This window comes from Bidens hawaiensis, unplaced genomic scaffold, assembly GCF_021521415.1.
Source record: "Bidens hawaiensis isolate Kalapana, Puna unplaced genomic scaffold, B.hawaiensis_p1.1 tig00012724_1, whole genome shotgun sequence".
Lineage (NCBI taxonomy): Eukaryota > Viridiplantae > Streptophyta > Magnoliopsida > Asterales > Asteraceae > Bidens > Bidens hawaiensis.
This window is the reverse complement of record NW_027492052.1, coordinates 311,141-383,229: the sequence shown is the minus strand read 5'-3', so window position 1 is coordinate 383,229 and position 72,089 is coordinate 311,141. Positions and strand designations below refer to the sequence as shown.

Genomic DNA, 72,089 nt, shown 5'->3' with positions numbered 1-72,089 from the left:
GCCTAGCCAAATGGGCAATTGAGTTGGGGGAGTACGCGATAAAGTATAAGCCAAGACCAGCCATAAAAGGCCAGGTTTTGGCCGACTTTATTGCGGAAGTGCCTGCATCACGGGAATAAGAGTGCCAGGAAGAGGCTCAACCCTCTCCAGCATAAGACATCAATGATGTCTGGCGACTCTACACTGATGAAGCAGCCAGTAACGAGGGTTCAGGCGCAGGGCTAAAACTAACCAACCCAGCAGGCCAAGAATACACTTACGCTATTCGACTGGATTTTCCAAGTACGAATAACGAAGCCGAGTATGAAGCATTCTTGGCTGGGCTGAGAATTGCGCGTAAGATGGGAGTGAAATACTTGGAAGCCCACGTGGATTCCATGTTAGTAGCCAATCAAATCAACGGGACGTACACGGCCGTGAACGACACAATGGCCCTGTACCTCGCACAAGCGAAAACCCTTATGCGCGATTTCAACGACTGCAAATTCATACACGTCAAGCGTAGTGAAAACAAATCTGCGGATGCGTTAAGCAAGCTTGCATCATTAGCCTTCACCCACTTAGGAAAGGACATCCGCATTGAACTCCTTGAGGCACCTTCGGTCCCGCACAAGGAAATTTGTGTCATCCAAACCGGCACAGAAACGTGGATGACACCAATAATAAAATACCTTGCGGTAGGTACACTACCAGAGTCAAAAACACAGGCAAGAAAACTACGCTGTAAAGCACTGAATTATCAACTCATCGATGACATCCTTTACAGACGTAACTTTCTTGGCCCACTCTTAAGATGCGTGGACAACCAAGATGCTGACTACCTCATAAGGGAAGTACACGAAGGCATCTGTGGAGTACATGCAGGTCCACGCGCTGTTGTAACTAAGCTAAACAACGCGGGATACTTTTGGCCGGGGAGGCATACGGATGCGCTGGCATACATCAGAAAATGCAGGTCTTGCCAGCTCTACGCACCCAACACGCACCGCCCGAAGAATGAACTTGTCCCAGTCACCTCTTCATGGCCATTTCAGAAGTGGGCCATCGATGTGACAGGCCCATTTCCTACAGCAGCAGGAAATGTTCAGTTCCTAGTGGTAGCCATCGACTACTTCACCAAGTGGATAACAGCAAAACCCTTAGCCCAAACAACCGCGAAACATATCAAAAAATTTATTTGGGAATTTATTATTTGTCGTTTTGGACTTCCACAGAATTTGGTGAGCGATAACGGCACCAACTTTGCTGACAAAAAGCTACAACAGTGGCTGAAAGAACTTCAAATCACCCACACCTTTACCTCAGTGGCACACCCGCAAGGTAATGGTGAGGTGGAAAGAGCAAATAAAAGCATCGTCGAAGGCATAAAGAAAAGACTCTTGGAACACAGATCCGGCTGGGTGGACGAGCTTCCGCACGTCCTTTGGGCAAACAGAACACTGAAGAAGGCCAGTACGGGAGAAACCCCGTTCAGTCTCACTTATGGCACTGAAGCCATGGTCCCGGTCGAAATTGGTTTACCCTCACCAAGGGTCTTGATTCAGCCAGAAGACAATGATGCGGAAAGACGGTTAGACCTTATGCTAACCGAGGAACGCAGAGACTTAGCCGCAGTGCGTGAAGAGAACTACAAGCGACAAATGCAAAAGTACTACAACACACGGGTAAAACTCTGCAACTTCAATGTAGGAGACTACATACTGCGTAACAACGAGGCTTCGAACCAAGAACGCCCAGGAAAGCTGGCCCCGGTCTGGGAAGGGCCATACATTATCAAAGAAGTTCTGGGAAAGGGCGCATACCGGCTCGAAAGGCTCGATGGCACTCCCATCCCAAGAACATGGAATGGAGCTCAATTACGCAAATGTTATATGTAGATCAATTCCAAACTTGTAAAGAAAAGGCCTAGAGCCACTTCTAATGGAAATGATTCTCCTTTCACAATGTGTTGATAGCCTTACCTTTATACTTATGAACTTCCCACACTGATGTGCCGGTATTCACCGCATAAATAGGGGAAGAAGTAAGTCGTTACGTGTGGAAGGCGGCAAAACCCGCATAAACACAACGGTAAAAATTTCAAGTTTTAAGGAAAACCTCCACGCAGGTCAGATGTAAGTAAAGTTTAACTATCCTTGTAAGTGCAAGTGACGGTCTTACCCGCACAATCACGAACAAGGAGGCAAAACTTCAACCTATTATCTACCACGTCCAAAGGTTAACTTATTCTGAACACTTAGAAAATTTCAAAGGAAAAGATGAGGAAAACTTCCACGCAGGACAGATATAAGTAAAGTTAAGCCATCCTACTAAGTGTAAGTGACGTTCATACCCGCACAATCATGAAAGAGGAAGCGAAACAAACTTATAATTGGCCACGTTAAAAAGTTAACTTATCTAAGTACTAAAGAAATTGCTAAGTTAAATCAAAACATGCGTAAAATAAACAAGGCAAGGGATTAACATAATCTTTATTCCATCAAATTCAAATATTACAAAGATTGCTGGGTACATACCCGCATACAAAAGAAGCTATACAAAAACAAAAATCTACGCTAATGGTGGAGAGGGATCTTCAGGATCATGCTTCAGGACCACTTCCACTTGGACCCGCACCATCAGTAGAGCGTGGCGGTTCAAGGAAAGCTTTAAGAATAGCTAGCCCATCATCAGCAGCAGCGACTTCGTTTACCTTCTCCACCACCGGATGCGGGAAGGCGGCATACTGATTCACTGCTTGGTCATAAACAGTTTCAGTATCCACATTATACAAAGGGAAGTTGGAAGACGGGATGCCTTTCTCAACAAACCCTAGACCAAGCAGGAAGCCGGCCTTTTCCCCATCCTCGTAAGAAGCGTTGAGGGCTGTGCTCATAGCATCGTCATAAGACGTCTCCGTGAAGACCCGATGCACAACCTACAAAAAGAAAAATACAAGTATCAAAACCTTTTCTATTTACAAAGAAAAGCGTAAAGACATGAAAAGCTTACCTGAGACAACGCTTCTCGAAGAAGCCATTCCTTGGCAACCAGAGCTTCTTGGAGGGCGGCTTGAGCTTGATTACAGGCGCGTTCGGCTTCACTTTTATTGAGGTTGGCAAGCAACACTTCCTTTGCAGCAGCCTCTTCGACGCCCTTTAGCTTCCGCTCAGTGTGGTCAAGCACGCCCCTCTGGTCCAGGATCTCTTGGAGCTTCTTCGCGTCCTCCATCGCCAAGGCATCATGAGCCTGTTGAAGCGCCTCTAATTTAGCTTTAAGTTCCTCATTCTCGAGGCGTAGAGGCTCAGCAACAGCTTCAGCTTTGGTGGCCCTTTCAGTCGCGTTCCTAGCAGTTTCCTTAGCTAGCCGAAGCTGTTCGTTAACAGCTTGGGCAGCCTTGGAACGGGCCTGAACCTCAACTTCAAGGGCCTTGAACGCCTTCTCCGCAGCCGCGGCGGAGAGCCTCCTATTCTCCTCCCGGACAGCCCGCGCCTGAGCTACTTCTTGTATGCGAGCTGCTTTTAACTTGTTGTTTTCACGACAAAGCAGCTCGACGCGCGGCTGCATCCGGGCCAGGAGAACCCGAAGCTCATTGGTTAGCCTACCCTCCTGGTAGCTAGCCATGGCTTCCCCCAACGCACCACTGGGAGCTGCGTGACGAGCCCACTCCACGCACTCCACAGGTGTGCGAAGGGTTGTTCCTCGGCGGAAGTTCCATCGTGGAACATACACTTCATTGGAATCCGACACTGCAAAAAACAAAAAGCAGTTAGGAAAAGATGATAAAAAAAAAAAACAAATAGGCCAAAAGAACCCTACGCACCTGTAGGGTCAATAACAGGCCGATAGCCGCCAAACCTATCACCTGAACCCAAGGGAAATCCGTCCAAGAGGTCAGGTAGATGGGAAGGAGGCAGAGGTTGGCGAGAAGCCCCATGCATACCTGAAGGATCGGCCGTCGTTGCCGATGACGGAGGAGGCATGGTAAAGGCCGCCGCGGCCGCCGCGGTCGCCGCTGCGGAATCCGCAGCAAAAGTAACCACCGGCTCAGTGAAAAATGTGGTAAAAATGGCACTGACAGCCGGCGGTGATGTCATCACAGCTGGAACAGTTGGCTCAATGGATTGAGCAACTGAACCAGCGGAAGCAGGCGCAGCCGCCTGGGTCGTCGCCTCAGGAAGGCTGTCCAAGCCTACCGTCATGGGCGGAGGGGTACTCTTCCCTGCTCCACCCTGGAATGCGTCAACATCCACGCCTGCACAAAGAAAAGTATTAAAGATGGAAAACTATGAAGTTAAAAATAAAGTTTGTACTTACGGGTTTTCTTGAGCCTGAAAGTGCGGACAGGCGGGGATGAACCCGATGGAGCCGGCCTCTTTGCGCCGCTCACCGTTGTCATCCGGGGCTCTCCGGAGGTGACAGTCGTCACAGCCTCCGGAGCAGTGGTCTTCTCACCACCGGGGTTCCCCGCCACCTCCTCGCTCTCGGCCTCTGAGTCAGACCGAGGTACCGGATCGGCAGTGGAGGCCACCTTCTCCTTCCCCTTCCCGCCGGCGGCCTTCTTCTTCCGCACCAACGGAGGACCATCTGCGGATTCCTCATCAGAACATAAGATTAGAGGAATTCCAGCAGAGGTTTCAACATTGAGGGGTCGAGGGTTGAATAGCGCCTTACCTGGCCGCCTGGCGCTCAGGATCTCGTGGCCTAGCGGGTAGACCTCCACGAACCGATCCGCCGTTTGTTCTAGGATGGGCAACTCGTTCTCATCTAGAGCACGAGTACCCATCCGAGCGGGACCGTCAGCCTCCCGCGGATACAGGAGCGACTGCAAGTCGTTCCCCTCTGAAATAAACAGGAAAGAAGTTAGAAGAGATTCTAAATCAACAAAAAGAAACAGAGCATACCGTAAGGAACAGAGTTCAAACCGTATTCGAGGACGATCGGGATCTTTCGCGCATCCGCATCCTTCCACACCCGGCTTATCCCGAGCATCACCATCCCGGACTCCGCAAACCGGTAAACCGGAGATTGGACCCGGGATATCTTCGAGAACCATTCCGCCTCCTGGTAGTTGGAGGCGTGAAGGCTTGGGAGAGCTTGCCCATTCTTAAATTTCATGGCAAGGGGGATGGCGCGAGCAGAGAGGTAGAAGAACTCCCTCTTCCACGAACGAAGGCTGCGCTCGGTTGCGCAAATCTTCAAACCCTTGATTCGGGTTATCAGCGTATACCACCCCTGGATGCACCTCCAAGAGTAGAAGGTCATCAGGCGGTCGACGAAGGGCTCAATGCCCAGAATCCGGCACACCCACTCGAAGTGGCGAATCTTCGCGATCGCCATCGGGTGCACCTCGGTAAGGTGCACACCGTGCCTCTCCAGGACACGGTACACAAACTTTGTCAATGGGAACCTAAGATTCCCATAAACAAAGAATGCAGCATATACCCCGATCTTGCCTCTGGGGGCATCATACACCGTCTGATGGGGTTCAAGAAACTCAGGCTCGAGAGACTCGAGCATGAACTTCCTGACGATGTACTGGTACAGATCGACAGGCAGAGCACACTGGCACTCGCCAGCAGTACTCTTGTCATCGGTGAACACCCCAGCCTCCTGGGCTGTAGCTTCGAGATCGTGAGAAGACATCTTGCAGATGAAAGAAGAAAACGATTTCGAGAGAATGCTCGACTGAAAAGTTGAGTATTCGCCGGAAATCGCTTTGAAGATGAAGAGAAAAGTGAAAGTGTGGATTACAAAGAACTCTCTCCCCCTTTATATACTAATCGCAATTAATGCGATGAAATTAATGCGGAAGAGAGAGAAATCGAAGGTGCAATGAAACTATGACACGTGGCAAAAAGCAAGCTGGCAACAGCTGTTGAAAGGATGCGTACCATTAATTTCGCGGCCACGCGCCCGAAAAATCGCGCCCACGCGCCTGAAAAAGCGTCTGGAATGACCATGTACTGTCACGTCACCATAACTTCCTGCACGTCCTGACACAGTCAGAAGAAACCGTCGCACGACGTTTCAGAGGTTTGGACTGTTCTTATTCTTTCACCAACTCTTCGAATTTCAAAAAATTCAAAAAAGATTCAAAAGTAGGCGGGAAAATACCCCTTACCTTGGCAACCAAGTAACTGTAAGACAGGTGCGGGTACAGTGTTAAGGCAAAACCCTTCACATACTTAGCACCTGCAGGGAATTGAAGCCATGAATACCTCGGCAACCAAGCAACTATAAGACTGGTGCGAGTACAGTGTGAGGCAAAACCCTTCACATACTTAGCACCCGCAGGGAATTGACGCCCGGAATACCTTGGAAGTAAAGTAACTGTAAGACGAGTGCGGGTACAGTGTCAAGGCAAAACCCTTCACATACTTAGCACTCTGCAGGGAATTCAAACCAAGAAGGATCTTCTGGGCCATGCTTGCAGAAACGGGAATAACATCCCCGCATGACGGGAACGTCGAGAACTATATTGTTTGAAACTCCAAGATGGAATTGGTGGTTTTAGCATAATTGATCACTATGTTGAAAACTACCAAAACCCCATGGAGAATCCACAAGTGGGACTCAACGCTCCTGACTTGCGAGGAGGTTACAAACCTACCCGCTTCATACCCAAAGATCAAGCAGAAAAGTCGGGAATTTCTGCGTGACATCAGGAAAATCGCGGGAAGAATCCCCACGGAAAACCTAAAAACTAAAAACCCTTTTCAAAACCCCTTACTAGTCCAAAAGTTCACCTCACTTATTATTAATTCATGAGAAGAACATTGGACTGGGGGGACTTGAAGAGGTAGGTCCCAGCAGAGCCCAGTTGGACCCGCAAGACTCACCTTGAACAGGGACGTCTGCGCAACGACCAACTGCTCCCGCAGGACCCACCATGCTCAGAGAAAACCTTACGCGCAGTACGCCAGCTGTACACGCAGGGAAAGCCTCCCAATGGTGAAGTACCCCGCTTGTTCCCGCAGTTGCGGATACAAGCCATCAGGGAAGGCTACCCGCACTGGCAGCAAGGCTACACGCACAAGGCACTAGCTACTTCAGTAGTCACATGAAGGAATGAGCAAGGCGGGAATAATCCCGCCTAAATGAGCCAGTCCATATGCTTCTGGAAGATCTTTTGTACTATACCTACTAAGGTATGGGCAGAACAGACGATCTGACCAGAACAGCCCATGAACCAATCACAGGGTGACAGCTCACCGACAACAGTACGAGGAGGAGCACCCTCTAGTACTGTTTCACTATTAGCCACTGCCTACTCACCAACCCTTACTATGGGACGTGCGCAGCTTACAGTTGGTGGAACAGTGCATAGCCGACAGTAAAGGAACAGTATACAGCCGACCTTGTTACTGTCGGCCGTAGTCTATCCACCAACCAGCATGGCCTGTGCGTAGTCCACTGTTGGTAGAACAGGAATACTATTCAGCCGGCTGTACCTTCTAGGAAACCTACCTTCGGCTATAAATACTCCAACACCTTGGAATGGTAAGGACATCATCTGATATCTCGTTATCTTATCTTATCTAGCAATCTCTCAATATACACTTATATTCAGAGCAATCTAGTCTGATTCTCACGCCGGTGGGTGGTCACAAGGAGGAACCCCCCCCTTCTCAGTGACGAGCTTACGGTGTTTGTTTTGCAGGTCACCTGAAGAACAACCTTCTCTGCTGGACCTCATCCTCGTGGGAAACATTACTTAACCCCCAGATTATCCGTAATCTGCCCCGGGTCACTTAGTGTTTCTTCACCTAACGCATAGCAGCCTCAACCTTTATTCTACATTTTCATGCGCCGAATCAATCAAACCCTTAACCAACGCCTCATCCGCCTTAATCTTCATCCCACGCAACAATACGTCTCGTCGGACGTCCGCCTTCGTCGCTTTACACCTAATCATTAGGTGTTCAGTATATGAATTAGATTCAAAGAACTCGAAATTCATTCAAATTTGATATTTATTGTTCACATATCATTCGAATTCAATTCGAGTAGTAACCAAATACTAATAGGAATATGAATTTATGATTTATATTTAGCTCGTTTTGAATTCAAATTCAAATATATATGTGTATATATAACGCAAAACTATTTTTATTATATATAATACATTTTATTTTCAAATACATTTTATTTTCAAATTCAAATTTATGATCGCCCAGCTTGCGGTGCGCACATATAATGTATATATAAAATGAGTTTGCACTACTTTTGACGTTATTTTACTAATCTCGTGAAAATAACGTTAAAAGTGACGGAAGGTTAATCAGTCATCATGCGGTGGAGTTGATAGCCGAAAGACAAGGGTACATGCACCAATCAGCGGTGTCCTGATGGTTGCGTGTTGTTGTTCCAAAACGTGTTGTTCTGGACACGCAAACCGGCTCACGACAGACCGTCCCAGACCCATCACGTGAGAGGTAAATCAGCCTCACTCAGCGGCAAGGCGATTGGCGCTTAGGATCGGTTTCGAACCCACGACCTCTAGGTTATTGTTCCAAGTCTTACGCCCCCTTGACCAACTGAGCTACACGGCGGGGACGATGGTTGAGTGTTATGTGCCTTATGTCCAAGGCTTGATGCAAAACTATTAACGAGCCTGAGGTCTCACCGAAAGCAGCCTCTCTATTCCTATAGGGCAGAGGTAAGACTGCCTACATCTTACCCTACTCAGACTCTACCATAACTTTGCTATTGATGAGATATACTGTGTACGATGATGATGATATATTTATAAAAACAATAAATTTTTGAAGTCCTTTAATTTTTATATACTAGAAATTGAAAGTTCAACATATTGATTATTCATAAAAATAATATAATAGTAATTTTGTTAGCTACGATGAACATATAATTGAACGTTACCACTTAAAATAACTAATATATTTTAAATGTTTTAACTTTGAATGTTTATTTATTTTTATAAACTTGTGATTTTGTTTTTTTGTTAAAAACTAGGTTTGCAAAGGTTTTAAAATTAGAATTAGAATATCATTTTTCGATTCGATTTCTAAGTTTAAACTCGAATTGAATAAGCTATTTTGAATTCGAATTTAGTTTCACTGAAATTCGATTTTTTGAACTACCTAATCACCGTTGTGAAATAATCCGGCAACGACATCGCCATATCCACCTCACTCATATACAAAACACCTCGATCCCGTCTCATCACGACAAAATCATGACTAACCGCTAGCAAAAATCCCGCCGCCGCAGCGTGACCAGTAACTGCAGCGATCGTCGGCATTGGAAGCTCAAATAAGTCAGCAATTACCTCTTTAAGCAATGTTACCATATGACCTAAGAAATCAATCGCTTCGGAACGAGAATTGGACACTGATTTCACCTGCGCGAGATCTAATCCGTTGGAGAAGAACTTGTTACCTTCGGCTAGGGTTATGAGCACCGAACAAGGCGTTGACTGAGATTTGACTTTGGAAAGAGATGAGCGAATGGAGGCAAGGAGAGTCGGATTGAGACGGTGTTCATCGGCACCATCGCCGGTTAGCGTTAGGTAAAAGATTTTGCCACATTTTTCTAAAGTGCACATATTGTTGTTTGATCAAAATATGAATATGGTGGTTTGATAGGGTTTACAAAGTGTCATAGAGAAAACCAAACCGTCCAAGCAAGATGCTTGCCACAACAAATAAAAACCATTGAAAACAACGAAACATGAAACTCTTCTTTACATATTAAAACCACATATCTTGATATTTCCTTAAACTTCAAATCGTGACCATATAGACTGTAAGGAACGCTTTTGCCTTTCGTTTTGGATACATTAAAAACTTATATACATTTCCTACATATCTCTCGTATAAAAGAATAGAAAGGAGTCTTACACCATTGGGAAATTTCTTGCGACTTTGCTTGGCAAAACCGCACGCCACGAAGAGGTGTTTTACGCTAATTCATATTGTTCACCACATCTAGGAGAAGAATATGAGATATAATGAAAACATATTTTTATCATTTACAACTTTCATATATATATATATACAATTTAGAGAATACTCTAAATAACAAAGGAGCCAGACTATTGGGATAAAATTAATTATAAAATATGTCTAAGGCTAAGCTTGTGAAGAGAAATCGAATAATGAACTAATTATTTGATTTGGCTTCTGAAGAAACGTGGATCGACTCACTGGTAGACGATCAACTTTCCTCGGGTGTGATTATGCTATTTCACCGATGGTTCTCTGGGATCTGGATTCTTCCACCTACAAAATGAACAGCACCGTAAACTTACCCCTCAGAAAGGGACAGAGGGGTCCTCTTTGGGGTAACCCTCCGGTGTGAGAATAAGAGTTTGTAAGAGAAGATAATAATATGAGAGTAAGGAAATTGGAGTGTATTGCTTAATATAGCTGAATACTGTGTAATAGGGTGTGTCTCTCCTTGTGGAGTTGATGTGGTATTTATAGTGCTAGGGTTTCCAATGATTGGGCTCAGACCCAATTATGGCCTTTTTGGCCTCCTCCTATAGCTTCGCGCCACGTGTCCTTGGGACACCTGGTGCTTTTTCATTGGTTAGTTGCACATGGGTTTTGCTGAGTTGTCCACCTTTCATTGGCAGCTGTCAACATCAGCATATTCTTATTCCTTAAAAAGATACCTTCTGGAAGGTTGTCTGACGTGCACAATCAAGGTTGTCCTTACCCTAATTTGGATAAGGACGAGATTGATTATGTGCATGTGTGATATGCGCCTATCCTGAGGATGCGCGAGGTCTTCTCTTTATTCTCACGCGCAGATGTTTCATGCGCAGATGTGATATGCACAAGCATGTGATATGCGCCACGCGCGGATGCGCCACGCGCAGATGTGATATGCGTGAGCATGTGATACGCATGAGCATATGTGATGCGTGAGCATATGTGATGCCTGAGCATATGTGATGCCTGAGCATATGTGATGCATGAGCATATGTGATATGCACCATGCGCATAGGTTTTGGCTTTGTGCCTTCATAATGTCTTGATTTCAAGCCTCTTGTCTATATCTTGTGGGTTGACCCGCCTCGCTCGGTGTTGAGGAGGGTACATACCTCTTCAAGCCCCCCCAGTCTAATGTGTGTCTTGTCTCGCGCGAGCGAGGTAAGATAGATATTAGACTTAATAGTTTGCTCTTTTAGTAGGGTTTTGTCTTTTTCTTCTTATTACTCATCGTTGCGCGAAATTCTATCCTTTTGGTTGAAACGAATCATCCCTGTACGTGGTTGGTTGTTGCTGACATGCGTCAGTGATGGAGACGTGTCAGACCTTTCGTGTGCTCGAGGTGCTACAGTTGCCTTTCATGTCCCCTCACATAGTGTCAGGAACACGTGTCGCGCTCGCGTTGGTCCGTACCTGCGAGTGGTGGCGCGTGAACTCTGGCAGCACCTGTATAGTTTCTTTTCGTGTCCCCTCACACAGTGTCAGGGACACGTGTCGCGCTCGCGTTGGCTTACACCTGCGAGTGGGGGCGCGTGAAGTCCGATCAGTACCAATTTTTCTCTCTCCTGGGCCTATAAAAGCAAGCCCTTTTGAGTTTTTTATCCTTCATCTTCTTTGTTGTTTATTCCGAGCTTTTTCCTTTCATTCTATTCCGATTGCCTGTCTTCTGCTTCCAGATCTCTGTTCTTCAGAAGCATCCCTTGTCCGATTTTATAGTTGTATGTCTGATAGCTCAGACAACACAATCTCCCCCAGCCATCGCCGTGTGAAATCGTTAGTAATGTCTACGTTGAAGAAGACCGGCAAGGGGAAGAGGGCTGCTGAGGCCTCATCGGAGGAGGTAGGGAAAACCAAGGCAGTGAAGAAGTGGGATGAGATCCCCTGTTATCTGAGGCAGTCCGATTTTGACAGCCTTATCGCCTCTCAGGGTTTTCTCCCTGAGTATGGCTGCATGCTGCCGGCGGCCGGGCAAACGGCGGCGGACCCGCCCACCGGCTATATATCCCTGTATTGCCATTTTTTCACCCACTGCAACCTTCGTCTCCCGATGACAAGGTTTGTGGATGCGCTGCTTAAGTTTTATGGGATTCATATATCCCAAGTCCATCCGTTTGGACTCGTGCGCATGACTCACTTTGAGTTCATGTGCAAATCTCAGCGCGAGGACCCCACCCCTCGTCGCTTTCAATTTTTTTACAAGCCAAAGATCCAAGATTCTTGGTTCTCCTTCATTCCTCGCAGTCAGAAGGTCAAGTGTTGCACTGTTTCCTTCAAGAGCCTTCATGACTGGTCTGAGAGATTTTTTTACATTAAGGCTGGTGTGATCCCCATCCGCATGACCATGCGCGCGATCTCTTCTGCGCCTGCGGATGTGGGTGTCTTCAAGAACCCAACTGGCGCCTGGGTTAAAAAGTTGACTGCCGAACCATCCCCCGCCAAGAACATTTGTGAGGAGGCGCTGGTGGGGGTTGGTATGAGCAGGAGGTGGGCCGACAGCGCGACTGAGCCCGTTATCCAAGTTGACGGCTTGTGTAAGTTAACTCATTGCATTACTTCTGCGCGAATATAATTCGTTTTGCTGATATCATTTGACTTGTTTTGTGCAGTCAGCAAGGAGTATGTCCACGCCGCCTATGATGAGCATATGGAGGGTGGCTCCGTAGCGCTGGGCGCTGGGGAGGTTGGCTTCCCCGATCGCTTCGATGACATGTTCATCCCTGTTGATCTGGGATTTCTCTTTGACAGCGATGCGCCTGGTAAGCCTTTGTACTTATGCTTATGCCTTTATAATACCAAATTTGGCTAACATTTCTGTTGCACGTATTGTAGACGCGCTTGAGAACTACGAGCTGGAGCTCGCGGAAGAGGAGGAGGAGGAGGCTGAGTTGCCCCAACTAAAGCGTAAAGCTAAGGGGAAAACTGGCGCAGGGGCCAGTAAGAAACAGAAGAAAGATGTTGCCCCTGTTGCTCAGGATCCTCCTACTCAGGCGAGGGGACTTGAGAAAACCCAGGAGTTTACCTCCACGTTTTCCTTGTCTTCCCTGCCTCAAAAAGTGGGCAGACCTCCTGTCCACACGAGGTATGGTGCCGCTACCTCCTCCGTTGGCGCGGCGGAAAAGGGGAGCGGCGTTGCGCCTGCCGTTTCCTCTTCGACAGGTATACTTTGCTTATCCTTTATGGTTCTATGAGCGCGATTCTGAAAGAATTACTAATGAATCTTTGCTCACTCAAATGTTTGTAGAGCCAGCGACGTTGGTGGATCAACCTCAGGCGCCACAAGGTGCCGAGGCCGCGCCGGAGGTCGCTTCGAAGTCCCCTGTTTTACCCTCAAAAAAGGTGAGAATGGACTTCATGGCGATGTTTGACTCGCGAACGGCGTTGCGCCAAGGTATGTATTGCGCTTTTATTTTCTGACTTTTTTCTTTTAGATCAAGTCATGAACCATTTGTTTTTGTTGATTTTTCATAGGAGTCATAGCTGGCGTTCAAGCTGCTGGCGGCACTGCTGGCGCCGGTGCCAGCGCCGTTGGTTCTGCTCCTGCTCCTGCAAGCGCTGAATCTCCCCTCATCGGGATTACTAAGGAGCAGGAGGCCGTTTTACGCGCCGATCTTGCGGCGTCGAGACCTCCCTCACCTCCTCCTGCGCGCAGCCCTCCTCGCGAGACTGATTTTGTTTCTTCTAGGTCGCAGGAGAAAGGCCTGTTTCAGAGGATGAGGAGGTCCAAGTTGAAGGCTCCGACAGCGGCCGCGCCAGCCCTGCAGCGCCACGAGATTTCGCGGCGCAGTCTTCTCGTGGGGCTGGCGCTGACTTTTCTGCTTCATCCCCGCAGGTATAGGCTTGTTTTTGCTCCGCTGCGCGGACTTCCATATTAGTGTTTTGATGACTTAGATCATTACTTTGTGTTTGCAGGAAGCCGATCACATTTACCGCCCGAGATGGAATATTACTGAAGACAGCTCATTTCAGTCCATGGGTGTGTGTGAGGACTTCAAGGACCTCAACAAAGCATGCCCAAAAGATTGTTACCCCCTCCCAAACATCGACGCAAAGGTGGACTCCGTGGCGCCATTCAAGCTCAAATGTTTCCTGGATGCCTACAAGGGCTATCACCAGATTCAAATGGCACCACAAGACGAGGACAAGACCGCCTTCAGAACCGACAAGGGTGTTTTTTGTTACACAAAAATGCCTTTTGGTTTGAAAAATGCTGGAGCCACCTACCAAAGACTTATGGATGCCGTTTTCAGCGAGCAAATTGGAAGAAACCTAGAAGTCTACGTGGATGATTTGGTGATCAAAAGCAGGAAGGAAAAACAAATGCTCAAAGACATCGAAGAAACCCTTGGGCGCCTAAAGGAAGTTAACATGAAGCTCAATCCGAGCAAATGCACTTTCGGCGTACAAGAGGGAAAATTTCTAGGTGTAATGGTCACCAAGGATGGTTTCAAGGTGAACCCAGAAAAGGTGGAGGCCATCCTTGACATGCCCTCGCCATCCACCATGAAAGAAGTCCAGAAGCTAAATGGTAGATTGGTTTCAATCAACACCTAGAAACCATCCTTGAAACCATCCTTGGTGACCATTACACCTAGAAATTTTCCCTCTTGTACGCCGAAAGTGCATTTGCTCGGATTGAGCTTCATGTTAACTTCCTTTAGGCGCCCAAGGGTTTCTTCGATGTCTTTGAGCATTTGTTTTTCCTCCCTGCTTTTGATCACCAAATCATCCACGTAGACTTCTAGGTTTCTTCCAATTTGCTCGCTGAAAACGGCATCCATAAGTCTTTGGTAGGTGGCTCCCGCATTTTTCAAACAAAAGGGCATTTTTGTGTAACAAAAAACACCCTTGTCGGTTCTGAAGGCGGTCTTGTCCTCGTCTTGTGGTGCCATTTGAATCTGGTGATAGCCCTTGTAGGCATCCAGGAAACATTTGAGCTTGAATGGCGCCACGGAGTCCACCTTTGCGTCGATGTTTGGGAGGGGGGTAACAATCTTTTGGGCATGCTTTGTTGAGGTCCTTGAAGTCCTCACACACACCCATGGACGGTATGGCGTTGAATTGGGCAATCGTTCCTCTACCCAAGATCATATTGTGGCAAGAAGTGGTGGGCAAGACCAAGAAGTTGACAACTTCGGCTCGCTTGTGTTTCTCATCCCCCATAGTTAGCTCAAATTGTATTTGACCTAGGGGATGAATGATTTCATTTGAAACACCAGAGATTGGTGCATTCACAATTTCAAGCCTTGCTTGGTCTGCCGGATCCAGTTTCCTGAAACATTGCTCATACATGATGTCTGATTCGCTGCCAGTGTCCACCAGGACTTTTGACACTTCATAATGAGCAATGTGTGTAGTGATGACAAGAGGACTGCTGATAGAAGGGCCTCCCCTGATTCTTGGGAATATTACTTGTTGCTCGCGCCAATCTCCTTGGATTTGCGCGCTTCTCTTTCTTGATATTTGCCCTTGCCTTCCTCCCTCAGCTACACAGATTCTTTTGTACTTTTTGCTGGCTGAGGCTCCTTCTGATTGTTCATTTTCTGGTCTTGAGTTTTTCACCAGGTGAGCCAGCTTGCCTGATTTCACATCTTTTTCAATTGCATCCTTCAAGTGGTGGCATGCATCAGTGTTGTGTCCTGTGGACTTGTGAAACTCACAGTACTTGCCACTGTTTGATGGTCCCTTGTAGTGTAGTGGCTTGGGGCTTTTGAACTGGACATTCTCAGTGCTTAACACTTGTGAAGGCGTTTTAGTGAGGGGAGTCCATATTCTTGGCAGAGGTCTGTTAGGATCTCTGCCGCCTTCCCTCTTGTCACCCTCCTCGCGATTACGAACGTCTTTTTGGGGCTGGGGTGAGCTTGGTTGCGCCTGCTTTTCTGCGGAAGAAAAACTGGTTGGTTGCAACCTGGACCATACAGAGTTCTGTTTGCCCCTTCTTTCGTTGCTGCGCGGTGTCTCAGCTTGATGCCCTCTTTCTCTCGCTCTATCTTGGGCAATTTGTTTTTCATTTCTCGCGAAAACTCGCGATGCTTCCATTAGCTTGGCCCAAGTGGTTGGCATGCCGTCTCTGCTTACGAGAGCTCGGCGGAGTTGATCACTGCGCGCGCCTTGTATAAAGGCCACGCGCAAGAGTTGCTCAGTGATACCTCCGATTGCCAGAGACTCCTGATTGAAACGAGTTATGTAGTCTTCAATCGTTTCATCATTCCTGCGCACGCAGTGCATGATGTCATCAGGGTCGCGCGTGTGTCTGCGCTGCTGTACGAAGTGGGCTTGGAACTTTTCCAATAGTTCCTCGAACCCATCGATCTGCCCAGTCGGCAAGCTCTCGAACCAGACACGCGCCGCGCCCGTGAGGCAACGAGCAAACATGTGACACCATGTTGGCATCGTCCAGCTTTCTAGGTTTCCAGTGTTGTAAAAACCTTGTAAGAAATCGTCTGGATCTGTTGTGCCGTCGTATTTGCCCAAACCACTTGGCATCTTGGTTTTGTGCTGAATAGGAGCCTTCGCGATGCGCTCAGTGAATTTTGAATGTTTCACTAAGATGGCTGGCCTGTACGGTGTGGTTACGTCCACTTGCCCTCTCACTGGTGGGCTATACGGTGTGTACAGATCCATGTCGGCTTTGGCTCCAGGCGTCACGTTCATGTGCGCGCGGAGCTGTGAGCCTCCTGCATGAGTATCTCGCGTCTTCCTCATGCTGTGCACTTCTTCATCACTAAACTCAGCGTGTTCAGTGTGAACAGAGTGACCCTCTTCCGGCGCGCGCGCCCTTTTTGTTCCATGAGCGGTTTGCTTGTCAAACGCTAGCCTTTGTGTTAAGTCGGCTAACTTTTTGTGTTTGACCATCTCATTGTACTTGTCCATTAGACGTCGTTGCTTGTTTATGAGCCATTCTTTAGGGTCATTGGCTTCATCTTCTGGACCCATTGGTCCTTTTTGTTTCGCGCCGGCAAGATTTTGGAACGTGAGATCGTCTGGAGGAGTTTCAGTCTGGCTATGAGGAGTTGTGATGAAGGGATGGTTACTGGTGGTGCGCGTAGAATCACGCGGCACCCTCAGAAACTGCTGTCCCCCATTAACATCCTCACGCTCAATATCCTCCAGAACTTGATCGACGTTACGAACACCAGAAACCATGGTGAAAATTTTTTTTTAGAGAACTGATAAGATTTCGTTGCCGTCGTCCCACGGATGGCGCCAATGAAGAAACGTGGATCGACTCACTGGTAGACGATCAACTTTCCTCGGGTGTGATTATGCTATTTCACCGATGGTTCTCTGGGATCTGGATTCTTCCACCTACAAAATGAACAGCACCGTAAACTTACCCCTCAGAAAGGGACAGAGGGGTCCTCTTTGGGGTAACCCTCCGGTGTGAGAATAAGAGTTTGTAAGAGAAGATAATAATATGAGAGTAAGGAAATTGGAGTGTATTGCTTAATATAGCTGAATACTGTGTAATAAGGTGTGTCTCTCCTTGTGGAGTTGATGTGGTATTTATAGTGCTAGGGTTTCCAATGATTGGGCTCAGATCCAATTATGGCCTTTTTGGCCTCCTCCTATAGCTTCGCGCCACGTGTCCTTGGGACACCTGGTGCTTTTTCATTGGTTAGTTGCACATGGGTTTTGCTGAGTTGTCCACCTTTCATTAGCAGCTGTCAACATCAGCATATTCTTATTCCTTAAAAAGATACCTTCTGGAAGGTTGTCTGACGTGCACAATCAAGGTTGTCCTTACCCTAATTTGGATAAGGACGAGATTGATTATGTGCATGTGTGATATGCGCCTATCCTGAGGATGCGCGAGGTCTTCTCTTTATTCTCACCCGCAGATGTTTCATGCGCAGATGTGATATGCACAAGCATGTGATATGCGCCACGCGCGGATGCGCCACGCGCAGATGTGATATGCGTGAGCATGTGATACGCGTGAGCATATGTGATGCGTGAGCATATGTGATGCCTGAGCATATGTGATGCATGAGCATATGTGATATGCGCCGTGCGCATAGGTTTTGGCTTTGTGCCTTCATAATGTCTTGATTTCAAGCCTCTTGTCTATATCTTGTGGGTTGACCCGCCTCGCTCGGTGTTGAGGCGGGTACATACCTCTTCAGCTTCATTTGCTCTATCTTGATTAATTGAGTTAGTTGTTTTGGCTTGATTTGCTCCATCCTAACTAATTGAGTTATTGTTATATTCCTTGATAAACGTGGAAACCGCCACATCCTCTTCGCCAACGATAGTAGCGACAGAATCCTCTACATTTCTACCCGCCACGCGAGAATGTCAACCTTCTTTTGCACCTAATTGTTCCAACCAAAACCACACTCTCGAGTATGGAACATACCCAAGCTCCTTTATCAAACCGGACTAAATTGATATTTGAATTATGTTTTTATAAATTTTCACATCGTATTATTTATTCTTTTATATTAAAAATACCGGATAACTAGTTAAATAATAAGTACAAAACGATTACATTAAAGTGGCGGGAAAACGGGCAACAAGTTGTGCCGCAACCCCCTTTTGAATAACAATGACAATCCTACTAAAAACAAAACTTTGGGACCTAGGAGCCGAAGAGATTCCGCATATGACACGCTGAACCCTACTCAAAAAGTTCACAGCCTCCGGGGCCAGAAAGCCAAATGTATCAAAAGCAAATGGAGAAAGACATGTTGATTCTCTAAACAACTTTTCTCGTGTTTAACAAGAGAAAGCTCCTGTTAATTTTCTCATGGATCCTCTTGAAGGGATGTCTACTTTACGACCGACTGATATTCTTGTATTCGGGTGGGCAGGGGGGAATCACGTATGTGTGGATATTACAGGAGTGTCTCCTCTTGTTGGATATATAGACCGTGGCTTTGTTGTGGGTCAGGCTGCGTTGAAGGCTATTAAAAATGATTTATATCTTAGAATATTCTTTTATCATCGTGGTTAAAGAGGTAATCAACAAATTGTATTAGCTGTAATGTTTAATGCCATTATTTTCTGTCTTTGGAAATGCATCCATTGAGACCATAAGATATCAAAACTAAACTAATGTTAATTTTTTTTCTATTATTCATCGGTTTATTTGTCTTTGGTAGACAGTTAGACAAATAATCCCATAAAGACGTTTGGACAAATGATCGAATGGATTAAACACTTAACAGAATAAGCCTAAGTTAATTATTATAACAATCACATGCTATTGTTGGGTCTATATCCATACCAAATTTGAAAGCCTGTGTAATAGTCATATACATCAAAATATGATAAGAGTGAACGGTAGACCAAATTGTTGGGTCTAGTTCTTGATATCAATATAATTTAACAGGTTAAATGATATAGAAGGAGAGAGGTTTCACATGTACACTTTAGAGACTACTTATCTTATATTAGAGTTGTTCACAAGCCGAGCCGAATCGAGAGAATGCTTGCTCGTTGCTTGGCTCGTTTACAACCGAACCAAATGTTTGAAATCCGAACCGAGCGAAAATCGAATCGAGCATTTATCGATCGTCATAGAATATTGAGCTATTTTCGAGCATTATTTATTTCATTTTCACTCTAAAAGTCTCAAAGTTTGAAGGTTGTTAAAAATATTTTTTGTAAACAAATTAATAGTTTTTAGATAAACGTGTAATAACTTTAATTTTTTATGAGAATAAAGTTTAAAGTGACATATAATGAACATTTAACTAACATTTGTAATTTTAAAAACTTGAATCTAACAAATAATACTATAAAGCTGATCGAATAGAAAAAATTTAAATGGGTTTAAAAACTGTATACTAATATTTTATGTATGGACTCAGGGGCGGATTCAGTATTGAGTCAGGGAGAGCGTATGCACCCCCTCAAATTCATATTTTCTTCTATAAACTTCTACTATATTAGGTTCAAGAACCCAAGTCCCCATCCGCGTTTTTTTAGTGCCCCAAACTCAACTTTCCGAGCGAACTTTTCAAACGTAAGTGTAGTTTTTCTTTCACAAAATAATAGTTAAGCTTAAGTTATTTAATTGTCTAACCACTTCATCAATTAGTTATTAATAGAGTGATATATTTTATTAGTTTAATCGGACTATTATAATAATTAGACCAAAATATGATAGTATTCAGAGTATCATCTTTTTTACAGTTCTCCACCATTTAACATTAAAGTTTTTTATTTGTACATAAGAGCATTTTCTGCCATAACAATTATACAACAGTCTTTATCAACTGTAATTTGTATTTTGTATTGTATTTTGGGGAAATTTATTGCTTACATTTCTATACGTGGTTTCTTTAATGTAATTTCATTTGACCTGACCCATTTTAGTTTGATTTGAACCGTTCTATGTTGACCGTTTTTTGCACCCACTAACAAAATTTTCTGAATCCGCCAGTGTGTATGGTGTCTATATATTTATACATTTGTTCATGCATAATTAATTATATATAAAATAATTTAAAAATATTCGAGCCGAACCGAACCAAGCAGACCTTTGCTCGTCGCTTGCTCGTTTACAAACTGAACCGAGTAGAGCGGCTTGTTTACAATCGAGCGAGCATTTTCCAAAAGAACGACGAGCGGGTTGAACGACCCCTTATAAAATTTACCATTTACTTGTTTATTTTGAGTATTTATTTCAACGGGAGAAACAAATTAATGGATTAGTCCTTTCACAAACTAGCTATTTTTCCCATTCATTCCATTTAAAGTTATTCGCTTATTCATTTGTTTGAAAATATATAAAAAATGGTGAAACTAGGCTAATCAACGGGAGAAACGGCCTCGTTAGAAGTTATACGGTTCAGTTTATTGTTTGAAAAATGGGTTATAGTTTATAACCGGTTGAGATGCTTATAAAAAAATTAGTTTAATTTAATTTGTATAGAATTAAAATATAAATAATATATAAAATTATTTATCGTGTATATTAATCAAACACTTATATTATGTATACAGCTTTTTAGTTATAATATGAACAAGTTAATTTAACCGATTCGTTAAGTTCAACTTAATGGTCCTTACTTTTCCAACAACGTATCCAATGGTTCCACCAATAATTCTAGTCAAGACCGACAACTGAGTTTGAAGAGTGAACATTCATTCAGTCGTCAGATAACTTAAAGATATTTAAACTGAAAAGCCTATATGATTTAGGAACATTACATTTATTTAGAAAAAAAGGCTACTCGAAACTAATAGAAGTAGATTGTTAGAAGTATAAATTAATTACACATTTTAATTTCTAGCATTTTGTATGTAACACATTGGTTGTGCTTGATGGTGACAATAATAACTTGTCTCTCACGCTATATAAATCTCATTTTAAATCCAGTCGTTATTCACATATTTTAACCATAATCGATCATGTTCAAGATTCAAGAAGTCAATTTTTGTACCAAAAGTAAAGCAAAAAAGAGGCCGAACCAATTGTTGGACATGTATGCAGATCTCAGAGGAATTCTTGGGATATACATTGCTAATTTAAGGAGAAGATTGTGTGCTTAATCTTTATGCATGATTCATGACACGTCCTCCCTTATTTTGGTCATGTTAAGGTAGTTTTGTAGCAAAGACATATCGCGTATGTATACGCCTCTTGCGTCTGCTGCCACCCTTATCCGATGTATTTCGATGGTGAAGGACGTTGTGACGCTTTGCTAGGTTGGCAAATATAACATTTCCAATAACACAAGTGGATACATGTACACCTTTGACCTTCCTTTGTGTGACTTACTAGAAATAAACACACTCAATTGTACATTTGTTCTCACATTTTGCCTTTAAAAAAATAGTATAAAGTTCAATAAAATAAAAAGAAATCTAAAGATGACCATATTTATTTATATATCCTATCACAATAAATATAGGATGACAATAAATCGGGTTTAAGACGAATTTGTTAAACCCAACCCCATACTCAATTATAAAAGCTTGTCTCTGAAGAGGTAGGTCCCAGCAGAGACCAGTTGGTCCCGCAAGACTCACCTTGAACAGGGACGTCTGCGCAAAGGCCATCTGCTCCCGCAGGACCCACCATGCTCATAGAATCTTACGCGCAGTACGCAAGCTGTACACGCAGGGAAAGCCTCCCAATGGTGAAGTACCCCGCCTGTTCCCGCAGTTGCGGATACAAGCCATCAGGGAAGGCAACCCGCAGACAGCAGGGCTACACGCACAAGGCAATAGCTACTTCAGTAGTCACATGAAGGAATGAGCAAGGCGGGAACAATCCCGCCAAAATGAGCCAGTCCGTATGATTCTGAAAGATCTTTTGTACTATACCTACCAAGGTATGGGTAGGACAGACGATCTGACCAGAACAACCCATGAGCCAATCACAGGGTGACAGCTCACCGACAACAGTACGAGGAGGAGCACCCTCTAGTACTGTTTGTCACTATTAGCCGCTGCCTACTCACCAACTCTTACTGAGGAGCGTGCGTAGCCTACAGTTGGTAGAATAGTGTTACTGTTGGCCGTAACCTACTCACCAACCAGCATGGCCTGCGTATAATCCACAGTAGGTGGGACGTGCATAATCTACAGTTGGTGGAATAGTGCAGCCGACTTTGTTACTGTTGGCCGTAACCTATCCACCAACTAGTATGGCTTGTGCATAATCCACTGTTGGTAGAACAGGAATACTATTCAGCTGGCTGTACCTTCTAGGAAACCTACCTTCGGCTATAAATACTCCAACATCTTGGAATGGTAAGATCATCTGCTATCCTGTTATCTAGCAATCTCTTAATATACACTTATATTCAGAGCAATCTAGTCTGATTCTCACGCCGGAGGGTGGTCACAAGGAGGAACCCCCCCTTCTCAGTGACGAGCTTACGGTGTTTGTTTTGCAGGTCCCCTGAAGAACAACTGTCTCTGTTGGACCTCATTCTCGTGGGAAACATTACTTAACCCCCAGATTATCTATAATCTGTTCCGGGTCACTTAGTGTTTCTTCATTGGCGCCATCCGTGCATAAAAGCTAGAACTATTTTAGTTTTTTCACAATTTCTGAAGAAATGGTTAACGTTACTCCGGTCCAAAGGCCAGTAACCGACCAGGAAACCCCGGTAACAACCCCAGCAACTGGGGGGAACACCGGCGGTTATACAATCCTTACGAACACTACCCCGACTACCCAAGCCGGGGCAAGTGCAGTAAATATTCCACTGGGGTTCACCGATACCCAGCTGGAAAAACGAACGAGGGTCCCTCGCCAAACACTAGATCAAGTGAAGGCGTGGGCCGAAGCACGGCAAAGAGAATTCCAAGCCGAATTGGATGAACGCTTGCGTTCAGCTCAACAGGCTGATGAATTCGCCAGTACTCGCCAACACCTCAATATGAGCAGTGACTGCGAGTACTCAGACGACGAGTTGGAGTCCGATACCGACGCAAACCCTCGCCATAAGGCGAAAGGGAAGCGTAAGGAAACGGACGTCCAACCAAAAAGGAATTTTGGGGAAGCTTTTAAACCAATCGCGGAGAGAAACCCGCGTGACTTCTCCAAAACCTTTAGACCAACTGCTACAAATGCAGGAAAGTCAAAATTCGCAAGGGACATTGCGGAAGCAATCGCCCCGAGAAGTGCCAAACAAATGTCCAACATTGGCACTTATGATGGTCTATCCGACCCAGACGACCATTTGAACAGGTTCATTGCGGGGGCTACCGTCAGCAACTGGACGGAACCCACGTGGTGCTACATGTTCCAGATGACTCTGGTCGGAGCGGCCAGGGCATGGTTCGATCGTTTACCGATCCACCACATATATGACTGGGCGGACTTTCAGAACAAGTTCAGCCAGCACTTCAGCCAACAGAGGAAGTACACTGAAGAGCAGTGGACGATCCTCAACTGCGTGAGAGAGGAGGATGAATCTTTACTAGACTTCATCACTCGCTTCAACTCCAAAAAGCTAAGTCTCGGCAACATAAGTGAGGATCTGGTTCGCGCCGCCTTCATCCAAGGCGCCGAATACCCAGAACTTATCCGCACATTGACGGGTAAGGATGGCATGCCATCAACTTGGGATGCCATCATGACGGCGGCAAAGCGCTTTGCCGAGACGGAAAAGCAACTGGGAAGGGATCTTCCCCAGAGTACACACCTCTATACGCAGAGGACAAGAGAGAACAATGTCCGGATCGCCCGGCAGAACAAAAAGAGGAGGCTAGGTATTTGGCAGTCAAGGGTAAACTTTGACACCTCATCCAGCTCTCGCCCTCTTGTTGGCGGAAGGGACAACACACACCCTTCAAACCGAAAACACCGGTGGACGCCACTCACGAAGAGCGTCACGGAGATATTTGCCACGGAAAAATTGCCATGGCCTAAAGCCCCATTGATCCGGCAGAAACCTAATGCGGATCAAAGCAAATCCTGTGATTTCCACGGGACAAAGGGTCATGGTACTGAAGAGTGCACATCCTTGAAGGATATTATTGAGACATTTGTCAAGGATGGAAGACTTGCACATCTCGTGGCATCGATCAGGAAGGGAGGAAGGAATGACAACCGGTACAGAGGTAACGGACGAAAGCCCGTCGACATCAGCATCAACATGGTTCATGGCAAGGTCAGAGGAAGAAAAAGACGGGTGACAGAACCATGCGCGTGGAAGGAAGCTGAGGTGCGCTTCCCGCGAGTGCCAGGAGGCCCCAGCAAAGAAGGCCCCATCGTCATCAGAAGCCAGCTGGGGCATTACATCACTTCCCGCACTCTTGCTGACAACGGCGCTTCGTCGACAGTGATGTACAGGCAGTTCTTTGATAAGCTGGATGATGAAGACAAAGAACGCTTGGAAACGGTCTACGCTTCAATGGAAGGGTTTGACGGCAGTACAGAAACCCCCCTGGGTATCCTATCTTTCCCCGTTACTCTTACTGATGGGAATCATTCACGCACAGAAGACGTGGATTTTGTCGTGATGAAAAAGCCACACCACACGTACGACATCCTATTCGGAAGAGACGGGATGGCAAGATTCAACGCCGTGGTATCTTCAGTCCACGGCATGATGGGATGGCCAACAGCTGAGGGCGTAGCGATGATCTCTGGCATTCCCCAGGTATGCATCGCATCTGTCTCATCTAAACCCAAACCGAAAAAGGCTAAACCAACCATCACTGAACCGGAAAAATGGGCCTTCAATGGCAAATACCCCGACCAGGCCGTTACCATTGGACCAACAATCGTTGATCCCACCCGCACCCTACTCAAACGCTTACTGCAGAAAAACGCTGACATCTTTGCGTGGACACCAGCTGACATGACTGGTGTACCCCGAAGTAAGGCGGAGCATAAGCTCAAGTGCGATCCGGCTGTTACGCCAGTCGTACAAAAGCGCAGAGTAATGGGGCCTGAACAAACTAACGCGTGTAGAACCCAAGTCAAGGAACTCCTTGACGCAGGCATCGTACGCGTTAGCAGATATCAAACATGGGTTGCAAATCCCGTAATGGTACCGAAGAATGACAAACAATGGCGCATGTGCATAGATTTCAAAGATTTGAACAAAGCATGCCCCAAAGATTGTTATCCGTTACCAGAAATTGATCTTAAGGTGGATTCGTTGGTACCATTTCGCCTTAAATGCTTCTTGGATGCGTATAAGGGGTACCATCAAATCCACATGGCCGTAGATGATCAGGACAAAACCACATTTCGGACGCCCGATGGTACATTTTGTTATAAAATGATGCCATTCGGACTTAAGAATGCAGGGTCCACGTACCAACGACTGATGGACAAAGAGTTTCATGCCCAAATCGGGAGAAACTTGGAAGTCTATATGGATGATTTGGTCATCAAAAGCCCTGAGCCAGAAGCGATGTTGAAAGACATTGAAGAAACTTTCAACACGCTCAGAAAGATAAACATGAAGCTCAACCCGAGCAAGTGTTCATTTGGGATGGAAGAAGGGAAGTTCTTGGGAGTCATTGTTACTAAAGATGGCTTCAGAGCGAACCCTGAAAAGGTCGAAGCCATTGTTAAAATGGAATCACCTACCACCATCAAACAGGCTCAGACACTGAATGGACGACTAGTCGCACTTAATCGCTTTCTGGCAAACTATGCGGATAAGTCGTTTCCTTTCGTGTCAACATTGAGAAACTGCTTAAAGAAAACGCACTTCCGCTGGACACCAGAAGCGGAAGCAGCTTTTCAGGAGATTCGGTCACGCCTGATCGAACTCCCAACACTTACAGCACCACAAGCGGGAGAGGAGTTAATCCTATACCTTTCCGCAACAGATAGAGCAACCGGGGCAGTCCTGCTAATAGAACGAAAAGGCATCCAGATGCCAATCTATTATGTTAGCCGTGTACTAACAGACGTAGAAACCCGGTACTCTACACTCGAAAAATTAGTCTTAGCACTTATACACGCTTCACGCAGGTTAAGACGATATTTCCAGGGCCACCCAATCACCATTCTCACCAACTTCAAAATCTCAAACGTTCTAGGCAAACCCGAATTATCGGGACGTCTAGCCAAATGGGCAATTGAATTGGGAGAATATGCAATTAAGTACAAGCCAAGACCAGCCATAAAAGGCCAGGTCCTGGCCGATTTTATTGCAGAAGTCCCCGCTTCGCGGGAGAAAGAGTGCCAGGAGGAGGCTCAACCCTCCCCAGCACATGACATCAATGATGTCTGGCGACTCTACACTGATGGAGCAGCCAGTAACGAGGGTTCAGGCGCAGGGTTAAAATTAACCAACCCAGCAGGCCAAGAATATACTTACGCTATTCGGTTGGATTTTCCAAGTACGAATAACGAAGCCGAATACGAAGCATTCTTAGCCGGTTTGAGAATTGCGCGTAAAATGGGAGTGAAAAACTTGGAAGCCCACGTGGATTCCATGCTGGTGGCCAACCAAATAAATGGGACGTACACGGCTGTGAACGACACAATGGCCCTGTACCTCGCCCAGGCAAAAACCTTCATGCGTGATTTTAATGATTGTAAAGTCATACACGTCAAGCGCAGCGAAAACAAATCTGCGGATGCGTTAAGCAAGCTGGCGTCACTAGCCTTCACCCATTTGGGAAAGGACATCCGCATTGAACTCCTCGAAGCACCATCAGTCCCGCACAAGGAAATTTGTGTCATCCAAACCGGTACAGAAACGTGGATGACACCAATAATAAATTACCTTGCAGCAGGAACACTACCAGAGTCAAAAACACAGGCAAGAAAACTGCGCTGTAAAGCACTGAATTATCAACTTGTCAATGACATCCTTTACAGACGTAACTTTCTTGGCCCACTCTTAAGATGCGTGGACAACCAAGATGCTGACTACCTCCTAAGGGAAGTACACGAAGGCATCTGTGGGGTACACGCAGGTCCCCGCGCTGTTGTAGCCAAGCTAAACAACGCGGGATACTTTTGGCCGGGGATGCATACGGATGCACTGGCATACATCAGAAAATGCAGGTCTTGCCAGCTTTACGCACCCAACACGCACCGCCCGAAGAATGAACTTGTTCCAGTCACTTCTTCATGGCCATTTCAGAAATGGGCCATCGATGTGACAGGCCCATTTCCTACAGCAGCAGGAAATGTTCAGTTCCTAGTGGTAGCCATCGACTACTTCACCAAGTGGATAGAAGCAAAACCTTTAGCCCAAACAACCGCGAAGCTTATCAAAAAATTTATTTGGGGATTTATTATTTGTCGTTTTGGACTTCCACAGAATTTGGTGAGCGATAACGGCACCAACTTTGCTGACAAGAAGCTACAACAGTGGCTAAAAGAACTTCAAATCACCCACACCTTTACCTCAGTGGCACACCCGCAAGGTAATGGTGAGGTGGAAAGAGCAAACAAGAGCATCGTCGATGGCATAAAGAAAAGACTCTTGGAACACAGATCCGGCTGGGTGGACGAGCTTCCGCACGTCCTTTGGGCAAACAGAACGCTGAAGAAGGCCAGTACGGGAGAAACCCCATTCAGCCTCACTTATGGCACTGAAGCCATGGTCCCGGTCGAAATTGGTCTACCCTCGCCAAGGGTCTTGATTCAGCCAGAAGACAATGATGCGGAAAGACGGTTGGATCTTATGCTAACCGAGGAACGCAGAGACTTAGCCGCAGTGCGTGAAGAGAACTACAAACGACAAATGGAAAAGTACTACAACACGCGGGTAAAACTCTGCAACTTCAAGATAGGAGACTACATACTGCGTAACAACGAGGCTTCAAACCAAGAGCGCCCGGGAAAGCTGGCCCCGGTTTGGGAAGGGCCATACATTATCAAAGAAGTCCTGGGAAAGGGCGCATACCGGCTCGAAAGGCTCGATGGCACTCCCATCCCAAGAACATGGAATGGAGCTCAATTACGCAAATGTTATATGTAGATCAATTCCAAAACTTGTAAAGAAAAGGCCTAGAGCCACTTCTAATGGAAATGATTCTCCTTTCATAATGTGTTTACCTTTATCCTTATGAACTTCCCACTGGTGCCGGTATTTACCGCATAAACGGGGAGAAGTAAGTCGTTACGTGTGTAAGGCGGCAAAACCCGCATAAACACAACGTTAAAAATAAGGGAAACCTACACGCAGGTATGATGTAAGTAAAGTTTAGCCATCCTTGTAAGTGCAAGTGACGGTCTTACCCGCACAATCACAAACAAGGAAGCAAAACTTCAACCGATCATCTACCACGTTCAAAGGTTATCCTAAAAAAAAAAAAAAAAAAAAAAAAAAGATAAGGAAAACCTACACGCAGGTCAGATATGGGTAAAGTTTAGCCATCCTACTAAGTGCAAGTGACGGTCATACCCGCACAATCACGAAGGAGGAAGCAAAACTTCACACCGATTACCGACCACGTTCAAAGGTTAACTTATCCTCAAAGATGAGGAAAACCTACACGCAGGTCAGATATGGGTAAAGTTTAGCCATCCTACCAAGTGCAAGTGACGGTCATACCCGCACAATCACGAAGGAGGAAGCAAAACTTCACACCTATCTACCACGTTCAAAGGTTAACTTATCCTAAACACTTGGAAAATTGCTAATTTAAACTAAAGAATGCAAGTCATATAAAGTTTATAAAGCAAGGAATCCAATGAATCAAGCGGTCTTAGCCGCACATAGATTTACATTTCATAAATATTCGTTACAATGGCTGGGTGACTACCCGCCTACAAGAAAGTAAATCTATACAAACTAAATCTATCCTAGCAGCGGGAAGGGATCTTCAGGATCAGGCTTCAGGGCCACTTCCACTTGGACCAGCGCCGTCACTAGAGCGTGGCTGTTCAAGGTAAGCCTTAAGGATAGGTAGCCCGTCATCAGCAGCAGCAATTTCATTCACCTTCTCCACCACCGGATGCGGGAAGGCGGCGTATTGATTTACTGCTTGGTCATATATGGCTTCGGTATCTACATTGTACAAAGGGAAGTTGGATGGCGGGATGCCTTTCTCAACAAACCCTAGACCAAGCAGGAAGCCGACCCGTTCCCCATCCTCGTGAGAAGCGTTGAGGGCTGCGCTCATTGCATCGTCGTAGGATGTCTCTGAATAGACCCGATGCACAACCTACATAAGAAAATATACAAGTGTCAGCACCCTATCTACAAAGAAAAGCGTGAAGACATGAAGATAGACTTACCTGAGACAACGCTTCTCGAAGAAGCCATTCCTTGGCAACCAGAGCTTCTTTAAGGGCGGCTTGAGCTTGGGTGCAGGCGCGTTCGGCTTCGCTTTTGTTAAGGTTGGCAAGTAGCACTTCCTTTGCGGCAGCCTCTTCGACGCCCTTAAGCTTCCGCTCGGTATGGTCAAGCACGCCCCTCTGGTCCAAGATCTCCTGGAGCTTCTTGGCATCTTCCATCGCCAAGGCATCATGAGCGCGTTGGAGAGCCTCTAATTTGGCCTTGAGCTCCTCGTTCTCCACGCGTAAAGGCTCAGCAACGGCTTCAGCCTTGGTGGCCCTCTCGGTCGCGTTCCTCGCAGTCTCCTTAGCTAGCCGAAGCTGTTCGTTAACAGCTTGGGCAGCCTTGGAGCGGGCCTCGAGTCGCGCTTGAACCTCAACCTCGAGGGCCTTGAAGGCCTTCTCCTTCTCCGCAGCAGCTGCGGACAGCTTTTGGTTCTCCTCCCGAAGAGCCCGCGCTTGGGATACTTCCTTGGCGCGAGCTGCTTTCAACTTGTCATTTTCACGACAAAGCAGCTCGACGCGCGGCTGCATCCGGGCTTGGAGAACTCGAAGCTCGTTGGTTAGCCTACCCTCCCGGTAGCTAGCCATGGCTTCCCCCAACGCACCATGGGGAGCAGCGTGGCGAGCCCATTCCACGCACTCCACAGGGGTACGAAGGGTTGTTCCTCGGCGTATGTTCCATCGCGGAACATACACTTCATTGGAATCCGAAACTGCAGAAAACAAAAAGCAGTTAGGAAAAGATGATAAAATATATAAGTGAAAAAGGGCCAAAGGAACCCTACGCACCTGTAGGGTCAATTACAGGCCGATAGCCGCCGAACCCATCACCTGAACCCAATGGAAATCCATCCAAGAGGTCAGGCAGATGGGAAGGTGGCGGAAAGATGCGAGAAGCCCCACGCGTACCTGAGGGTCCGGCCGTCGTCGCCGGGGGCATGGTAGCAGCCGCCGTGGTCGCCGCCGCGGTCGCTGCCGCAGAATCCGCGGCAAAAGTAACCGCCGGCTCTGTGAAGGATGCTGTAAAAATTGCACTCACAGCCGGCGGTGACGTCATCTCGGCTGGAACAGTCGGCTCAGAATGAGCAACTGACCCAGCGGAAGCAGGCGCAGGCGCCTGGGTCGACGCTTCAAGTAGGCTGACCAAGCCTACCGTCATTGGCGGAGAGGTAGTACTCGGCCCCTCACCCTGGAATGCGCCAACATCCACACCTGCGTAAAGAAGAAAAGTGTTAAAAAGACTTGAAGATTAAACTACGAAGATAAAAGCTAAGAGTTGTACTTACGGGTCTTCTTGAGCTTGAACGTACGGACGGGCGGGGACGAACCCGATGGAGCCGGTCTCTTGATGCCGGTCACCGTCGTCGTCATTGGTTCTCCGGAGGTAACAGTCGTAGCCTCCGGAACAGTGGTCTTCTCACCACCGGGTTTCCCCGCCACCTCTTCACTATCTGACTCAGTGTCAGATAGAAGCACTGGATCGGCTGTGGAGGTCACCTTCTCCTTCCCCTTTCCGCCGGCACCTTTCCTCTTCCGCACCAGCGAAGGACCATCTGCGGATTCCTCAGAAGAAGAGATGTCATGAATTCTGGCAGCGGGTACAGCATTGAGGGATTGAGGGTAGAATATCGCCTTACCTGGCCGTTGGTGGCTCAGGATCTCGTGGCCCAGCGGATAGACCTCCACAAACCGATCCGCCGTTTGTTCCAGGATGGGCAACTCGCCCTCGTCTAGAGCACGAGTACCCATCCGCGCGGGACCGTGAGCTTCCGGCGGGTACAGGAGCGACTCCAAATTATTCCCCTCTGAAAGAAAAGAAACAGTTAGAAGACAAACTCATATCAGTAAAAAAGACAAGACATACCATAAGGAATAGAGTTCAAACCGTATTCGAGAAGGATGGAAACCTGAGACGCCTCCTTCCACACCCGGCTCATCCCCAACATCACCATCCCGGACTCCGCAAACCGGTAAACCGGAGATTGGGCCAGGGATATCTTCGAGAACCATTCCGCCTCCTGGTAGTTGGGGGCGTGAAGGCTCGGAATTGCTTGGCCATTTTTAAACTTCATGGCAAGGGGGACGGCGCGGGCGGATATGTAGAAGAACTCCTGCTTCCACGATCGGAGACTGCGCTCGGTCGCGCAAATCTTTAAACCCTTAATACGGGTTATCAGGGTGTACCACCCCTGGATGCACCTCCAAGTATAGAAGGTCATTAGGCGGTCCACATGGGGCTCGATGCCCAAAATCCGGCAAACCCACTCGAAGTGGCGAATCTTGGCGACCGCCATAGGGTGCAGCTCGGTCAAATGAACACCGTGCCTCTCAAGGACACGGTAAACAAACTTTGTCAATGGGAACCTAAGATTCCCATAGACAAAGAATGCTGCATAAACCCCGATCTTACCTCTGGGGGCATCGTACACGGTCTGATGGGGTTCAGGAAACTCAGGCTCGAGAGGATCGAGCATGAACTTCCTAACAACATACCGGTACTGATCGCCGGGCAGAGCACACTGGCACTCGCCAGCAGTACTCCTGTCATCGGTGGTAGACTCGAGATCATGTGAAGACATCTTGCAGAAAGAGCGATTTCGGGAAAATGCTTGCCTGAAAAGGTGAGTATTTGCCGGAAATCGCTAAAAAGAAGAAGAGAAGGGTGAAGGTGTGAATTACAAAGGACCCTCTCCCCCTTTATATACTAATCGCAATTAATGCGGTGAATTTAATGCGGAGGAGAGAGAAATCGAGGGTGCAATGAAACTATGACGCGTGGCAAAAAGCAACCTGGCAACAGCTGTCAAAAGGACGCGTGCCAGTAATTTCGCGGCCACGCGCCCGAAAAATCGCGCCCACGCGCCTGAAAAAGCGTCTAGAATGACCATGTACTGTCACGTCACCATAACTTCTTGCACGTCCTGACACAGTCAGAAGAAACCGTCGCACGACGTTTCAGATGTTTGGACTGTCCTTATCCTTACCAACCTTTCGAATTTCAAAATTCAAAATTCAAAAAGATTCAAAAGTAAGCGGGAAAATACCCCTTACCTTGGCAACCAGGTAACCATAAGACGGATGCGGGTACAGTGTTAAGGCAAAACCCTTCACATACCTAGCACCCGCAGGGAATTGAAGCCAAGAATACCCCGGCAACAAAGTAACTATAAGACGGGTGCGGGTACAGTGTTAAGGCAAAACCCTTCACATACCTAGCACCCGCAGGGAATTGACGCCAGGGGTACCTTGAAAGTAAAGTAACCGTAAGACGAGCGCGGGTACAGTGTTAAGGCAAAACCCTTCACATACCTAGCGCTCCGCAGGGAATTGAAACCAAGAAGGATCTTCTGGGCAATGCTTGCGGAAAGCGGAAACGGAAATAACATCCCCGCATAGCGGGAACGTCGAGAACTACATCGTTTGAGGCTCCAGGATGAAATTGGTGGTTTAAACATAATTGATCACTATGTTCAAAACCACTAAAACCTCAAGGAGAATCCACACAAGTGAGACTCAACGCTCCTGACTTGCGAGAAGGTTACATACCTACCCGCATCATACCCAAAGATCAAGCAAAAAAATCGGGAATTTTTGCAAGTGACATTAGGAAACCCGCGGGAAGAATCCCCAAGGAGAACCTTAAAACTAAAAACCCTTTTCAAAACCCCTTGCTTAAAGTCCAAAAGTTCACCTCACTTCATTAAACATTCATGAGAAGAACATTGGACTGGGGGGGACTTGAAGAGGTAGGTCCCAGCAGAGACAAGTTGGTCCCGCAAGACTCACCTTGAACAGGGACGTCTGCGCAAAGGCCATCTGCTCCCGCAGGACCCACCATGCTCATAGAATCTTACGCGCAGTACGCAAGCTGTACACGCAGGGAAAGCCTCCCAATGGTGAAGTACCCCGCCTGTTCCCGCAGTTGCGGATACAAGCCATCAGGGAAGGCTACCCGCAGACAGCAGGGCTACACGCACAAGGCAATAGCTACTTCAGTAGTCACATGAAGGAATGAGCAAGGCGGGAACAATCCCGCCAAAATGAGCCAGTCCGTATGATTCTGAAAGATCTTTTGTACTATACCTACCAAGGTATGGGTAGGACAGACGATCTGACCAGAACAACCCATGAGCCAATCACAGGGTGACAGCTCACCGACAACAGTACGAGGAGGAGCACCCTCTAGTACTGTTTGTCACTATTAGCCGCTGCCTACTCACCAACTCTTACTGAGGAGCGTGCGTAGCCTACAGTTGGTAGAATAGTGTTACTGTTGGCCGTAACCTACTTACCAACCAGCATGGCCTGCGTATAATCCACAGTAGGTGGGACGTGCATAATCTACAGTTGGTGGAATAGTGCAGCCGACTTTGTTACTGTTGGCCGTAACCTATCCACCAACTAGTATGGCTTGTGCATAATCCACTGTTGGTAGAACAGGAATACTATTCAGCTGGCTGTACCTTCTAGGAAACCTACCTTAGGCTATAAATACTCCAACATCTTGGAATGGTAAGATCATCTGCTATCCTGTTATCTAGCAATCTCTTAATATACACTTATATTCAGAGCAATCTAGTCTGATTCTCACGCCGGAGGGTGGTCACAAGGAGGAACCCTCCCCCCTTCTCAGTGACGAGCTTACGGTGTTTGTTTTGCAGGTCCCCTGAAGAACAACTGTCTCTGTTGGACCTCATTCTCGTGGGAAACATTACTTAACCCCCAGATTATCTATAATCTGTTCCGGGTCACTTAGTGTTTCTTCAGTCTCATATTCGACCCAAAACTTGTCGAGTATCTATCGGATATCAAGTACATTATTATATACAATATATTTAAATTCATACTACACACACTTAAAATAGATAAAAATAGTATAAACATAAGTCGGGTATATAATCAGGTAAATGAGTATGTATTATCAGGTAATCGTGTCAGGTAAACAAATACTTCACCAAATCCCATACCCGTGAATAATTTCGAAAGTAATTCCATACCCGGTCCATACATAATTACATGGCCCTATACCGTCTCAAACATGGCCAACTCTTAGGGCTGCCATGTGACCGCCCGACTGTGGCACATTTTTTCGAGGGCACAATTTTTAAAAAATATTTCCCGATATTGTATGTATAAAATACTCGAATGCTTATAATCTCACTATTTTTATAATACCCAAATACCTTTTATACCCACTTTTTATAAATTGACAAAAGACTTATAGTTCCATTAAAAATTTAAAAAATTGTCCATTATTTAAATTAATCAATAAAATTTAAATGAATAAAGAAATGAAACGAATAGACGGGATAACAATAGCGTCAACTTCAAACACCGGTAGTCACGATAGCATATGCAAGAAAAGAGTTCTTTTAAATTGTGGTTATTGAAATCTTATTTACGATCCATAATGCCTCAAGAAAGACTTAGCGAGTTGCTGACGATAGCTATCAAGAACAGAATATTACAAAACATAACATGCTAAGAGTTAAAATGCCAAATTGCTATCAAGAATATTAGGAGAGGTTCACAAATCCTCGGTTAGCTATTAACCTGTTTAGTATGTCATAAACTCATTCTAATATCATGATTTTACTAATTGTTATGTTTATTGTCATAACTTTAATCATCATTGTTTTAACGATTTTCAAACATAGAATGCTTAGAGTGCCTAGGTACTCCGTATGGGGTGACCCAATGGCTAAAGGCCACCGCCAGTCCGCTAGCTGGCCCAACCCAAACGTACAGAGCCCTTAATCGATCCAAGTTATCTCAAGTTCCGGGGAAACTCACCCGCCCAAAGGCCCACTGATGGTAAAACTCGAATACCCTAATGTTCGAACTGGAGATCACAAATATCACAGTTTACCTTCATTGAGCCATCCATATCCCCCCAAAGTGTTGTAAGTGAAAATTGAACTTGGGTCTCCATTGAGAAACCCAAACTCCATACCACTACACCAAATTGAAAATGGCAACTTTAATCATTATTAAAATACATTGTTTACATTATTTAGTACGTTAAGACTGTTCTCTATGGTGGGGGCATCGAAGCCCCTCCATTATGCCACGTTAGCGCCACGTGAGCACTGGGGGGGCATCGAAACCCTTTTCTATAACGCCCCGCTGTGGTATAAAGCCTTTTGGGCGCCCCAATATATATATATACACACACGCGCGCACACACACATATATCATATATGTATATGTGTGTATGAGAGGGAGAGGGAGAGAGAGAGAGAGATGAGGATGGCCCACCACTCAGCACCCTTCCGCGCCTATCGTTGTGAAGTTGCCCCTCCTTCCGAGCCCTACTGTGGTGTTCGGCGCCCCAATGCGCCCATAGTGAAGGGTCTAAAGGTTAAGGGACGTATTTTTTCGGCTCGACTAGTTGGTGGTCCCAAATGTGTAACTTAAGTAAATAAAACCACATATAGCGGTTCGTTCCCAGTTTCATGTAATAATCAAACCAGCCAACCAACAAACCAAGCAGTGTGTCATAAATAAATAAATAACCTCGAAAACAACCAAACCAAACCACTTTGGTTTCTTTCTTTCTTCTGTTTCATTGACTTCCGACAAAACATAAAACACAAACACAAACATTGTCAAATGGGATTCGTCTCCTTCCTCGGACGGCTCCTCTTTGCATCTCTCTTCATCCTCTCCGCCTGGCAAATGTACGTCATTATGATTATTATTATTATTATTTTAAAAAAACCAGATCCGCATTTCGTTTTTATCCAATTTGTTTTTATAAGTGCTATTGTTTTTATAGAATTTGTTATTAATGTTTGGTTCTGGTTTTTAATTGATCTTGAAATGCATGATTTCGACCTGCATTTGGATGTTTTTTTTATTTTATTCTTCAGTTTTGTAATATGTTTTTTTGAGCGTATAGATTTATTTATGAAAGTGAGATTGATTGTTGTTTGAATAATAAAAATCATCATGTATAACTTTGCCTAGGCCTTTAAATGAACTGAACACGAACACTTAATCGGACAAATATTTGTGTTCATGTCTATTCATTTAATAAATGAACATGTTTGTGTCCATTATGTTTCGTTCATTTAAAAGCTAAACAAACGGTTCACAAACATATGTGAACACAAACGAACAAATATAAAATATTAGGTAGATGATTCATCCAAAAACTAACATAAATGAATGAACTAAACATGTGTTCATGTTCGTTCATTTGTTAAATGAACGAACATAAACGAACTTCCCGCCAAACTGTTCATGAATTGTTCACTGAACGTTCAGTTCGATTACAGTTCTAGCTCCGCCCCTCAAATTTGAGAAAGAGTTTATTGGTGTAGCAGGTTTTTTATTTCAAACAAGTTATATGCTGCTATGTTGGTTAAAGAACTTAACGATTTGATGGATATTTCAAATAAGCCCGTAAATGATTGTTACAAAAGGTTGATAGATTTTAAACTAAACTCTTATTAGATACCTTTTGTAACAATTAAACACATTCATTTGGCAACATGATATAGATATAAGAGCTACTTGAACGCGTATTATTTATTCTAATGTTCGAAGGCGCTTAATAATCTTTTTCTATATATTAATCAGGTTCAATGATTTTGGAACTGATGGTGGCCCTGCAGCAAAGGAACTAGCTCCTAAAATCGTGTTTGTTCAAAGATTTCTCGCCTCCATGATCGGTGACAAAATGCCTAAAATCGACGTAACGCTCTAATTTAACAAAAAAATTGCAAAAATAACATTACACCAAGTAAAAATGGTAAATTTTGACTAATTGCGTTTTTTTTTGAATAACAGTTTTTTTTTATAAAATGTAAGAGTCTATTTTAATTTTAAAATTAGAATAAAAAACAAGGCAAACTGGCAACAAGCTGCGCCCGTAGACAGTAACCTAACAAAAAAAAAGTTGTGTTTTTATTTAACAAAGTTTGCTTTGTCTGCAACAATAAGTCTAGTGTAATGTTTCATATTATAAAGTTTTCTTCTTCTTCTTCATCATCATCATCATCATCATCGTACTCAGTATATCCCACCAATAGCAAAGCTATGGTAGGGTCTGAGGAGGGTAAAATGTAGACAACCTTACCTCTACCCCATAGGGATAGAGAGGCTGCTTCCGGTGAGACCCCCGGCTCGATAGTAGTTTTGCATCAAGCCTTGGACATAAGACACATAACACTCAACCATCGGGACACCGACCGATTGGTGCATGTACCCTTGTCTTTCGGCTATCACACCACCACATGATGCCTGATTAACCTTCCGCCACTTTTAACCTTATTTTCACGAGATTAGTAAAATAACGTCAAAATCAATCAATCAATCATACCCAGTAAAATCCCACCGACAGCAGAGCTATAGGTAGGGTCTGGGGAGGGTGGGATGTAGGCACACCGTACCTCTATCCAAAGGAATAAAGAGGTGGCTTCCAGAGAGACCCTCGGCTCTAAGAACATGTGTATGAAGCAAAAAAGGAAATCAAAGTTTAACAGTTATATAAAAAACTACTACTAATTATAATAATATTAATAAAAAGGTCACAGTTTAACCGCAATATAAAAGCTAATAATAATAATAATAAAGTATGTAAGGGAAATACCATTATGGTATGTGACCTAAATAAGTTAAGTCTAAGCCCTAAGGTATTCAATTCTCTCTAAAAATCCTTAACTTTAATTCTACTTCTCCACGAATTCCTATCCTCAACCATGTCCTCAGAGAGGTTTAGGTCTATCAAATCATGCCTAATCCTCTCATCCCAAGTCAATTTCGGTCGTCCTCTACCCCTCCTCCCCTCTATAGTAATGTTTTCTACGGATCTAACAGGATTCGTCGTCTGTCTTCTCTTTACATGTCCAAACCATCTCAATCTCCACTCTCTTATCTTGTCTGCTATGTTCGCCACCCCTAATCTCTCGCGAAGCACAACGTTTCTTATTCTGTCTAGCCTTGTGTGCCCACACATCCAACGTAGCATTCTCATTTCTGCTACCTCCATCTTCCGCACTTGTGCCTTCTTGATGGCCCAACAATCTGTTCCATATAGCATTGCAGGTCTAACTGCCACCCTATAGAATTTTCCCTTCAGATTAGTCGGGAAACTCTTGTCGCATAATATACCTGTGGCTGCTTTCCATCTACACCATCCTACCTGATGTAATTTCACTTTTGCCCACCCGAGGGTTCACACATATATACATTATATGCGTGCACCGCAAGCAGGTCGCAAAGTTTTCTTCTTCATATTTTATATATATGTCAATACAGGTTAAGCATGTTGTTTTGGGTTCAATGGTTCTTAAAGGTGTTGGCGGAATTTTATTTATTTTTGGCAGCACCACCGGTGCCCATTTACTGGTAACAGTTTCATGTACATGTTTTTTAAGTTAGTTATAATGTTAGTTTAGCTAATAGCGGAAAAATGTTTATTCTACAGGTGTATAACTTGCTGCTTATGACTCCGTTGTTACATGACTTCTATCACTATGAAATGGATGATCCAAAATTCCACACTCGTCTCTCGGAATTCGTGGAGGTTTTTTTTTATTTTTTATCTTAATTTATATCTGTAAATTACAGGTTTCGTCATTTATGTATGGGGTAATTTGCAGATCGTGTTCTTTAACTTCAACAAGTATAAAAAACGTTCTTGAAGTTCATATGTCGTGACACCTTTTTGTCCTTTCTGCTAAGGCTATGTGTAGTTACAAAATGGGGCGTTTTGTGCCATGTGGCGCGTAGTAAGCAAAATGTTGGTTTTTGTTTTAGGGGTGAAGTGATGTTGTAGCCCCTATATATATGTATATATATATATCAACACACATTTGAATATAATATTATTAAAACCAAAGGATGTTTGGGCGTCGAAAACTCATCCCCCCCCCCATCGCCTCGTTTTTCGCGCCGGGCGGCGGGGGGGGGGGGGGGGGTTTGCGCAAAAATCGCTCCTTGATTATCGCCCACTACACTCAGCCTAACTGTGTTAACCCTGTTAGCGTTATAAAAATGCTCTTTTTGCCCTTACAACTAAAGGGCAATTGTGTAATTTTCACAATACCGTTTTTTTTCTTCGGTTGTAAGGGTAAAATGGTCATTTTTAAAAATCTAGCATATGAACTTCAAGAGCGTGTTTTGTACTTATTGGAGTTCAATGACACGATCTGCAAGTTACCCCATAAATAAAGTACAAAAAATGTAATTTACCGTTAATATATTGTTAGATGGTTTATAGCAAACTGCATACGTAACGCACAAAGTTTAACGGGACCCACATTTGTTACAGTGTCTGGCACTTCTCGGTGCACTTCTATATTTCATTGGAATGAAGTCCGTGCTTCCAAGGAAGTTAATGAAGAAGCGGCCTATAAAAACTAAAACGATTTAGATTCTTTGGTATTTAATTGCTGGATGTTTCCAAGATTCAAATTCTTTCTAGAACGGTTTTGGTTCGATGGTTTTTGGTTGTAATTTTCGTTTGGTGGATGTATTCTGGTTTTAACTATTAACACGAGAAGATATTTGTTCAATAAGAAACGTGTTCCTCGCTTTTGTTATTGTCTGTATTATGTAACGAGCCGATGCTAACGACTATTGTTTGAACATGAAAGTCTGCTAAACATGAAGAGTGTTAAACTGTTTATATATTTATAGTACATAAGTGTATAACAAATCTTATTTCAAAAAGAAAATAATAAAACAGATAAAACACTGTATTGGACTATTGTCCTGCAAGTCTGAACATGTCGATATGCAACTTATGTAGGGCTGGTATATCGTGTATACCGTACACGATAAGACACGTACACGAAATACACGAAAACTTATCGTGTACTAGTATCCCAAATACGAAAACGAACCTGTTACTACCTGGTATACACGATAAAATATGATTATACACGATAAGAGCTCTTTAGAAACACATATTTGACAACCTGTTTAGTGAAACAAAAGCCGGAGAGGGAATGTTCATGAGTGGTGAGTGGTGACGACTAAGAAACATAGAGTAAGAATGTTTTATGAATTTAACTTTTAGATAACTTATAATTATATAAATATAAATATATATATATATATATATATATATATATATATATATATATATATTTAATTATAAAAATCTGACCAGGTACTTAACATTTACTTAACATGTAAACATGTATTTTACCTGTTTAGACATGAAAATTTACACGTAATTTTGTGTCTACCTGTTTAGTTGACGTGAGGTCGAAGACTCACTCAAAAATAAACCGAATACAACTAGTTAGATAGCGGTAAGCGAGTATCGAACACAGGGAGTTTGTGGAAAGTATATTACTAAGTAGTTTTATAATTAAACTATATTAAACTAAATGCAAAAATTAACTTCAATGAGTTGGTTGTTTGGTTTTGATTAACGACAATAACTAAAACAATAAACGAGCTTTAAACAATATAAGAAAGAATGCTCTCTCCCGATTTCAGGTTTTCAATAGTGATACAGTTACGTTTACTTGAGGGATGAACTACATAAACATAGTTCGTGAAAATGCGTTTGACAGTTATAAAAGAGGACTAAGTACTTGAATTATGAAAACGCAAGGTTGTCACTCAATAATCAGTTTTATATAAATAACCCTAATTCTCTTATACTAAATCACGATTGCCTATGGCACCGAGAACGGATAATCAAGAACACGGATTTACACTATATTAACAATTACTAATCAAAATCATAATCACCATAGTAATTTAATCATAGAATCAAAACACTATCCAACAAATAACATAAACGAATAACAAGTAATCAATTGAAACTCTTACAATTCGGGAGAGAACATAAAGATGATTAGCAACTCATAGTTTGATTAAACATCACATCCATTAAGAAATCGAATAAATAATAAACCTAAATGATTGATTATAATCACCAAAGTCTTGTTCTCAATCTCCAAAATTCGTCTCTTGCTTGTTTAGAATGAAAAGATAATGAAAAGTCTCGCCAAAAACCGATTGAAATAAGAAAATAAAATGGCAGTTACGACATGAACCGTGGCCCACGGTTCACACTGTGAGTCACGGTGTATTTCATCTTCAGCTGGACCGTGGCCCACGGTTGAACCGTGGGTCACGGTGAGACAGAGTGCCACGGTACGGTGGCCTCTGTCGTTTCTTCAATATTGGACCGTGGCTCACGGTGGTGACCGTGGGCCACGATTGACTTTGACCTTGCCTTCCCGTTTTCACTTCATTTGGCCTCTCTCGCGTCTTCGACTCATTCGGTTGCCTCGGTATACTCCATAATAGCCCCAGAACCTCCTTTGAGCCTACAATTCACCAATCATACCGTAGTTATCTAATTCCACAAAATAAACAAATTCAAATCATGATTATTACGGTTTTAAATCAATTAAGGGTTGTCCCATGGACCAACCGTCACACTCCCACACTTAATCGTTGCTTGCCCCCAAGCAACATCTCAAACAAAAACTTTCTATTCCATTCAACTGGTATTCACCAATCTTACCACAAAACCGGTTCAGTTAAGGTCCCAAGTCATACCATATTCCCTTATTTTTATCGTGTGCACTAGTTCACTTGCTAACCCACTAAATTATTTGATGTTACAATTTAAAACTATGGAACCGCCCAAACGAGTGTACTTTGTTTCCGGTTAGGGCACACATGATCACACCCCTCATAATATAACATCTCTCCTCTCGGTTTAATATTTGGACCAACATAAAATGTGCTAGTATCTCTCTACCTTCAATACCAAGTATGAACACAATGTAATAAGCTTGGAAGCAAGTCATATCTTCACCCATTACCCACCGGTTGCATAGAGTATAGAACTAAGGGTTTTGTTGTGGCTTAGGTTAGGGTGTGGAAGTGGATTTATTTAGTGACTTATGGTGGATGAAACCCGATTTATTCACAAACAGACCACTCACTCACAATTATTTACAAACGACACTAACTCAAACATCGACTCTTTTTGAGCTTTTCTTTGATTTTCCAACTTTTTTTTATGATCAAATACTAACATCAATATATATAAACAACTGACCCAAGACATACGTACATTGTGTACTATGCTCGACAAACAACTTATATACAACTCTTAACATACCGAGTTTCATCGACAGGGTTAAAACAAAAGGTCAAGGCTAACATGGCTTGTAATGTAGGTTAAAAAGAACAAAGAAAAATGGGATAGGCAACAATTGGCTCCTAAGGATAATGTAGGGTAGGGAGTAATTTTTTTTTAAGGCCAATATAAAATGGGTTTTCTAAAGTTCTATTTCTCCATACAGGTGGTGGTATTAAGATCTCGAAATGCATGAGACAACCAAGTTCTAGATATCATGTGCATACCGGTTACTCTCTATAATGGCACTCATATGACATGTGTATATAATATATATTATATGTGTATTATATATAAAGCAAATCTCACACACGTACCGGAGGAATTAGGCTGCCGATATGAAACATGTGTACCTGTCCCCATGACTCGTTATCCCCATCTAAACGGTCCATTTTAATTTTCCCTTTTTTTAAACAACTAGGCACATGTAACTTAAGGAATTGTGACCATGAAAGGGGACCCAAAACTTCACCCCGCCATCTTACCGCTTCCCGGTTTCATTAAAACATTTTTAAATTTTTTGTTTATTTTTCTGATTTTTTTAATTTGTTTCAAAACAAACAAAACAAACAAAAAAATTTTTTCTCATCCCCACACTTGGGATACATTGTCCCCAATGTACGGTTTTAAGAAAAATAAAACAACCCACTTGCTAAACACCACCTTCATTCCAACATATTCTCATAATACTTAATCAAAAGTATTTTATCGGCCACCCATCCACCCAAAAACACAAAAAGACACACAAACAAAATAACAACTATACAATAATATACAGAACGGTGTTCACCTGGCATCAAGCGGCTCGATCAGTTGTAAGGCGGGTGGGCCGGCCCGAAGATAGATGTCATAAACTCCGAGAACTGGCCGAAGTTAAACGCCCCATCGCCGTCGCTGCTTCCTTCTTCTTCTGGTGGTGGTGGTGGTGCCATTGATTGCATCGGGTTGATCCACATGGAGTGATGAAGTGGTGGTTCGGGATATCGTACTGAACCATCATACGGGGGTAGAGTCGTGTAATCTACCATTTGTGGATCCAACACGACCGGTTCACCTGCGTGCCACTGATCATGCATCCTCCGATTAAGATCATCCAATACCTCATGTTCATATCATGTTCCCGCCCATATGCATCGGCACGGTTCCACATTTCCAACCGGTTGTGCCTCTCTTTTGCGGCCCGTTCAGCGTAGGCCCCCATAAAAGTCTGATGATCGAATAGTGAACGTGACTCATCAGACCAATTCTCATACGTGGATGGCCTATGCCTCTCCACCACCTCATTCATGGACCCCTCATGGGCCCAATTGCTACCATAAGAATTATACCCTTCCGAATAATCCCAACCCCCTTGTTGGGAACTACTACCACCGCCCACATCCATGTAATCGGGCTCACCTATCTCTTCCACCTGTTCTCTCTCCTCATTCTCCTCCTCCTCAACATCCTCTCTTACTACTCTCCATCTCACCTTGTCACACACAAGAACATGGTGCCTATCAGTTTGCGTGTACTCAAAACCCGGCAAATCCGACAACGTAAACTCTTTCAACACTTTGGTCATTCCCATCGTCTCGCCAGTTATCACACCGTGATTCTTTAACAATGTTGTGATCAGTCGACAATGCGGAATTAACTTCCGCTTATTGCTTTCTCGGCTGATCCAAATATTTTGCATGATGAGATATCGGTAAGAAATAAGGGGTTTTCCACACATCAATGCATACAAAATAGGAACATCACTGTTCCTCACTACCGAAATATCCCCCCGACGAGGCATCACGTTGTGCAAGCAGATAGACATCAGTAATTTTGCCTCGATCTTCAATTTTTTTCTCAAAATCTGATCACTAAAACATTCTCTTGCTTTAATCACCTTTTCTAACATAGTGTACCATTGAGGGTGCTTTTCGGGGCAATCAAATAAGTCTTTGGCAGAGGGATATACATATGAATTACTTGGCTTAGTGTCGAAAAGTGCGATCTGATTGAATGAGTCAAATGACATCACCACTTCTTGACCTCCTACCGTCCCAATTAACCTCATATCGTGCCCCTTCTTATAGGGAGGACATCTCAATGTGGACACCCATTCTTCAATCTCTCGGTCGTACAAAGTGTTAGTTTCGTTATCATAACACTTTAACACTGCTTCCCAACCCAAAGCTTCAAACTTGTCAACTATCCCAAACACCTCGAATCCGGGATCGTTTACCTCCTTCTCACACATATATCCATCAATTCATTTATTCAACGTAGCCATTTTGTCAACAAATAGCTCTGCTTGCCATTCCAATGGGTACTTTGACAATCCCCCTCCTTTCCACGTAGGTTTTACCGTTTGTACTTGCATGTATGCTTGCTCTTCCTGCATCCTCTGTCTCTTTAATTGGGCTGCTCGCCCACTTGAAGATGATGCCTTTGACTTACCCTTATCCGCAGTCCTACCCATCTACACACAACAAACAAACCAAACAAACCAAGTTTAAGTCAACATAAACTTCCCAACACATGCTTGTTACTATGGTTGTGGATAATCACTTGTTAATCAATTGACCAAAAATTTCGACACTTGCTTCAACAAATAATTTTCCAATTAATCAATATAACAAACATATGTTTGCAACAATTATCTACTATCCACAACCATACCATATAATCATCATACTCATTACTCAAACAAGCAAGTGGGTACATATAAACAATCATAACCAACTTACAACTTCAATACAATATATCATCAATAACGAAAATAAATTCCATACCTTGATGTTGTAAGAGATGAAGATGAAGAAAACTTCAAAGTAAACCAAAACTCCCAAAAATTTCGGAAATTTTCGGACTCTCTATGTCCAAAATCGACCAACAAAACAAAGGATTCTTTCAATTTCAATGGTATAATCGAAATCCTTGTGAAATTTTAGTCAAAACAGACTCAAAAATCGGTTGATTTGGTGAAGTTATGAAGAAGTTATGGACCTTGAAGTATGAATGTTAGGGTTTGTGAAGAGGGGTTTTGAGGAAGATGAAGATGGATGTTGAAGTAAATAATGAAAGTAGGTGATTTGTGTGGTGTATAATGGGTTTAAAATCTGATTTTTTATTGTTTATTAAACCCAAAACCGGTTCCTGTGTGCAGTCACGACCGAACCGTGGCCCATGGTTCCAACCGTGGGTCACGGTGAGACTAATGCTGATCGCAGGTTCGAAGTGGACCATGGCTCACGGTTTGGACCGTGGGTCACTGTTGAGTTATGTCAAAAACGAACAGAGCGCACCGTACCGTGTCCCGGGCTACCACCGTGTCTCACGTTTCCCACCATGGGCCACGGTTCCAACCGTGGTCTACGGTTCACTGTTAATTTTTTTTAGATTAAACTATAAAAAGGAACTAAAAAAAACAAATTAAATAAAAACTTATCTACTAAAAATTAAAAATCAAAATTACCCTACCCCCCATGAAAAACCGGAGTTGTCCCCAACACGGTAAAGAAAAACGAGGAAGATAATTTTTAGAACCAATTTTAAATAAAAACTAAATTAACTTAAACTAAAATATACGACATACCTTGGCCTTTTTAATTCGTTTCCTCATCCGGTGAGCGTAACAAATAACTCACCCGGTCCACATCGAGCATGTTGATGTCCTTTCCTTCCATGTAAGGTTTAAGTCTTTGACCGTTCACCACTTGTTTTGTTTGCTCTTGGACATCTTCTATATCCACATCACCAAACTGACCCACTTTTGTAATGACATATGGGCCCATCCACTTGCTCTTTAACTTACCCGGAAATAACTTTAGCCTTGAATTATACAACCACACCTTTTGACCCACTTCAAAAGTCCGTTTTCTCAACTTTGCATCATGGACTTTCTTTAGTTTGTCTTTGTACGCCGAAGCACATTCATACGCTTCATCCCGGATTTCCTCGATCTCATTCAATTTCAACTTTCTTAATTCACCCGCTTCCTTATAATCCGCATTCACGTTCTTAATCGCCCAAAACGCCCTATGTGCCAACTCCATTGGTAAGTGACACCCTTTTCCATAAACTAACCGATAAGGAGTTGTGCCAATAGGAGTTTTGTAGCCGGTCCGATACGCCCACAATGCATCATTCAGCTTAGAAGACCAATCCTTCCTATCGACCCGCACCGTCTTCATTAAGATTTCTTTGATTTGACGATTGGACACTTCAACTTGTCCACTTGTTTGTGGATGATAAGGAGTAGCAATTCGGTGATTCACATTGTACCTTTTTAGAAGCTTCTCGAAGTTGAAATTCTTGAAATGTGATCCACCATCACTAATAATAACCCGCGGGATACCAAACCGAGCAAAAATGTTTGATTGGACGAATTTACAAACTACCGAATGATCATTTGTTCTTATTGCTACCGCTTCTACCCACTTGGACACATAGTCAACCGCAACCAATATATATATAAATCCATTCGAGTTAGGAAATGGGCCCATAAAGTCAATTCCCCATACATCGAAAATCTCTAACACCAAAATTGGTTGCATTGGCATTTCATCCCGTTTCGAGATACTACCCAACTTTTGGCAATTCAAACAATGTCGGGCATATTCACTTGCATCTTTAAAAATTGTGGGCCAATAAAACCCATATTGAAGCACCCGGTAACCCGTCTTTTGACCGCTAAAATGACCTCCACACGCCGATGCATGTGCATGAGTCAAAATCTCCCGTACCTCAGAATCGGGAATACACCTCCTTATCATTTGATCCGAACCAATTTTGAACAAGTCTGTTTCGTCCCAAATATATTGTTTCACTTGGACCATGAACCGTTGTCTTCTTTTATTCACCCAATAACTAGGAATAGACCCCGTTGCTAAATAATTCACAAAGTGGGCATACCACGGGGCGGTTGACACGGCTAACAATTGTTCGTCGGGAAACCGTTCGTTAATCTCCATCGGGTCGTCGACACATTCAACTGGAATCCGAGACAAGTGATCCGCCACCACATTCTCACAACCTTTCTTGTCCCGGATTTCAAGATCGAATTCTTGCAACAATAACACCTATCGAATCAAACGCGGTTTCGCGTCTTTCTTTTCCATCAAATACCTGACCGCACATGATCCGAGTACACCACAACTTTACTTCCCAAAATATATGACCGAAATTTATCCAAGGCGTACACCACCGCAAGTAACTCTTTTTCGGTAGTGGTGTAATTTAGTTGCGCCTCGGATAAAGTTTTGCTTGCATAGTATATTACCACCGGCTTCTTCTCTACTCGTTGACCCAATACCGCTCCAACTGTGCTATCACTAGCATCACACATGATCTCAAACGGGCTTGACCAATCCGGTGATTGTAGAATGGGTGCTTGTACCAACTTCTCCTTCAAACTGTCAAAATCTTGCAAACATTCATCAGTAAACTCAAAAGGGACATCCTTCAATAAGAGATTACATAAAGGTTTTGAAATTGCACTAAAACCTTTAATGAATCTCTTATAAAATCCGGCATGTCCCAAAAACGATCTCACCCCTTTAACATTTTTCGGGGGCGGTAAAGATGAAATTACTTTTATTTTAGCTTGGTCAACTTCCATTCCCCTACTTGAAACCACATGACCTAACACAATGCCCTCTTGCACCATGAAATGACTTTTTCCCAACTCAACACCAAGTTTGTCTTAACACATCGTTTTAAAACTTTTTCTAAATCAACGAGACACGACTCGAATGTTGAGCCAAAAATAGAAAAATCGTCCATAAAACTTCAAGTGATTCCCCGACTATGTCAGAAAAAATTCTCATCATGCATCTTTGAAAAGTAGCCGGGGCATTACAAAATCCAAATGGCATTCGCCTAAAAGCAAAAGTACCATATGGACATGTGAAGGTGCTCTTATGTTGGTCATCGGGATGAATTGCAATTTGATTGTAACCCGAATACCCATCCAAAAAACAATAATATTTTTGACCCGAAAGTTTTTCAACTATTTGGTCAATGAATGGTAGTGGAAAATGGTCTTTTGAGGTTGTATTATTTAATTTTCTATAATCGATGCACACTCGCCACCCGGTTACCGGTCGGGTGGCGATTTGTTCACCATTATCACCTTTTATTACCTGGATGCTTACTTTCTTGGGCACTACCTGTGTCGGGCTCACCCATGCACTGTCTGAAATGGGATAAATGATCCCCGTATCCAACCATTTGATAACCTCCTTTTTCACCACTTCTCGCAAATTCGGGTTCAACCGTCTTTGAGTCTCCCTTGTGGTTTAGCCTCCTCATTAGTAATTATTTTATGCATAACAATGGAAGGACTAATACCCTTTAAATCCGCCAACGCCCATCCAATAGCAGCCTTATGTGCTCCCAACACTTTTACCAACGCCCTCTCTTGTTCTTCCTCCAAGTTAGAAGCAATGATAACCGGCAGAGTTTCATTCTCCCCTAAAAATACATACTTCAAGTGACTTGGGAGTTCCTTCAATTCAACCTTTGGTGGACACTCCAAAGACGGCTTTGTGTCTGAATTGATCTCCGTTGGCAAATTCTCAAATTGATGTGTCCATGGTGGCCTTCCCTCTTGCATAGCTAAGACATCATGTTTTTGTTCTTCCATACTCAAAGCACAGACATGTACCTGTTCAGAATCATCACAAATACAAGCTTCTTCACAATCTTCATCATATTAATGAGGAACACAATGGTCCACCAAATCTGCCATAAAACATTCTTCACCACTCAAAGAATTAGAAACGTTAGTAAAAACATTAAGACGCATTTTACGATTACCAAACGCCATGTCAACGGTACCAAATCTGCAATCAATGATTGCATGAGCAGTGTTCAAAAATGGTCGACCTAAGATAACATTTTGTTGTTGACTTGGGTCACCCGCAAAATAGTCTAACACCAAAAAGTCCACAGGATAGTAAAAATCCTCCACTTTCACAATAACATCTCGCACTATTCCACGCGGAAGTTTATGAGACAAATCCGCCAATACAACCGTGGTCTCAACACATTTTAAAGGACCAAAGTCATATTGGTCATATAAACCCCCCGGGAGAATGCTTACTCCGGCCCCAAGATCTAGTAACGCCCTAGACATTTGAAAATCGCCTACTTGAATATTAATTAAGGGCGTTCCCGAATCTTGAAGCTTAGGAGGAAGATCTCCTTTTAAAACCGCACTTACCCGCTCAGTTAAATCCACTCGTTTAGGCACTTTTAGTTGCCTCTTTTGAGTGCATAGATCTTTTAAAAACTTAGCATACGCGGGCACTTGCTTTATTGCCTCAAGTAAATGTAAATTTACCTTTACTTGCTTAAAAACTTCCCACATCTCTTCTTTTTGAGGACCCTTCTAGAAATGATGTTTTTCTTACCCGGGTCAAGTAAAGCCGAGGGAAATGGAACCGCATTTGGTTCCACTTTCTTATTTTTATCGTTTAGATTTGAAGTTTGACCCGGAGTTTGTAACGATTTTTCAAAAGTGACATGTTTAGTGGGTTTATTTGTTACAATTTTATCATCGCTTTCATTACCCGTAATATCCTCAACTTCCCCATCAACCACACCCGGTGATAAATCTTTTTTATATTCTTTACCACTTCTTAAAACACTAACGTGGTTAATAGGAACATTACGAGAAGAGTTATGAGAATGATTTACCTTTGTGTCGCTTAGCAATTGACCTTTATTCTTCTTCAACTCGAACACTTCAGTTGCGAGTTGACCCATTTGTGTGGTCAAAGATTGGATGGCCTTATCTCTTACTTCATCATTTTGCATTCGCGACTCATCCAGTTGATTTCTTCGTTGCATGTCTTGTTGCATTAACTTCAACATGTCCATAACCTCATTACCACTCGATGAACTTTGACCTGTTGACCCGCTTTGACCGCCACCCCCCTTGACCTTGAAATCCTTGATTATTCCTGCCATGATAATTACCTTGGTTATTATATTATTGGCGAGGGACATAATTACTTTGACTTCCTTGAAAATTCGGGTTTGGTTTAGCATAGAATTGAAATAGCATCAAACAAAAGCTACTAAACAAATCTCAAAACAATCAAATTGTCTGAAAAATATACCAAAGAGGTCCATGATTGGTTTGGTTTGTTATTATTATTTTAAAATAAAATATGCAAATAGTTACCGTACAAATCCGCTCGAAATTATTAGAAAAACTAATTCTGAGCTACAGATAATATATATAAATATATATATTTATTTTTGTTTTACCCGTTAAAAATGCATTGCTTAAGAAAAATATAGTTGCTATAACTTTTATTTAACATATATCGTTTACTAGTTTTATGAAATGTGGTTATGATGCGATGACACGTTAGTTGGATGTCGAACAGGTTAGAAATGTTATTAACTATGATATTAAAGAAAAAATATTCTTGCAGGCTAAGCAATTTAAGAAGCTTTTGAACCTATGATACTGGTAAGGTTTCAGTTTTGTGTAATTTTCAAATGACTAAAATACCCTTTGACACGCAGTCTCGCAATCTTTTAACTTCCTAATTTCTGAAACTCACTTTATGTTTTTAGAGTAACGAAAAGAGAGTGTTGAAATGAAACATTTAAGAAACATAAGATCGTGTTTGAGGAAACGTTGAATTATGATAAATATATTTACTGGATTTCGTCGATGATCTCTGTCTGGGAGGATCATTAGTGTGATAGTAATCACCTAGCAAGAACTTGTTAAAAAGCTTATTTAACAAGTCAAGGATTTCAATATTCATTTTTTATACAAAGTTGCATAAAATTAAAACATATGAATGTGTGACATAAAAAAAATGATGTTTTGTGATTTTTTAATGACAAGGTTGCAGAATTAGGTAGCGGATGAGGTTTTATGAGAGATGACACGTCTTTTAATATATATATATATATGGAAAGTGAATATGAGGCTGTTAAGTATGTAAGGTTAGATGTGAAACCATTCAAAACTACGTAGTTTTGACTCAAATCAATTAAAAACTTACTAAAAGTCACGATCACCATTAATTCCTCACTTTCAATACTGCTAATCACAATAACATTAACAAATTTGATGCTGAAAAATCTATTTTGTGATCAAACTTATTGAATAAATAAATAATTATTGCTAGAAACTCAACACCAGGAAATAGAACACATTGTTACCATCCCAAAACACTTGAAAAATTACGTATTTATTAATCGTTTTGTTAATTTATTGGTGTTTCAATCACCGAGTTTGGTTTAAAAAAAATTCATACATACGTTAATATATGTTTTTTTAATTCCTTGGTTTCCTGTTTGAAATTTGAAGTTTCTAGATATATATATATATACTTTTTCTTCCTTTTTGCTGTAAGCCATTTCAACTAAATGGATTTCATTCCTCAAATGAATGGTCTTGGGAAATCAAAATTATTGAGTTTGAAATGAGTTACGAACAAATTGATTTTGGAGATTGGATTGATTAAAATAAATCAATATTAGTTGCAGGTTTATACCTTAGAGAAGAACGAAGAAACAATTTGAGGAATTTTTGGAGGTTGATATTAGTTTCCCAAGTTAGAAGATTTAGGTTATTTTTATTTTTTTAAGGAAAAATATAAGTTTTTAATTGATTTGATTCAAAACTACGTAGTTTTGAATGGTTTCACATCTAACCTTACATGCTTAACAGCCTCATATTCACTTTCCCCATATATATATATATATATATATATATATTAAAAGACGTGTCATCTCTCATAAAACCTCATCCGCTACCTAATTCTGCAACCTTGTCATTAAAAAATCACAAAACATCATTTTTTTTATCACAAAAAATCACAAAACATCTAACCTTATAAGTTTTCAATTGTTAAGCATGTAAGGTTAGATGTGAAACCATTCAAAACTACGTAGTTTTGACTCAAATCAATTAAAAACTTATATTTTTACTTAAAAAAAATAAAAATTTAGGTATATATATATATATATTGCTTCAATTTATTCGCTACAAATCAAAACAAAAATTGAAGATTTAGTTACGATTAGAAATTAGAAATCTACCTGTCTATCTTCATCCATGGATTCTTTATTCATACTCATTCAATTGGACATATTGATCCAATTTTCTCATTTTGTTTCGCAATTTCATAATCCAAGTTACTCGTGTCCTAGCCCGTCGTAGAGCTAGATTTGCCTCAATTGTTTGTCTCTTTCCTTCAACTTTTCTCAAAGCATCTTCTGCTAGTATTACGGGGGTTGTTTTATATTGTTTGTTCTAATATTTATTTTTTGAATTTATATTTTTTTATTGTATGAAAGTTAATAAGATACTTATGGTTTGAGGATAAATTGTTTCACAAATAAATGAGATGTTATAAGGCTATACGGTGTGGCTACCGTTTTGTTGCTAGATTGCTGAGGTGGCGGGAGGTGCCGTCGGCAAACACCGCCCCGGTGTTGTCGGCGCCGCCCAACTTTACAAATCGGTAAAGGTGTTGTGGAAATTTCGCCGATTAAAGTGCCGCCCAACTTAAACATCATCTCTTTTTTAAATAGGTGTTGATTTTTTGAATCAGATGTTGAAAGTGATCCAAATTGAGGATGGTGGTGAGAATAAGTTGAGTAGTTACATATGTCTCATGGATGGAGCCGTGGAATCGTGAAGGAGAAGAAGTGGACTTTTCTAACGTAATTTAATATTTTAATTAGAATTTAAGAAAAAAAAAACTTTATATTTATTTAAGTTGGTTAAATAGGGTTTAGTTAATAATTTGTTTTTATTAATTTTCTTAAAAAAAACTAAATACATAGGTTTGCATAAAATTTTTTTTTGAACATCCCAGTATAAATTTTAACGAAAATGGATTTTTTTTCTAAAAAAAACTTTTTTTGTCTCGTAAACGAATTTGACACGTGTTTAAACCGGCAAGCTTAGACAACGATGAGTACTCGAAAATTATTTTTTTTTATTTAATGTTTGTACACTAAATTTAATATTTTTATTTAAGTTATATTAAATTAACTTTACTTATATTAATATTATTATTTTATTTAAAAATAGAGGGAAGTGGTGAAATGGTAACCATTTCCGTTATATTGTTGAAAATAGTGGAATAGAGTGACGTATGATGTGGCGCTGATGTGGCACAATAAAATAATAGGTAAAATGGCATGTACACCTTATAGTCTAACCCGGTTTAAAAGCTATATGGTTTTGATGAGACACAAGACCCGTTTATTTTTTTTTACTAAAAAAATGTTTTTTATAATTATAAATAATATTTATGAAAGTTAATAATATACTTATGGTTTGATGAGACCCAATACCCGTTTATTTTTTTTTACTATAAAATTGGTTTTTAAATTTAAATAATATATATATATATCTTTTTTAAAATAAATAAGATATTAATTTTTAGTATATCCTATTTTATAGGATTTTTACATCAATAATTTGGTGAGAATAATTTTTAATTCAATGAGATGTTATAACCCGTTTAAGGAATATCTGGGTTTGGTCCATACTCATGAATTCGGGTCAAATGCATGAGAAGCCCCCATTTAAAAATCAAGCAAATCTGGTGACTCCAAAAAAAGGGGGAGCGACCACATCACGACACGTAGGATTTTTATGTTTTCGTTTATATATATTATAGATATATAATATTGTATACTTGTTATAATATTATAGTCTTTTAATATAAAAAAATCATCTTTGTGGAATTGTTCTTCAAAGCACTTCAACCTATTCTTGTGATTTCAGAAAATACAAATTCCAGTCAACCTTTTCTTAAAATTTTATTTTTGCAATTTTTCTCATGTAAAATTCTATGACATTGTACTTGGAGTAATGTGTCAAAATCATTCACAAAGTTTAATAATTACGCGTGGTCTTAATGCCGTCCAAATTGATAACTCCCTCCTCGAGTTGATCTAGCTTATAATTTACTAGGATACTGGTCCGTATTATACACGGATGAAAAATATTTTAAACGTCATATATATGTAGATATCATAAAAATTATTTACCTTGTTTTTTGCAAAACCATAAGATGTAGAAAAATGAAAAATATATACAAATAGTAGAATGAGAAAATGTATAAATATACAAATCATTGAATTGCTAAAATAATAGTCATATTAATAAAGGGAACACAAAAAGAGTATTGTGGTCAAAATCAGGTTTTAAATCATTTGAAAGGAAATAGTTGGTTATGAATTATAGATAAAAATTAATTAGTGATGTTATGATTATTGAAAACATTAATTAGTGAATTACGTGGTAATTTTATAAATGAAAACCAGATGACTTGGAAATCTATGTGAACATGCTGGTTGAAGGTCATATGAATATCTTGTATTGCTTTAATAATATAGTAAGATTTAAGGTATCATATAATTAAAAAGAAAAACAAGATCTAAACCGTTTGAGGTATGGTTGACAATTCGTGTCTTAATAGGTTAGATTCGGGGCGCTTAACTCAAGTATCAAACAAAAATACGACTCATTTTACTACGTTATATGTCATGACTATATGACAATTTTAAGTTTCATATACCAATAAGGGAATATAATGGACTCTAGTTTACTAATTTTAATTATTAAAAAAAATAAAAAAATCACTTATCACATTTTTTTATATTTAAAAAGTCTTATCTTGTCTTAAATATGTACTCAATTGACCGCCCTAGGTTTGAGGTGATGTATATTGTTTACTCTTTGCGCACTTTTATGAAAGGTCACATAGAAAGTGGTTAGTAGGTTGTATATTATTGGGTAGTGAGTTGGCTGTGCCTTTCTTTTTACCTCAAGATTTACTTTCTTGTTATTGTTTATTTACTTTTTGAAAAAGGTTCCAAGGTATATCACTTACCAAGTATGACATAAAAACTTATTATTTACATATGGTTCATCCAATTTTCATTTTATGTATTATTTATCCTCATAAGATGCTTCAAAAATCAATTTAATTCATTAGCTTGTATTATACTTAATGTTTTAAAAACCAGTATTTTACTTGTATCGGATTGGGCTAAAAAATGGTACAACCGGTTGAACAGGGTTATACCGGAAGGTTCAACTGGTTGAATAATTTACCTTATATTTTCCTATAAATGATACTTCAATCCAAAAATAACCCAAAAGTAAATGATTCCATAACAAAAAATAATCCAAAAGTTAATCCATATTAAAAAAAACAATGCAAAAGTACTCAATTTTAAAAAAAATAGTTCTAAAGTTTACACGTTTGAATGTTAATTGTTGGGTTAAATGTAATATTGAATTTATATGGGCCGTAAATATAAAAAAATTCTCAGACATAAAACCGGTTTGCCAGTAAAACCCGGTATTTTAGACAAAAACCGCCAGTACAATGTTCTGGCAAACCGGCCAAAAATACTGGACTCAAAGTACCGGTCTGTTGTGCGAAGTCAGGTTTAACCGGTTCAACCTGCCAGTTTAAACCGATTTTTAAAACACTAATTATACTTGTTTTTGCATATGTTAAAACACTTCAATTAGTTCATGTACTATACAAATAGCCTTTTTTTTAAATTTATTTATATACCTCAAAGATTTACTTTTATAGGCCGTTATACAATACAATTTTAAACAATAAATTTATCTATTATTTATACATATTACATATTGACAAATACAAAATTTTAAAATGCTAATTTGCATATCCTTTAAACATACTCTTAAATCTATACTAGTGTCCAACTGTCCATCATAAAACTAATTACCTAAACCACTTGCAGACTAACACCTTGATAACGCTAAGATGCAAGCATCAAACATTTCGGTGCATATAGACTAAAAGCTCTTTATACAATCTTTTTTGATCACTCAACTACTTCTCTATACTCTTTAATCTTTATAAACTTACCACATGCATTGTCTCCTTTTTGTCACATACCCATTGTATACTTATGGAGGACACGTTTCATTTCATTGGGTACAAATCATAACTGTATATATAATTCGGTACCTATTTTTTGAGCTTCTGGGATAAGTACAATACCGGACTGAATTTTTGCTTTTAGTATCGGTATCTCAATGAGTATTTTTGATACCGGTACCCATTTTTTAGGTTTTTCTGTAACGCCTTAGGCAAATCTTACATCGGCCGTAAACATAAGAGATTATTGGTTCATAAGTAATTGTCCCGCCTTTAAAATCACCAACGCGCTTTGAGCTTAATTCTAGTGAACGAAAAGAGAGCTCCGTAGTTAAGCATGCTCAGGTGACAATAATATCAGGATGGATGACCTCTTGCGAAGTCTCTATCTGGGCTACAAAAACAAATCCGTGAGCTCTTTGTGGAAAAACGGACAATATTGGTGATATAAGGGTCCATAAGCTCTTCGTGGACAAAACAAACAATATGGTGGTATAAGATGCCATATGTTACATTTTCAATACCATTACAAAGTTCATCTGTCTAGTTGAAAACTAAAGGTCCCTTAGAGGCTAAGGCTATCTTCATTGCATGAGATGAACTATGCCCTTAGTAGCTCATGGGATACCCTTGCCTTTAGCAATCAAACCCTTTCACAAGGGCTTTGTTTTTGTTACCTTGACAAAGTAAAAAAAATTGATTCATATAAATGTTAAGTGTAATGAGTATGTGATAAGGTGAAAATTAAAAAGAGTAAGGATATTTGTAACGTTGGAGATGAAATTGAGGTTTTTAATAATTTGTGATAATATTATATAACCGTTAAAACGTCTAAGGGTGCACGCAACATTGGAGACAGTCTCAACTTGGTAAAAACAAAGGGCCCACTTGCAACTAACTATTATTAGTGTTGCAAAAATCCCGACTAGTCACCGATTAATCCCCAATTAATTGCTAGTCCTCACTTCACTGATTAATTTTGGGCTAGTCGGCCAATTAATCGGTCAATGGTCAAATCTGGCCAAAATCGACGGTTTTCGGTCAAATCCGGCCATATTCGGCGGTTTCTAACCAGATTTCGGCCAAAATCAGCGGTTCCAGGCGAGATTCCAACCAAAGTCGTCAGTCCCAACGATATTTCAGCAAAAAAACAGCGGTATCAAGCATTCCGGCGAAAATATGTTTGTGTATGTATAAAACTGGAAATTACATATAAAAATGCGTGCATATATATATGAAACAGAAAATTATACACTATACATTAAATTTCAATCCGATTAATTTCGATTAATCGCTAATACCTATCACAACGCCCGGCTAAGGATTTTTAAAACAGTGACTATTATTATTATTGTTATTCAACGCGCTGCTTTTTTTCCCCAAAATTTAAATCTCATTTCCACACGGAAAGTCATCTCATTTTCTCTCTCTTTCTTGTTTTCAAATTCTAGAGAGAGAAAGTAAACAAAACAAAACACACACACAGAGCTTAAAGCTTCTGCTTCTGCATCATCAATGGCCTTCTTATCATTACTCGGCCGTCTTCTCTTCTTCTCTGTCTTCGCTTTGTCCCATGGCAAGAGTAAGCTTCCAGATCTAACGCCTTTCATTATTATTATTATTATTATTATTATTATTATTATTATTATGTGATTTGTGGTTTTCAGTTACGGAGCTGAGCGTTTTATTTCGCTATGTTGTTATCTGATTGTTGATCTGTGGAATTGAAGTTAGGTTAACTGTAATACGAGCTTGTTTTTAGTGATTTGTGTGTAATTGAAGTTAGGTTAATTGCAAGGTTTAAAAAGGCGGAAATGAGCCTCGAAACATAATTAAAAATAAAATAGAAAAATATGTATATATAATCTATAAAAATAATGTTAGTTTTATAAGTTTTATGTAAGAATTTGTAAGTTTATGGATATCAGATAAGATAAGAGAAGGTAGATTGAGATGATTTGTACATGTAAAAAGAAGTCAACAAACGGCTCCCGTTAGATCAGTGGAAACTCTCATTGTAGAAGGGAGGAGGGGTAGAGGAGAGAATTAGGCATGATTTGCTAGATTTGAATATCTCTGAGGACATGGTTCAAGATATGACTTCCTGGAGACGTAGAATTAAGGTTAAGGACCCGTAGGAGGAATGGTTTATTTCTTGTTATAACTTTTTATTATATCATCTTCATGTAGAATAATGAAAACCCCGTAAGGTGTAATGTATTATTGATCAACTATATATAAGAGTACAATTTGATAAATACAAGGAAACATAATCAAATACAATCTCCTAATTATGGTAACACTATTATACTAAAACTCTAATAATATGTTCTACGATATTCTCTAACATTCCCCCGCAGTCACAGCGGTAGGAAATCGGACGCTCAGACTGGAGCGCAAAGCTTGTGAAGATATACGACCGGCTGTCACGTAGATCAGGAACTCGATCGGTTATAGGATCTAAGAAGATCACTGGTGGCATGATCGTGGTCAGGCGGCTAAGCATGATGACAGGAGCTTCGAATGCGATGGCAGGAGCTATGATTGAGTCGGCCGAAGCAACTACTTGACAGCAAAGAAAAAAAAATTATATATTCCGAAGAATAAAACCGAATAAATAAAATCTAATAATATATAAAAATATATATTTTTTTTACGAAAAAAAAACCTAAGCTAAAAGGAAAAAAAAGTAAAATATGGAAACAACTCCCGAAGGATAGCAAAAAAGAATAATAAATAAATAAATAATAAAAACTATAAGTTTTTTTTATGTTTCACGAGAAGAAAGAAAAAGAAAAAAAAAGAAAAAACAAAACAAAAACTAAATAAAAAAGGAAAAGAAAAAAGAAAAGATAAATGTCGAGAAGGTAAAACAAATATATCAAAAAGAAAAAAAAGATAATAAAAAACCAATAATTCAAAATCAAAAGTGGTTCTCCAGATTTAAAACGTGGTAACACATGTGTTACTCTCGGAACCGAAACATAGAACCGGATAGTTGGCGGCGCATGAGGAAGCAGTGGCTTTTACTTTTGTCGGTAGGTGTGTCAGTGTTAGATAAAAAGCGGCGACCAAAGATAGACCGTAGACCCTTAGTCTATGGCGGCGGTAGATCGTAATCTACACCGGCGGCCGAAGCCAATTATATATATATGTACAAACGTCCCCGGGGTAGGACGAGAACGAGAAGAAGAGAAAGATTTAGGCTAGAATTCTAAGGCTTTGATACCATGTAGAATAATGAAAACCCCGTAAGGTGTAATGTATTATTGATCAACTATATATAGGAGTACAATTTGATAAATACAAGGAAACATAATCAAATACAATCTCCTAATTATCAATCAATCAATCAATCATACCCAGTAAAATCCCACCGACAGCAGAGCTATAGGTAGGGTCTGGGGAGGGTGGGATGTAGGCACACCGTACCTCTATCCAAAGGAATAAAGAGGTGGCTTACAGAGAGACCCTCGGCTCTAAGAACATGTGTATGAAGCAAAAAAAAGGAAATCAAAGTTTAACAGTTATATAAAAAACTACTACTAATTATAATAATATTAATAATAAGGTCACAGTTTAACCGCAATATAAAAGCTAATAATAATAATAATAATAAAATATGTAAGGGAAATACCATTATGGTATGTGACCTAAATAAGTTAAGTCTAAGCCCTAAGGTATTCAATTCTCTCTAAAAATCCTTAACTTTAATTCTACTTCTCCACGAATTCCTATCCTCAACCATGTCCTCGGAGAGGTTGAGATGGTTTGGACATGTAAAGAGAAGACAGACGACGAATCCTGTTAGATCCGTAGAAAACATTACTATTCGTCGTCTGTCTACCCCTCCTCCCCTCTATAGTAATCTCCTAATTATGGTAACACTATTTACTAAAACTCTAATAATATGTTCTTCTACAATATTCTCTAACACTTCATTATTGTTTTCAATTTCTATTTGTGGTTAAAATTCTATCATAATAGTTATTATTATTATTAGTATATCGATTAAAATTTTGCTCAAATGTTACCAATAGTATATTGCCTCTAGCATAGTATTTCTACACCACTATTTTCTTATATTCTATAACAGTTTATTTTTATTAATCTATCTATTTATTTATTTTATTTAATTATTATTATTATTATTATTATTATTATTATTATTATTTTATTTATTTATTTTTTTGAGCCGCTCTCACTGGAAGCAGCCTCTCTACTCTTACGGATAGAGGTAAGGTTTGTCTACATCCCACGCTCTCTGGACCCTACAAATAGCTTTAGCTATATGTGGGATATGCTGGGTATGATTGTTGTTATTGTTGTTGTTTGTAAGTTTATGGATCAAATATAAACTAGTGAAAACGCCTCGAGGTTCGTTTCCGCATTCTTAAACCTTGAGTATACCCTCATGAGGCTAAGCCTCTGATGCGTTTTTCCACCGAGGCGTAACACCTTTTTAAACCATGCTTAACTGTAATACGAGCTTGTTTTTCGAGATTTGTGTGTAATTAAATTAGTTATTAGAGCTACTTTTTGTTATTTGTTGCTTAATTGTTGCTTGATTGATGATTTAATGTTATTGATCCTATCGACTTTGAGAATTTGTTGCTATGTGTTGTTTATGTTATTGATTTGTAGTTTTGAATTTCGGATCTGAACGTTCGATTTCGTTTTATAACTGATAGAGCTATTAGGTTGCTTGGTTTCATTTTTTTATTGATGCATGTGTATTAATTGTAAAGATGTGATTGTTGATCTGTGCAATTGAATTACATAATTAAGAAGCAAACGAGTAGAGCTGCTCGCGAGCTTCTAGAGATCGAATCAATAAAAAGCTCGAAACGAGGCGAGCTCAAGCTTTGTATGGAAGGCGTGTTTAGACTTGTTGCGCCTTAACAACTTTGTGTATTATAAGTTTTATATGTTTTGAGCTTCTATGTGTAAAATTTTTACTGTGCAACTGAGCATTGACTTGTTTAAGGTTACTATAATAGCTCGATACGAGCTTAGGGTCATTTAAGGTTTTTCTCCTAGTATATAAAAATAATAAAAACTTGTATCAATTAATTAATAAATAATAAATTGGTCGAGCCCAAGCTTGAAAGGACTCACGAGTCAAGCTCGAGCTTTAGAAAAAGAGCTTGAAATGAGCTGAGCTCGAGCTTTTGTAAGTCAAAACGAGCCGATATTTTGAGCCTAGTTGAGCTTGGGCTCGGCTCGTTTAAACCTCTGTCTGCTACATATCAATTTTGTATCTTAGTTGCAAACTCTTAAACTGCTTTTAAGAAAATGGTTTTTTTAACTTAAAGTTCTTTAATGGTTGAATTGTCTGCAAGATGTTATTAGTTGCCGTCTTTAAAATGGAAGTGGTATGATTTTTGCTTAAATTCTAGATCAGGTGTTCTAGTTTAATTTGTCTATATAGCGAAGGACAAATGATGTTTTATTCAGTTGAAATAACTCATGATGTACTTTATGAATATATTGCTTTCATCAATAAAACTGTGAATCATTGTTTGATTTAATTATGGTGCATGTAGGTATAATCAATTCGGAGTTGATGGTGGATCTGCAGCAAAAGCTCTTACACCAAAGTACAATGTGTTTTCAAAGCATTTCGCAACGCACACCGGCTTCCAAATACCAGATTTTGAGGTATATAATTCATTTCATAATGCGTTTTAACAGTCATAATAACTTAGTAAGTATTATAACATACACTAACATGCAAATGTTAAATGGTTATCAACTTATCATACAGATCAAGTTCTTGGTTGCGGGTGCTATAGCACTAAAGGCCATCGGAAGCTTACTTTTCGTCTTTGGAAGCATCATTGGCGCCATTCTTCTGGTTACCAATCACTGATTACAAACACACGTTTCTTTATCCTTTTCTAAAACGAGTTGTTTAACTTCTTTTCATTAACAGATTCTGCACCAGTTGATCGCAACTCCCATCCTATACGACTTTTACAATTATAACATTGAGGAAAAGGAGTTTCTTCGACTTTTTATCAAATTTACTCAGGTTTGACGAGTCGTGTCTAATATGAAATGGGTCTGGTACGTTTATAATTAGGGGTGCAAATGAGCCGAGCCGAGCTTGAGCTCGACTAGGCTCGAGCTTGGCTCGTTTAACTTACACAGAGCTCGAGCTCGGCTCGTTTTGAGCTCTATTTTCAAAACTCGAGCTCGGCTCGTGAGTGGATTTGAAGCTCGAGTACGGCTCGGGCTGGGCTCGTTTACAATTTATCAATTATTTTTTTATATAATTGTAATTATTTTATATATTTTTTTCTATTATAATTTTATATATAACAGAATATATATTATTTAGTTATTTTTATTTATTTTTTCATAACATTATATTTATTAATTAATAATTATTAAATATATATTTTAAAAAATATATATAAATGGCAGGCTCGTTTAGGTTCGTGAGCCGGCTCGAGCTCGATAAGTAAAGCTCGGGTCTGGGCTTGTTTTTTAAACGAGCTTATTTTTAGGCTTGAGCTTGGGCTCGGGCTTGGGCTTGATAAAGCTCGTCTCGAACGATCTCGAGTAGCTCGCGAGCAGCTCGGCTCATTTGATTTGCACCCCTGTTTATAATTCTTGAATATGTAATTAACTAATATTATTGTTTTTTTGTTGTAGAGTTTGGCGTTGTTGGGGGCACTTTTGTTCTTCGTTGGTATGAAGAATTCGATCCCGAGAAGATCTTCGACAAAGAAGGCTGTGAAAACGAAGACCACGTAATAGGCTAAGAGATAATTTATGTTGGTTTTGTTACTTTTTTGTTTTGCTGACATTTTGAGGTAATGTTTTGTATGATTTGTGTCATGGTTTTGTTGCTTTGGAGTTCTGCAACATAATTTGAGTTGGATTTATAGTTTTAAGGATTTATCTTATATTTAAGTTCTGTTATTATCTTCTTTTTAGATGGTAATGTAATAACTAAAAACCCAAAAGTAGACTTAAGTTTTCTCTTAATGATTATTATTGTAAAAAAGTAAAAATAAACTGCAGTTTTTGTTCCCGTGGTTTGTTCAAATATGCAGTTTTAGTTCAATAGTTTAAAATTTGTGACTTTCGTTCTTGTAGTTTCAGTTCATACTTCATTTGCAATTAAACCTTGTAATTTCTAGTCTTAAACACATCAGCGTGCCTTTTACGTGAGGGGAAAATTTGTTCCTTTTCCCCCCAAATACACCCTAGCCTCTCACCTAAGAGAGTTTGAGAATTAGAACTGAGGTTTATTTGGAGAGTAAAAGGTTAAAACTACCCCTCATGTGAGGGGCACACTGATGGGTTTAATGACCTTAACGAGGTTAATAAATTCAGGTTTATTTGCAAGTGAAATGAAATCACAAGAACGAAAATCGCAAATTTGAAACTATTAGACTAAAACCGTAGATTTTGACAAACCACAGGGATGAAAATCACAGTTTACTCGAAAAGTAATGAAGGTTTTGGTTTAATGACCATACTTAACGGGGTTAATGAATTCATGTTTATTTGCGAGTGAAATGAAACCACAAGGACGAATATCGCAAATTTGAAACTATTGGATTAAACCACAGATTTAGACAAATTACATAGACGAAAATCGCAGTTTACTCAAAAAGTAATGAAGGTTTTGGATTTCACCTGTCACAATTTACACATGTTGATAAATACTTAATTTAAAATTGGTCAATTTGGTAATAAAAGTACTTGATTCGTTGATTGATTTGTTCGATTGAGGCCTCTGGAAACCTTCGGCTGTCACTCGCAGATCTTCACAAGTGATATACAAACTAAGGGGTTTCGAAGTGTCGAACATCTCTTGACCACATTGGTGCTTCAACAGAAGCTTAGGTTTAAACATGACGGCTTTCTTTTTAAGTAACACGATTAACAATATTATTACGATAAATGAGATTGCAAAATAAGTTTATATAATTTGTAGCTTAATGACTATACATTTTAGGATTCATGATACTTTTATGTACATTAATATAGATTGTACAATTCTTAAGTTGTTATCAAACTTTAAAGATAATATAGAAGTCTTAACTCTTTATGTTGTAATTAAAGAACATTAATGTGTCTTCATGAGTAATCCTTTTATGGATTTACACTCATTTGCCACTAACCAGTAGCCATCTGTTATGTGTTATACATGCCGTCAGACTCTCATACATACCGTCGACGTTACATATATACCGTCGGAAGAAGGTATATAATGTCGGCCTTGCAAAAATTTAGGAAATTATTTTTAAATTATAAATTCTTTTAGAAAAGAAATTATGAAGTTAAGATCAGATGGTATATTTGTGTGGCCGACATTGTATATCAGGCCATCTTTCGACGGTATATAAGTAAGGCCGACGGTATATATACCACACGTGACAAATAACTACTGGTTTAAAATAAGTGAGTCTAAAGAAGTTTAATGATTAAACCAATGTTATTGGTAATAGACATTTGAGTAATATATGATGATGATAGACAAAAATTTGACCACATTGTTTAAAATGAACATTATTTTAAGTTTTTATGCATCTTTATAAACACAACTGACCATTGTATACATCTTTTAAAATAGTACATACATGATACATGCTAATCTTTATAAATAGTACTATCCAAACTCTTATTTCTTGTTAGTTGTTACATACACCTTTTTTTAGAAATCATACACCCTTTTCATTGTAAACAAAAAATGGTTCACACCAACAAATCTACAATCCAACCGGACCACGCCCGAAAAACATACCTCATCGCGTTCGACGAAACCAAAACCGGTGTCAAAGGACTTATTGATTCTGGAATAACTGAAGTCCCTAGAATATTTCGACTACCTTCACCCGAAAACCTCACCTCCCACCAACCACAACTAACTCTACCCACCATAGACCTCCAACGAATCAATGACAATCCTATACGACGTAAAGAGGTGATCGGGTAAGTGAAGGACGCGTCCGAGAGCCGGGGGATTCTTTCAGATAGTGAACCATGGGATTTATATTAACCTAAATCTAATTCATCAAATGATTCATCGAGCGTCCATCCATATGAATATAATTCTACCGTCGATCCATATCAACTTCTCTGCTGATTGACATAAAACTAAATTGAGTTATCTAACCCTAATATGTCCAGTACCTGCAAATAAACTTCAAACACAATCGGTCAAAGTTTTTTTTATTAAACAAATGATTGCAGTTTGTTCTTCATTTTTTTTGCCTAATCATACATATTTGAGCATTTAATTTTACAGTTGAAACTTATTTTGAATGTTGAATTGAACAATTTTATGAGGCTTAGTGTTTATTATACTCGCCGCATCAATTAAACGTTCAAAACAAATCAATTACGTTTGAAAACAAAATTTTGGGTGTTGAACTTGAGCGTTCAAAACAAATCAATAAAAATGTTAAACGTTCAAACAAAACCAATAAAAAATGTTGAAAGTTCAAACAAAACCAATAAAAATGTTAAACGTTCAAAAAAATTCAACTACCTTCAAAAACAAAATGAGTCAAACGTTCAAACAAAATCAATTACACGTTCAAACGAAAATCAATTAAACGTTCGTAACAAAATGACCGTTCTTCTTCGTCATCTTTGTCGTTTATCAGGCATTCTCTAAAACTGATTCACGATTTCACAAACCTTCGCGTTCAATTTTTAATTGTGATTTGATTTTGCTTGTGGACTTATTCAGCGTTTTGGAGTCGATGCTTAATTTTGGTTAACGATTTATAAAAACGAATTAATCTACGATTTGCCCAAAACATGGATGGAGCGGTTAATCAAGTAGAAAACTGAATTGAAAGAAATTTCAATTTTGCCACCGTCTGGTTTTTGAGATCAAGGGTGTATTAACTCGTGTATCTATTGTCCGATAACCAATTATTGTATTGGATCCTTTCTCTCTCTCTCTCTCTCTCTCTCTCTCTCTATATATATATATATATATATATATATTGATCTGACGGTAGATATGAAAAGTTTGTTTATTATACGGTGTTTTATCTTAGTTACGGTGTGTTTATTATACAGTGTGTTTTATGAGATCCAACGATGAAAACGCACTTTCTACACTTCTTTGGAAAAATCTACTTCTTATATATATATATATATATATATATATATATATATATATATCTATAGGGTTGAGTTATAATAAGAAGATTAGTTTTCCTAAGAAGGATAGGAAATAATCTTGTCCATTCATTTTAAAATTGAATGGTTGAGATTTAATTAGAGAGATCATAAAGTGTAAAACAAGGGTAAGAGCATAATAGGGATAACACATTTGTTGACTTTCTCTATCCACATGCAAGACACATGTCAAATACCCCCATCATTTTAAAACGCTAATAACTTTTTTATACGACATTTTTTTTTCAAAACAATTTCACCATAATAACGAGTGTTTTTTTTATCTTTTATATGAGTACCATATTGCTATATAAAAATAAAAAAAAAATTTTGTGGGTTTTTTACAAAGTATGTTTTATCAAAATTGTGTTATACAAGTGTGTTTTATTTTTTCATAGTGTTTTTTGCATTGTATTTTTTACATTGTGTAATTTAATTGTGTTTTTCATTGTGTTTTTGTCATTGTGTTTTTTTTTTTCATAGTGTGTTTATTCCATTGTGTTTTTACATTGTATTTTTCATAGTGTTTTACTTTCCGACGAAATTTCCGAAGACTTTTTCGGCAAGGTGGTGGTGGGTGGCGGGTGGCGGTGGTGGTTGTAGGAGATAAGTGAAAATTTAAGTGAGTTTTAATTAAGTGAGTTTTTGAAATTAAATTAAATGAGTTTTCAATATTAAGGTATTAGACAAAAATACTCTTCTTCCTAGTTTTCTTAGGATAATCAAACTTCTTATTTGATATTTTCTAAATCAATCTCTCTCTCTTTATATATATATAATTAATTTTAGTTTGAAATATAGTGCTAAGAGAATTTCCATAGTTATCCATTCCTAGTGAACAAAACGGACACGTTATTATGGCTATAAATATTACACATGAACTCACTCTTTATCACTTCTCCAATAACTTTGTCTTTACGTGACAAAGAAAATGGTCTTGAATGGCAACTCTCTCCAACCGGACTATGACTGGAAAACGGACCTCATAGCATTCGACGAAACCAAAACCGGCGTAAAAGGACTTGTTGACTCCGGAGTAACAGAAGTCCCTAGAATATTCTCAACTCCCAACAAACACAACTTACTCTTCCAACCATAGACCTCCAAGGAATCAATGAAGATCCTATACGTCGAAAAGAGGTGATCGGGCAAGTGAAGGAAGCGTTGGAGAGCTGGGGATTCTTTCAAATGGTGAATCATGGAATTAATATTAATGTTTTGAAGAAAATGTTAAAAGGAGTGATGGATTTTCATGAGCAAGACACGGAGGTAAAGAAGCAGTGGTACACGAGGGATGTGAGCGGTAAGACAAGGGTGATCTACAATAGTAACTTTGACTTGTATGGTGCCCCGGTCACTAACTGGCGTGACTCGTTCTATTGCACCATGACACCTAACCCTCCCGAACCACACGAGTTGCCACAACCTTGCAGGTTTTACTTTTTAAACTGTTAAATAACAGTTATATTATATGGGTCGATTTGTTTTGATATATAATATTATCTAGTTGCTTAGTAGATAGTTTTTAGTTTTTTTTTTTATAATTGGTCATGCACTCATGCTATACAAGTACTCATTTTCAGGAGTTAATAATCTAGTTAAGATTGATATGGTATATATTAATATATTATATGACTGCCTTATTTTTTCATATACTATCAAATAATATCCTTATCAATAGATGACTAATTAATAAAACTTTAATATTTTCTACCGGTAGGTGGGTTAGAGACCAAAATGGTTTTGATTGATATAGATTTCTAGGCTGGGTCTTTTTCATCTTGTTGAGTTAGGTTTTGTTTGTTTTTGCTTCAAACGTCTACAGGAGGGTTATGTCTGCGGGCACGCAGACATAAGTTCACCACCGTTCACCGCCTACCACAATTGTCTACCACCAATCGTCCACCGCCACCCACTTCCATAGTTTATACACCACCACCAATTATTTTAGTAGTCTACAAACGTTAAACGACTTCTATTCATAGTGATATATATGATAGCTAACTAATTTTCAGCTTATGCAGATGATATCCAGTTTATAAAACAAACAGTATTATATCTTTAGATTGCAGATCTTCAGACCACATCCTCAGTTGCAGACATAAAATCAGATTGCAGACAGTTTTTGTTTTCAAAAACAAACAGCACCTTAATTGACTTATTTATAACATTTTTATTTGACAAAATGAACTAAAAGTCATGCCTTTTGTTAGTGATAAAACTGAAATAACTTATTGTTTGTAAATTAAATGTTCAACCATAAGAGATTAAGTTTAAATATTGATGGATATATTGTTTGATTGGGATATCTTGTTGTAGAGATATCTTGTTGGAGTATTCGGATCAAGTGATGAAACTCGGGGTTTGTTTATTCGAGTTAATGTCTGAGGCTCTTGGGCTTGACGCCAATCACCTTTTCGACATGGGATGCGCGGATGGGCTTGCAGTTCTTGGTCACTATTATCCTTCTTGCCCACAACCTGAATTAACAATAGGCACCCCAAACCATACCAACAATGATTTCATCACTATTCTTTTGCAAGATCATATCGGCGGCCTCAAGATCTTTTATCAAAATCAATGGACTGATGTTCCTCCTATACCGGGAGCTCTTGTAATAAACGCTGGAGATTTTCTACAGGCATCTCTCTTTCTCTCTAAGTTTCAAGCTTCATGAGGTCATTTTATTTATTGGTCTACTATATATTATAAACTTGGTATATATCTCACATTTATTTGATCATCATTAGTTCTTTAACAACAATCAAATATATTCAAAAATCGAAATTGAGATTAATTTTTTGAAGTTAAAAGCTTAGTGTCTTACACTCTTAATATAATTTATTGGGATTTTGCAGTTGATTACAAATGACAAGTTTGTGAGTTCGCAACACAAAGTGGTGGCAAACAAGGTTGGACCAAGGGTATCGGTGGCATCATTCTTTACCACGGGTCCGGTTCAGACGATGAAGGTGTATGAACCAATCCCTGAGTTGCTTTCAAAAGACAATCCGGCAAAGTATAGAGGTGTAACGATGAAAGAATATGCAGATTATTTTAGAGAAAAAGGACTTGATGGCACTTCTGCCCTTCATCACTACAAAATCTAAAATATTTAGAAGTGATTTTGGACTTATCGATCACTGCGAGTTAAAGTTGTTATTTTATGTTCATCATATGTAATATGTAATGTAACTATGGGTTATGCCCATGCTTCGCAACGCGCACCATGGCAATTCTCTAATAAAGTTTGAATAAAATTTAAACGTAGATAAAAAGAACTTCGTAACATCATGTTCGAATTAAGAAAAAGTTGCGTATTTGGCTTATTTAAAAAACAAAAAAGAAGTAAAGAAATAAGTTATCTGACCCGATTTGGCCTTGAATAATAATTACGTCGAAACATAAAGCTGTTCGATTTTGAATAAAATTTATACAGAAATGTAGATAAAAATAACTATGCAACGATGATAATATATTTTATTTTCATTTTTTCTTTTTGTATTTATTTAGAAGGAAACAAAACTCTTATTTAAATGAACAACTGGACCACGTTATGATTATAAATATCATATACTAAAATTTGAGTCATTATTTATACATCACTTCTAAGTTTTCCTTTTCCAAGACCACAAGAAAAATGGTCCTCAATGACACATCAGTACAACCGGACTATGATCGTAAAGCGGAGCTCATAGCATTCGACGAAACCAAATCCGACGTCAAAGGACTTGTTGATTCTGGAGTAACCGAAGTCCCTAGAATATTCCGTCTACCTTCACCTGAAAACCTCACCTCCCAACAACCACAACCAACTCTTCCAACCATAGACCTTGAAGGAATGAATGCAGATCCTATACGTCGTAAAGAGGTGATCAGACAAGTGAAGGACGCGTTGGAGAGCCGGGGATTCTTTCAGATAGTGAATCATGGAATCCCGGTTAATGTTTTGGAGGGGATGTTAAAAGGAGTGAGGGATTTTCATGAGCAAGACACGGAGGTGAAGAAGCAGTGGTACCCACGGGATTTGAGTGGGAAGACTAGGTTTGCGTACCTTAGTAACTTTGACTTGTACACTGCACTGGTGACTAACTGGCGAGACACCATGTATTGCTTCATGGCTCCGAACTCTCCCCAACCACACGAGTTGCCACCACCTTGCAGGTTTTACTTTTTAAGGGTGCAGATAAAATTAATCTACTAAACGTATAAATTAACTATGATAATTATTGTTACTCTACAATTTTGAACTAGAATATTTGTACTACAAAAAGATGATAGGGTTACAATAATTACTCCAGTTTAGCTAAATATCATAAACTATATGGTTAATCATCATGAATTCGAGGTAACTTGATATGTTAATTTAATGATACAATGAATCATATAAGAGTGTGACAAGAGAGTACAACGTGTTTAACGAGCTCGACTCAAAATGTTTATTCTTTTTTCCCCCTGAACAACGGCTATTTTTTACTATGTCTAAAATGATACCAGAATCCGTAACCTTTTGGTTAAAAGTCATTTTTACCACTAGACAAAGCCAGTGGTTGCTAATAAAATTTACTTATTTAAACTGTTTATTCTTAACTAGTTGAAATTTGAGCTCCAGCCAGCTCAAATATTTGTTTAAATTTGTATTTCAAGGTATAATATATACACATTTAGATATTGTTTTAATAGTTTGGTATTTAAAAACACTTTTGAAAAAATAAAATAAAAAGGCCGTTATCTTGACTGACAATTAGAGAAGTCCATTTATCTATTTTCATTTATTTCTGGTCGACATTTTGGCTCTTGTAAAAGATAATATATATTTGTTCATTACTCTTTTTTCAATTTAGAAGAAAACATAGCTTTGAATATTCTAGTAAACAATTCTTACACGTTATCCTTATAAGTATCATACACTAACTAAAACTGATCATTTATTCATCACTTAAAGTTTGAAAAATGGTTCTTAGTGACAAGTCTGGACAACCAGAGTATGACCGCAAAGCGGAGCTCACTGCGTTTGACGAAACCAAAACCGGTGTAAAAGGACTTGTTGATTCAGGAGTAACCGAAGTCCCTAGAATATTTCATCTACCGACACCTGAAAACCTCAACTCCCAACAAACACAACTTACTCTTCCAACCATAGACCTCCAAGGAATCAATGAAGATCCTATACGACTTAAAGAGGTGATCGGGCAAGTGAAGGATGCGTTGGAGAGTTGGGGATTCTTTCAGATGGTGAATCATGGAATCCCGGTTAGTGTTTTGGATGAGATGATAAAAGGAGTGATGGATTTTCATGAGCAGGACACTGAGGT

At 40.5% G+C, this 72,089-nt stretch overlaps 4 protein-coding genes and 1 pseudogene across 7 annotated transcripts in view; 4 read left to right on the top strand and 1 right to left on the bottom strand.

Moving 5' to 3' along the window:
• Window positions 1-7,771: 7,771 nt before the first annotated feature.
• LOC143541893 (enoyl-CoA delta isomerase 2, peroxisomal pseudogene) lies at window positions 7,772-9,550 on the bottom strand (annotated as a pseudogene). Its single transcript, XR_013136825.1, has 2 exons — window positions 9,084-9,550; window positions 7,772-7,889 (listed from the first exon to the last, which is right to left on the bottom strand). The product of XR_013136825.1 is annotated as an enoyl-CoA delta isomerase 2, peroxisomal pseudogene (transcript).
• Window positions 9,551-36,196: 26,646 nt separating this feature from the next.
• Window positions 36,197-40,239, top strand: LOC143541906 (uncharacterized). Its single transcript, XM_077034597.1, has 5 exons — window positions 36,197-36,287; window positions 37,192-37,306; window positions 38,872-38,961; window positions 39,041-39,139; window positions 39,887-40,239. The coding sequence occupies exons 1-5, from the start codon at window positions 36,220-36,222 to the stop codon at window positions 39,986-39,988; spliced, it is 474 nt and encodes a 157-aa protein (XP_076890712.1). The 5' UTR covers window positions 36,197-36,219; the 3' UTR covers window positions 39,989-40,239.
• A 17,387-nt stretch (window positions 40,240-57,626) lies between these two features.
• On the top strand, window positions 57,627-63,549 carry LOC143541892 (uncharacterized). Its single transcript, XM_077034585.1, has 6 exons — window positions 57,627-57,775; window positions 58,115-58,201; window positions 62,166-62,280; window positions 62,387-62,476; window positions 62,555-62,653; window positions 63,280-63,549. Exons 1-6 carry the CDS (start codon window positions 57,627-57,629, stop codon window positions 63,379-63,381), a joined length of 642 nt encoding a protein of 213 aa, XP_076890700.1. The 3' UTR covers window positions 63,382-63,549.
• A 1,780-nt stretch (window positions 63,550-65,329) lies between these two features.
• On the top strand, window positions 65,330-70,057 carry LOC143541924 (1-aminocyclopropane-1-carboxylate oxidase homolog 1-like). 2 transcript variants are annotated; one of them, XM_077034609.1, is made up of 5 exons: window positions 65,330-65,478; window positions 65,546-65,555; window positions 67,828-68,207; window positions 69,094-69,415; window positions 69,633-70,056. In XM_077034609.1, the coding sequence occupies exons 1-5, from the start codon at window positions 65,330-65,332 to the stop codon at window positions 69,882-69,884; spliced, it is 1,113 nt and encodes a 370-aa protein (XP_076890724.1). In that variant the 3' UTR covers window positions 69,885-70,056. The 2 variants fall into 2 exon arrangements, with proteins under 2 accessions (XP_076890724.1, XP_076890723.1); XM_077034608.1 differs by lacking the exon at window positions 65,546-65,555 and having other exon boundaries at window positions 65,330-65,510; window positions 67,850-68,207; window positions 69,633-70,057.
• A 255-nt stretch (window positions 70,058-70,312) lies between these two features.
• The window catches only part of LOC143541919 (1-aminocyclopropane-1-carboxylate oxidase homolog 1-like), a 4,049-nt gene continuing 2,272 nt past the window's right edge, over window positions 70,313-72,089 (top strand). Inside the window, exon 1 of one of the 2 annotated variants that reach the window (XM_077034603.1) lies at window positions 70,313-70,938. In XM_077034603.1, the coding sequence (XP_076890718.1) occupies window positions 70,415-70,938 (524 nt within the window). In that variant the 5' untranslated portion in view covers window positions 70,313-70,414. Of the gene's footprint in view, window positions 70,939-71,676 lie in introns of those variants that run through there. The other variant, XM_077034602.1, reaches the window with a different exon arrangement.

Bases quoted from the DNA above. Each gene is read 5' to 3' on its own strand.
- LOC143541906 (XM_077034597.1), top strand. From the start codon at position 36,220: ATGGGATTCGTCTCCTTCCTCGGACGGCTCCTCTTTGCATCTCTCTTC. The intron at 37,307-38,871 runs GTAACGCTCTAA...ATGTCAATACAG, and splicing joins ACAAAATGCCTAAAATCGAC to GTTAAGCATGTTGTTTTGGG. The intron at 38,962-39,040 runs GTAACAGTTTCA...TTTATTCTACAG, and splicing joins CCACCGGTGCCCATTTACTG to GTGTATAACTTGCTGCTTAT.
- LOC143541892 (XM_077034585.1), top strand. From the start codon at position 57,627: ATGGTCAAATCTGGCCAAAATCGACGGTTTTCGGTCAAATCCGGCCAT. The intron at 62,281-62,386 runs GTATATAATTCA...CTTATCATACAG, and splicing joins TCCAAATACCAGATTTTGAG to ATCAAGTTCTTGGTTGCGGG. The intron at 62,477-62,554 runs GTTACCAATCAC...TTTCATTAACAG, and splicing joins TCATTGGCGCCATTCTTCTG to ATTCTGCACCAGTTGATCGC.
- LOC143541924 (XM_077034608.1), top strand. From the start codon at position 65,330: ATGGTTCACACCAACAAATCTACAATCCAACCGGACCACGCCCGAAAA. The intron at 68,208-69,093 runs GTTTTACTTTTT...ATCTTGTTGTAG, and splicing joins GAGTTGCCACAACCTTGCAG to AGATATCTTGTTGGAGTATT. The intron at 69,416-69,632 runs GCATCTCTCTTT...GGGATTTTGCAG, and splicing joins ACGCTGGAGATTTTCTACAG to TTGATTACAAATGACAAGTT.